The following is a 72089-nucleotide window of genomic DNA, read 5'->3' as shown; positions in this document are numbered from 1 at the left end:
CCCCCGTAAGGAACATCTTCGCCGATTAGAAACATTTAGGCTAGCCTGCCTACGAACCATCCTGCATCAGCCAGTCATCTTAGTCAGTCGACCCGTGGCACCTGGGTCTGCCCCATGACCTCCTGTCAGCGGGCGTTCGACACTTCACGTGGCCTCAAGGTGCACATGGCCTGGCACAAGCATCGCGGTGACGTCACCGCCACTTAGTGGCGAATGGCGGTTGTTGGTGTGTTGTTGATCTTCTTGCATTAAGCAGACGCCGAGGTTGGGCAATCCCTTGTATCAAAAATGTGTTTGTTCCCTGCGGAGCGGTGAGGGTGTGAGGGTGGGCGTGCCTTACAAACGGCTTCGTTGCTTTTTCTTGCTCGGAGCGTCGGCTTAGCTGCCCGTCCGCTGGCAGATACAGGCTCTTTCTACTGCTGGAGGAGCTGCGTCGGCACGTTGCTTGTCCTTGAAGATGCTCGATCACGCTCGCTGCTGGTCCGCTGGCAGCAGCAGGCTCCTTCCACTGCTGGAGGAGCTGCGCCGCACGCGCCCTCTCCTGCCCCGTGCTCTTTGTCGATGCCCAATTGCGCGTACAGTTCGTTCGCTGGTGGCAGACACCCTTGCTCGGTGGAGCTGGTTCTCTGTGATGCTGGCTTGGTCGATGCTTGGGCTTTCCACCCTTTCTCCCGGATGCTTGCTCGTTGTTGCTCGTTATTCTATCGCTCGGCTGTTGCTGCTGGTGGGAGCTGGCACTCAGGATAGAATGATGCTCCTCCTGTCAGCTCTAAACTCGTGTTCGGTGACACATCGCTACTCGGCAAGTCTCCCCATCCCTGGTTGACTGCATAGTCTCACCTGGAGCTTGCCGCTCGCCGCCCTCTTCTGTCGCTCGCCGAGCTGTCCCTTGCCGAGCTGTCCCTTGTCGAGCTGAACTGTGTGTGTCGTGTTGCTGTTTATATCTGACATTTCTCCCCTCTGCGCGTCTCTTGCGAGAGAAAAAAAAACAGCTGCTTACTCCGTCATGCTCTCGCCCCGCGGCCACGCCTGATTTCCCCCACCCCCCTCTTCCCTTGGTGACACCGGACGGGCTGTTTTCCGTCAAGTTTATGCTTTGCATTCCCAACCCATCTCTTCGTGGTGTCTGCTAAAAGGGAGGGGACGCACCTTTCATATGTATTTATGGCTACCATGTGTTTGTGTCAAATTGTTGGAAGACAATGGCGGCCGGGGAGGCTCTGATTTCATCGAATACATATTATCTGGTCTTGTGTGTTGGACCTATTTTCTTGTATCTCTTTTGAGTTACCCTACGTCTAATCTCTTGTGATTATTATTTGGTTTATGTTTAACCAAGATTTGTAATGTCATTAGATGTTACCTCCGGTATTTCAAGGGTTTTATTACTTTTTGCTCCCTGTCTGCATCCAGGGATCCGTGCTTTTTTTATTCTCGAGGTCAGAGATATCGCTTAGTTTGGACTTAAGTTTTCGTGATTGCAGGAACTCATGTACTTTGGTTCTCTTGGCAAAGTCACGTAGATAGAAAGATACAATAAGAAATAAAATAAGGAATACTGCAGTCTATAATGTCGACTTATTCTTATAGCCAAGCTTCAAACTTTTCCCGTATATTAAAAACAAATATATCAGTTATAATGTCCATTTGCCCTGTGCCAGTGATTCTGGATATTTGTTTGCGAACTTTCCAAAGCGCCAAGCAGGTCATGGCATGCGGTCCTTTGGCAATGTGGAGATTTGCAGATCGTCGTTAACCTCCCTTTGCACCGGAGTTTATTATTTAATGGACTTTTACGACCTCCAGATGCTAGGTGCGTGTGGGAGGTAGCGGGTTTGAGGGTGTTTTATTTATTTATTTTATCGATTATTATTATTCTTATTAAACAAATGGCAGAATTATTCTTAATATTATTTGGGGGGAAAAGGCCTATATATACAACAGGTTGAACAGGGGGCCCCATAGTTTTGATGGAATCCTCGTGCCAACAATATCTGGTAAACCAGCAGCATTGTCTATAAGCAAGCCGGACAGCTGATGAGCACTCAGAAGGTTGAAACCGGTCGAAATATCACTTGCCACTGACGTTAGTCCGGCGGCGTTAGCTGCTGGGTAAACCTCTGTTTCATATTTGTTTAGAGATATATATAATGTAGATAATTCTAACAGTGTAGATTTACGTCCCTTCAATAAAATGCTATTGGCCTGTGTGCCGATGATGGTGCAAGTCATTTCCACCGCTGTACTATTAGGAGAGTTGATTGCCAGCAGTCCAGACTGATTATGAATTGGCAGCCGAAGGTCCGCTGTTGACAAATGAATTCGGTTTGTTGGTAATTTCCAATGTTGTACCGTTAAGTAATGGTGATGATGATGGAGGCAACTGTTGGTAATGATTAGAGGCAATGAGTTTGATGCTGTGATACGATTATTGATGATAAATGCAATGACGATGGCATAACTTGACAGCAATGCAAATGATAATGTGTGACGGCTGTCATGAAGGCAATGGTGATAGTAATGATGCAACTGTTGATACAATTAATGTTGACGGATAATGATGTGTTGTAGTTGTACAAGCGATGCTGCTGATGATAATGGTGACAATGATTCGATGATAATGCACAAACGATGATAATAGAACAAGTCAAGGTGATGTCCTGCACAAAATAAGCACTGAAGGCACTCAGTGCTCATCGCCCGTGCACAGCCCTGAGCCAGCAGTCGGAAACTCCACGTCCCTATGCCAGGGATACGAATATCAAAAAGACAAAACCACCTTTGATTTCTCCACAACTTGGTACATATTTTAACGACCCCTGATATATGATGGGCCGAGTGAACCCCTCCTCCTCAACCAGGATTTGAGCGCGCAACTGTTGAAGCCACCTGGCCGGATATACAATCGCAGCATGGCAATGATGCTGATGACACTGATGATTACGAAGTGAGTTGATGAGACTAAGGTGAGGATAATGATGATGATGACGTAAAACGAAGCTCATAAATCTTGGCACTTCACGTTTTTGTTTGACGTTGACACTCACCAACAGCTGATCAGAAAGCTCGGTCGAGTGTAACGATGACGCCGATGGCTGTGAAGAAATGTTGCACTGTGTTTTTCGTCATGAATCTCGCTTCGTGAAATCGATCCGGTGCCACTAATTCGCACTGCTGACAAGCGCGGCGGGTGGCGATGAATTTCCTAGAATTTTGTAGAAAATAAAACAGGGGCGGCATCCGCCTCTCCTTCCACCATCACCATCACGACCACCACCACCACCAATAACAACTCCACATTTCACAAACAACCACCAAAGTCACAGACAAATATCTTTCGTATAGCCTCAACAGACTGTTGGGACAAGTGCTGTTAGCGAGCACCTACGAAGGCCAGCACGGTACACGAGGGGGTGGGTGGCTATTACCCCGCCCCGACCGCCTTTGTCTCCCTAGTGGCGATGTTCTTTACACACCGCACCAGGTACTTGTTTCGAACTGAGTCGACCTAGGGGAGGCCCAGCACCAGTTCAGACACTCGTCACCGGTGTTGACCATGAGCAAGAATCGAACCCGGGTAGCCAGGTTCGTAGCGCAGCACGCTAACTGCTACACTACCACCGCCACCCACCCCTCCACAAACTACAAGCCACCACCTGACTTCCACTACCACCACTATCAGGACTACCAACCCACAAGCCATGTCCACAACCACCCACTGCACATGCAATACATTACAAAGACAAAGATCCCCCGTATAGCCTTAACAGATTGTAGGGGCAAGTGCTGTTAGCGAGCACCTATGAAGGCCGCCACGGCACACGAGGGGATGGGTGGCCAATACCACGCCCGGCCGCATTTGTCTCCCCAGTGGCGATGTTTACACACTGCACCAGGTACTCATTTGAGGCTGAGTCGACCTAGAGGAGGCCCAGGACCGGTTCAGATAATCGTCACTGGTGTTGGCCGTGAGCGGGAATCGAACCCGGGTAGCCAGGTTTGTAGCGCAGCGCGCTAACCGCTACACCACCGCTCACTCTCATCCAATTCGCAGTCGCAGTTCCGGAGGGGGGCAGGGGGAGGGGTGAGAAAGGCCTCGTAGCCTTGGATGTAATCATAGATTATCTGTGCCCACCATCACCATACATATCTGTCACTTGACATGAAAACACGTTTTATGCATTATACATAAGCCGCGCGGCCTTCTGGCACTCATATCTGTTCGGTTGTATCGTTTTCAAAGAAGCAAACTCTGGCACAGTTTCAGCATTCAGTGTCGAATCGGAAATAGTCAAGTTAACTTAATAAAAAAAACAATGGCTGATAGCACAAAACTAAGTGGACTGGGAATATGGGAAACAAACGAATTTCCTTGTTAACTCACGGACGTTCGCGACCGATGTAATGATTCACAATTGACTTTTATCGCTCGAGTAAAATGCGTGTCAGGCATTTGCCTGACGATGCTGCTTGTAACAACCAGCGTGCGTGGATTGGTCTCCAGCATCACCGGCGGTGACAGAACACCATCGCGCGCCTTTCACCGCAATGCCGATGTACGTTCAGCACGTCAACAAACTGGCGAAGCCCCAACGGCCGAGACATCATATCCCCTGAACCACAGAAGCACCTTGGATCCCACGCACAGGGACGGCGAGCAAGTTTCTTCACCCGAATTGCGTCAGAACGCCAGCTGCCCAAACACTTGGAGGAGGGGCAAAGTCACCGCACTGCCAAAGACAGTGAAGGACCTCAATGTGCCAACAAGTTACCGGCCCATCTCCCTTCTGAGTGTTGTGTCGAAAACTGTTGGAGCGATCGGTGCTCGGACGCATCTCACACCGACTCTCAACATCGTGAGCGTCGAAACAGGCTGGTTTCCGCCACGGCCCGAAGCGCTTGTTGACCAGGCCCTGCCCCCAGCATTGCCAACGTTTGCTGATGAGTGGTGTCCAGCGAGGTCTCAAAACAGGTGCACAGTGTTGCCGGACCTCACAGCAGCGTTACGATACCGTCTGGCACACTGCACATCAGCTTAAAGCTGTCACGGATCCTGCCGCGCTCAGAACTCGAAATCATCGAGCTTCTCAAAAATAGCTGCTTCCAGGTGAACACGAACAATAAGGTCTGCTCCCTTGCAGGTGGAAAAAAAAAAGAATTCCGTTCTTGCCCCCAACACTCTTCAACGTTGACATCAACGACCGCCTCCTACAGAGTCACGACGATTTGTCCATCTGCATCGCCACCCAAGCCTGTGACTTTGGCAGCCCGGAAAATGATCTGAACGGTGGCGTGGCCATGGTAGCCGACTACTGCTGCACTGGACGGCGACTCCAGCCGAGTACAAGACCCGTTTGCAGTGCGTTTCACCTGCGCAACGCCAGAGCCACCCACGAGCTCAGAGTGCCGGCATTTCTTCGTCGCGATGTTGGACAGGAGTCTGACACCGGCAAGTTGCTGCTCGCGGAACTGTCTGCTGGCCCGGCTGGCTGGCTCAACGTGGGGCACTGGTGCCCGGCCGGCGCCTCTCCCTGTTCTGCTTCCCTGTGGCCCTGTAGCAGAACAGGGATGAGACGCCCGCCGTACGCTGCGCGACCCGTATGGACTCAATCAGTTCACACCAAATTGGTGAACACTCAGCTGAATGTCACCATGAGAACCATCTCCGGTACGATCAGGGCAAACGCACGATCGTGGCCGCCAGTACTCTGCATTACCCCCTCCCCCTCTCCACCGCCACCAAAATTCGCCTGCCAAGCTGCCGTGGCCAATATGCTGGACGCGATAGATGTGGCATCAGCGGATTTGCTCATTCACTTCCATATCTCCAAGCATCCACCCCCGCGTGTGTCTGAAGTTCCGACACACCTGGGTCGGCATGACCGCAGCCCGAAGACTCGAGAATGCGGGATACCCGCACTGCCTGGGGGCAAGGAATTGAGACGCGTGGATGTACCCAACAAGATCCTCATCAGTAATCCGTCTGTCCAGATGGCCGGCTTCGACCCCCCCCCCACCAAATGTGCCAGTAGGGTTCAGTTGATCCGCTTCCGGTGCGACCAGGGCAGGTTGTGTGCCACTTACGAACATCGATGGGGCATCAACGTACGACTGCGTGACAGCCCCGCTGTGTAAATACGTGTAACGGGAGACCGTGGCGCTGTGAAACAATAAAAGCTGACCAAAATAAAAGCTGACACTATCCGATCAAAGAAAGTGAAAACAAGGGGGTGAGCCACTTGACCATGACGTGACCATCTCGATCCACGAATTAATCGTTGCCACTGATGACATGTTCGTGAATCTGCTCAATTATTTCACCCGCGAAATTAAATTGAAGACTCTTGAATCCAATCGCGGAATTTTTACCGAAGATTATTAATTACAGTCGCGGAATTTAACTGAATATTCATTAAAATATCTTGCCGCCTCACGCTGCTCCCAGCTGTTGCTCTTAAGCAATTAATTGATATTCTTAGCTCTTTCGGTAAAGTCACATTGAAGGGAAACAATAAAATATATATATAAAACAATAAAAATTCTCACGACGTTTCGACCATAACACAAACGGTCACCATCAACTTTTATCGTATTAACACCACAGGTGGGCAGAGACACCCTCACTTCCAAGTGTCTCCCTTGTATTTCCCGTCACAATTTTAATCGTATCACAGCGTCGCCATCGTCTACGGCTGTGAATTCCGTCAGGGCGTGCCGGGGCGGACTGCGAGTTGCTCACGTGAAAACTGTGTTTCTTTGTAACGATAGGATTTTACCCGTTCTGGCAATAAAACAGTTGTGTCAAGATGTTAAAACACCAAACAGAATCCATATTCAAGGAATCCTGTCTGCAGTAACCACACGTACTTGTGGTGAACATGTAAACAAAAAACATCCTCTGATATTACATGCCTTGTCTTTGAAACTGATTGGTCCACACCAGAGACAGCTTTCTTTTGAGCCTCGTCTCACCACGAGTATGTGTGGTCATTGCAGACAGGATTCATTGAATAAGGATTCTGTTTGGTGTTTTAACATCTTGACACAACTCTTTTATTTCCAGAAAGGGTAAAACCTATTGTTATATTTTAATACTGGCAAGAAAGGTCCCGTGTTGTATTTCTTTGGTTGTGTCGGGTGGAGGATGGGGTGCACGACACACGCACGCTCACGCGATCTCATCACAAAACGTACACTTGAGATTAGGACACGCATTGTCCATAATACAGGTTTGTTTGGGTTAGATCGCGTAAATATATGAAAGTGTCGTAAAAATCCGCCACCACCCGATACAGCCAACTAGTAAGGTTTGTCACGGAAACAGAACGTAGCCAATTCGTTACTTGTTTAGTGGGTTCGAATTTAGGCGCACACACCTTCTTTGGAGGCAACACTTATTTATTAATGAACACAACAGTTAACTCTTACATTACGCATAGGGTGGTGACCACCGACTTACTCGAGCTAACACACACTTCTCTAACTCCCAGACACTCTAGCGCAGTGGTTCTTAACCTGGGTTCGATCGAACCCCAGGGGTTCGGTGAGTCGATCTCAGGGGTTCGGCAGAGCCCCCGCCACGGAGGTCCGGACACACTTGAATTATTGTGTAAATTTGTGATGACACACACGGCCCGCTTGGCCATCACTGGCTGCAGATGATAATGCTACACTGCTTGGCCAATCAGCGCTGCGGGGAATTCAGTGCGTATTCAGTAGTCAACGTGTGACTGTTGTTGTCGTACGTCGTGTGATTTCTTTAATATTTTATCCATACTAACTATGTCGGGCAAAAGAAGAAAGTGGTCGGACGAATATGTACAACATGGATTCTCATGTATCACGGAATGTGATGGGAGTGAGCGTCCTATCTACATGATTTGCAACGCCAAGTTGAGCAACTCTAGTCTTGCACCGGCAAAACTAAAGGAACACTTCTTGAAGCTGCATGGAGACGGGGAATACAAGAACACAACACTTGCTGAATTCAGGGTGAAGAGAGCCAGATTCGATGAAAGGGCCACTCTGCCTGCTCTTGGATTTGTACCTGTTAACAAACCGATCCTGACAGCATCGTACGAAGTTGCTTACCTGATCGCAAAGCAGGGCAAGCCACACACCATTGGTGAAACACTTGTGAAACCAGCTGCATTAAAGATGGCGAATCTGATACTCGGAACAGCGGCCGAAGGTAAATTATCCCAAATTCCCCTTTCAAATGACACCGTCAGTGACAGAATAGAAGACATGAGTAAAGACATCTTGGCTCAAGTAGTCGCGGATCTGATTTCAAGCCCGGCAAAATTCAGCCTTCAACTCGACGAAACCACAGACGTTTCTGATCTAAGCCAGCTTGCTGTTTTTGTACGCTATGTGAAAGACGACATGATAAAAGAAGAGTTTTTATTTTGTAAGCCTCTTACAACAACGAAGGCAGCCGATGTGAAGAAGCTTGTGGATGACTTCTTCAGAGACAACAATCTTTCATGGGATATGGTTTCTGCAGTTTGTACGGACGGAGCTCCAGTCATGCTGGGAAGAAAGTCTGGTTTTTGTGCGCTAGTAAAGGCCGATGCACCACACATCATTGTGACGCATTGTATTCTGCACAGGCATGCGTTGGCAACAAAAACCTTACCTCCAAAAATGGCAGAAGTATTAAAAACTGTGGTGGAATGTGTGAACTATGTGCGAAAAAGTGCTCTGAGGCACCGCATCTTCAGTGAGCTGTGTAAAGAAATGGGCTCTGAATTTGAGGTACTTCTGCTCCATTCTAATATTCGGCGGTTATCCCGGGGACAGGTGCTGAATCGTGTTTTTGCCATGCGTGTGGAATTAGCCCTGTTTTTGCAAGAGCACCAACACTGCCATGCAGATTGCTTCAAAAATCCTGAGTTCATTCTCATTTTAGCGTACATGGCTGATATATTCGCAGCTCTCAATCATCTCAATCAGCAGATGCAGGGTGGTGGAGTCAATATCATGGAAGCGGAAGAACACCTGAAGGCTTTTCAAAAAAAGCTACCGTTATGGAAACGACGAACACAGAACAATAACTTCGCAAACTTCCCGCTTCTGGACGACTGTGCAAGTAAGATCGAAGATGTGTCTGGAATCGGAGATATTTCTGTATCCACGCAACTGAAGCAAACAATTGCCACGCACTTAGATGAGCTTGCAAAGTCTCTCGACGGATATTTCCCTACAAGAGAGTCATATCCAGCATGGGTGAGACAGCCGTTCACGTTTGCTGTTGAAACAGCAGATGTCAATGATGAATTCCTCGACGAAATCATTGAAATTCAGCAGAGCCAGGTTCAACAGCAACTCTTCAGAACAACAACGCTCTCAACGTTTTGGTGTCGACAAATGAACAAGTATCCAGTTATTGCTAAGAAAGCCCTGGATTTTTTATACCATTTGTTACAACATATCTTTGTGAGCAATCCTTTTCGAGGATGCTGGACATAAAAACGAAGAAAAGGAACAGACTTTGCTGTGAAAATGACATGAGAGTGGCACTTGCCAAGGTGAAGCCACGCATATCTGAACTGATCTCTCAAAGGCAACAGCAGAAGTCACATTGATTTCCAGGTATGTAATTTGTTGTGAGTTTATGCATTGTGTTGGTTTTATTCTTTGAACAAGGTAATGTTCATGCACGGCTCATTTTGTGTACCAGTAAAAAACATATCTATGTCTTGAATTTGAAAAAAATCACATTTTATTTTTCACTAAAGAGGGGTTCGGTGAATGCGCATATGAAACTGGTGGGGTTCGGTACCTCCAACAAGGTTAAGAACCACTGCTCTAGCGTGACCCAGCCAGGTGGGCTACTGGCAGGTCCGTAGGGTGGTGACCACCGACTTACTCTAGCTAACACACACTTCTCAGATACTCTAGCGTGACCCAGCCAGGTGGGCTACTGGCAGGTCCGTTGACTGGAGGCTTGACTCTTCTTGGCGTCTTCACGATGCATCTTCGTTCTTGATACGGGCAGCCTCGAACCTCGTGAGGAGGCTTCTTATATGGGCCTCGGCGTGCCCGGGCCCCGCCCCGGCCACGCCTCCCTTCGAGAACCCTCTCGAAGCCCCCCTGCTGTCCACGTGCTCCCCGAGGTGCCCCCTAGGCCCCCGGCTCCCCACTGGGGTCCAGTCACGTGTCCAGCCGGGTCACAGAGAGTGCCACGACCTCACACCACCCTCGTGGCCTCCCGAATCCAGATCCGGCCCTGACGTCATTCCCGCCTCCAGCCGGGATGACGTCATGTGTGTGTGTGTAGATCCGCGTGGTCGTGACGCTCCCCCGCATAGTGACGTCACACGTGTGCGTGTGTACACAGTAGTGATGCTACAATCACTACACTTGTACAGCACACCGGTGCGTTGGAGAGCAAAACCACAACATATACAATCTGAGTACGACGCTTCCCCAGTAATTACAACTAGCTTCATCAGGCGACGCATTGTTCGGTTACTGCATTCGTTGCCACCAGACATGGGTTCAGTTAGGCCACGTGAAGACACTGCAATTCAGACACTCGACTTGAAACTCAAAACATCAAAATGATCCCCATAACCCCCCAAAAATATATTATTTGGGTCTTTCGGTAAAGTCACGTAGATGTTTTAAAGAAAATAACAAAAAACTATGACACGAGCGATCCTCATCAGGAGGGTCATAAATGAAGTGGGCGGGGCTAGTGATGTTAACGTGAGAAATTAGCATGTTAATGTAAGGTCACAGAGGTCGGCGTCCGTAGGTGGCCACGTTGACGCGAAAAATTCAACCTGTTAATGTGAAATCGGAGAGCTGAAGCCACGGGGAAGGGAAAACAAAATTAACATCGGAAGGTGGCAGGAAGGGAACATCACAGTTAGTTATGACTTAAACTGGTTGATAACGTCCTTCCAAGGATTGCTCAGTCTGTACCCATCTTCTCGGATGAAATTGTGTCTGTGTCTGTATATATGGATGGCTTCATGAACGAATCTTTGTTGATAGCCAGTGAGTTTGCAGAGTACCTTCGTCTTAGAGAAATCAATTTCGTGTGAGCCCACCGCATTAAAACAATGATCAGCCACGACCGAGGTATTGGGCCTACCGTGTTTCAGATCTGCCTTGTGTTCACGAACACGGTCCGAGACATGTCGCTTAGTTTCCCAAATGTAACTCCTGCCGCAGACACAGCTTAGTTTGTAGACGCCGGGGTGTTGCATGTCAGGGACCACATCCTTCACAGATGGCATCATATCACGAATTCTATGTACTGTGTTAAATCGAACCTGGATCTTGTGTTTGTTCATGATTTTGGAAATATTTTGGTGATCCCTGCTTTGTATGGCAAGGTGATGGTTTTGATTGGGTCTTCAGATGGTTCTTTCCCAACAGTTGGGGTGATAGCTTTACAGATTGTGTAGTCTGAGTATCCATTCATCTTGGGAGCTTGGTGTACGTGTTACAGTTCACTGGCTAGGTGATGATGGTCGGAAATGCATCGAGCTCTATGGTGTAGAGTTTTGATGAGGGAATTATTCTTTGATGGATGGTGAGAGTCAGGTTTTAGGTAGGCATCCGTATGGGTGGCTTTCCTGTAGACAGTGTCCCATTGAGCCATCTGGTCTCTTTTCGATTAAAACATCCAAGAATGGTAGCTTGCCATCCTTTTCCACTTCCATGGTAAATTTGAAGGCTGGGTGTATGGAATTTTATGTGTTTGAGGAATTGGTTCAAAGCTGGTCGTCCATGTGGTCAGATGACGAACGTGTCATCTACGTACCTCTTCCACAAGGACGGACGTAGAGTGGGATGCCTGGATGGCATCTGTCTTATATTTTTCCATGAAAACATCGGCTACAACTGGAGATGAGGGAGAACCCATTGGGGCATCTTCTATTTGTTTGTAGAATGTTCCATTCCAGGTGCAGTAATATTAACATAAAGCCACGGCGTGCAAACACAACACTATTTGCTGCAAACAGCAAAAACCTTACTTGGCCAATAGCATATAAGAGGCATGAGCATAATCGTTAAATATTAACATGTTTGGTTAGGGGCGGGGTGGTCACAAAAGCAAGAACCACTGATCATGCTGTTATGACAGTCGCATATACACACGCTGTACACATAGATGTACACGAATATATTTACACACAGACACAATTATACAAGGCAACACGTAGACGCACATTCTTCTAGATTTGAAGCGTTCGTGACTGCAATGATTCATACTCTTTGGTTCTATTCGGTAAAGTCACGTAGGTAAAACAAATTAAAATAAATTGAAATAAAATGAAAGAAACAATTTAACCACGACGTTTCGGAGGCAAAGCAATTTATTTTAATTTGTTTTACCTACGTGACTTCAACGAATAGAACCAGAGAGTACGTAGACGCACAGCCACATGTACAGACATAGATGCACAGACACATTTATACAGACACACATGCACGTGATTACATATCCGCAGACACTTATATAAGAGACACATGGGTTGGCACAATGCCCATACCCCACAATGATGGTGATATCACCACGATACCTGTGCCAGATTCACCACCTGTGCTCCCCAATGCGCCAACTCGCTGTATTTTATCCGCACGGCACAATGCTCATTGTTCTGAGCGTTGCTCATATGCCCTGCGTTGTTGCTGGAGGACGACTGCCTCCAACTCCTCAGCAGCGCCCTTCACGAGCCTCTTCCACAGAGGTCGATCTTGACACCGCTGGTACCGGTCTTCGGCAAGTCCAATCAGCTCCACATTTTCTGTACCGCATCAGTCCATGTCTTCTCTAGCCTGTACCGCGCCAGTTTACCCATCTGTATGCAGCCAAACAAAATCTGATTGGGCACTCGGTCGCTAGCATGTGGTTACGTGACCCAGCCAAGGCAGCCTCGGCTGCCAGAGCTCACTGATCGTTAAGTGTGTAAGTTGGGTGTTCGCAAGTGCAGGTGTTCGTAAGTCGAGTGTTCGTAAGTTGGGTGTTCGCAAGTACGGGTTTTCGTAAGTCCGGTGTTTGAAAGTGGAGTGTTTGTGAGTACCGATGTTTGTAAGTTTGGTGTTCGTAAGTCGGGTGTTCGTAAGTCCAGTGTTAGTAAGTTGGGTGTTCACAAGTAAGTGTGTTCGTAAGTCGAGTGTTATTTAGTCGAGTGTTCGTAAGTTGGGTGTTCGCAAGTACGGGTGTTCGTAAGTCGGGTGTTTGTAAGTTGAGGACTGTCTGGAATGCACTTTGAGGCTACAAGAAGTGTCGAAGGGTCGCTGACCTGACAGTTCACGGAATAGACCCAGTTGCCACGGGTTAACTGAGATGACTGGCAGATGTACCACCTACACACGACGTAACGCCACACATGACGATATTTACCACACATTACACAACACTATACACAGCACTGTAAGCCACACTACACTGTCCACATTACATATGAAAATAAAGATCCCCCGTGTAGCCGTAAGCGTCTTTAGGTGCAAGTGCTGCGAGTGAGCATCTTTGAAGGCCGCCACGGCACAAGGTCGCCAGCACCACGCCCGGCCGCCTTTGTCTCCCTAGTGGCGATGCTTGCACACCGCATCAGGAACTCATTTGAGGCTGAGTAGACCGAGGGGAGGCCCCGGACCAGCTCAGATAATTCGCCACTGGTGTTGGCCCGTGTGCTGTTAGCCAGTAGCACCTACGATGGCCGGTGGGGTGACCAGTACCACACCCGGCCGCCTTTGTCTCCCCAGTGTGGCGATGTTTGCACGCCTCACCGGGTACACATTTGAGACTGAGTCGACCTACAAACATTGCGTGTATTAGCTAACAAGCGCCCAAGCCAAAGTAATCTTAACTATTCGCCACCCGCCCACATTCATCTCCCCCCGTCTCTCTCCCTCTCGCTGTGACAGCTCATCATTCGCGTGGCTCCCGCATCCCAGGCATTCATTCACCTTGCGGGCACCACTCACACACAGAGACAATACTTAGACACACACACAGACGTATACACAGACAACAGACACACACACAGACGTATACACAGACAACAGACACAATAACCAACTCTTCACAGGCTGGTCGGAGCAATGTGTTGCTGTTAGCGAGCTCCTATTAAGACCGGGACGCAGCCACACAAAGACAAAGGTCCCCCGCGTAGCCCTTTAACAGACCGCTTTGGGACAAGTGCTTGTCAGCGATTTGCTTTGAAGACCGGCACACAGAGTCGGACACACACAGACGAAACAGACGAGTCGAGAGAGGCACGTGCTGATAGTAGCAGCAGTAGCTGCTGCTGCTACTGTTGATAGCGAGCAGCCAAGTAGGGCAGCAGCAGCAGGGGGAGGAGGAGGCGGCACGTGCTGATAGCAGCAGCAGCTGCTACTGCTGCTGTTGATAGCGAGCAGCCAAGCAGGGCAGCAGCAGCAGCAGGAGGCAAGTGCTGATAGCAGCAGCAGTAGCTGCTGCTGTTGATAGCGAGCAGCCAAGCAGGGCAGCAGCAGCAGGGGGAGGAGGAGGCGGCACGTGCTGATAGCAGCAGCTGCTACTGCTGCTGTTGTTGTTGTTGATAGCGAGCAGCCAAGCAGGGCAGCAGCAGGAGGAGGAGGCACGTGCTGATAGCAACAGCAGTAGCTGCTGCTGCTGTTGATAGCGAACAGGGCAGCAGCAGCAGGAGGCAAGTGCTGATGATGCTACTCAGGCGGCAGGACGAGGAGGAGTGCACGGAGCCCGTCAAGCTGATGATCTCGGGTACAGTAAAGGAGGAAGTCTCTCTCTTTGTGCGTGTAGTGTGTGTGATGTGTAGTGTGTGTGATGTGTGGTGTGTGTACGTGCCGTGTGGGTGATGTGTGTGTGTGATTCCTGTCGTGTGCGTGGTGTGTGTGTGCGTGTCGTGTGTGTGAGTGTCGTGTGTGTGATGTGTGTGTGTGAAATGTGTGTGTGTGATGTGGTTGCGTGCTGGTTGTGTGCGTGTCGTGTGTGTGATGTGTGAGTGTACGTGTCGTGTGTGTGTGTGAGATGTGTGTGTGTACGTGCCGTGTGTGTGATGTGTGTGTGAGTGTACGTGTCGTGTGTGTGTACGTGTTGTGTGTGTGAGATGTGTCTGTGTGTACGTGTCGTGTGTGTGTACGTGTCGTGTGTGTGAGATGTATGTGTACGTGCCGTGTGTGTGATGTGGTTGCGTGCTGGTTGTGTGCGTGTCGTGTGCGTGATGTGTGTGTGTACGTGTCGTGTGTGTGATGTGTGTGTGTGTACGTGTCGTGTGTGATGTGTGTGTACGTGTCGTGTGCGTGATGTGTGTGTACGTGTCGTGTGTGTGATGTGTGTGTACGTGTCGTGTGTGATGTGTGTGTGTACGTGTCGTGTGCGTGATGTGTGTGTGTACGTGTCGTGTGCGATGTGTGTGTGTACTCACCACTGTGATCTCTACGTTGGGTAAAACTTAACATCTCTTAATGTTCGACGGCTTGTGCACCAGATCTTATTTATTCACGATGTACTTACAAAAAAATCCGCAGACAACCTGCTGGATCTCCTCTCTGTTTCAAAGAACAAATTTGACCTCAGGTCTTCGCTCATTTACCAGCTTCACATTCCTTGTTGCCGTACAAAAACTGGAGGAAGGGCCTTTGCTATTGATGCCCCCAGGGTCTCGAATGCTATTTCTAATTAACTGCAACTTGAATCACTACTTATGAGATCTTCTCTCAAAACTGCTCTAGAGGAGTTGTACAACCCTAGCTGCCACTGCTATTCAGTGGCCTAAAATAAAATAAAATGTTTCGCTCCGGATGACCGCTGCAAAGTATTATCTGTATTTTGATTTAGCGTGTGAATCTTAAAGGTGCATTGAAAAATTTGATACTCCGACTGATGCTCCTGTTGTTGTGGAGTGACTCATGCAGCCAGCTATGGCTCTAGGGTTTGGTGTTACATGTTATTTATGTAGTTTATTGTTAAAAATTCGGTCACAGTCCCTATGATCACTGTTACATTGCTTTTATGGCTTTATTTTGGTGATGTCGAAAATGTTTATTGGTTTGGCCATGTTTGTTGTAGTACACAATTAGACTGATGGCCTTAATCTAAGTTGTCTTGTGGTTGTTGTTGTTTGACTTGCATCCCACTGGGATTTTTGCACACAGCGTTGGGGTACTAAACTAAATAACGTGTCGTGTGATGTGTGCGTGTATTTCCTTGTCGCAACTCGACACGCGAAGTGCCCCAGTATACAGTACAGAGTTTTAAAGACAGATTCTTGCTGTCGCGGCACATAACAACAGCAACATAATAATAATGATGAAAGAACACAAATACCCCCCACGCGTCGTGTAGCCTTAACAGGCTGTAGGGGGAAGGGCTGTTAGCGAGCAGCACCTACAAAGGCTGGCACGGCACACGAGGGGGTGGGGGTAGCCATCACCACGCTCGGCCGCCTTTGTCTCCCCAGTGGCGATGTTTACACACCGCACTGGGTGCTCATTTGAGGCCGAGTCGACCTAGGGGAGGGCCAGGACCGGTTCAGATAATCGTCGCGACTCTACCGCCTCCCAATACGATCTACACACAGACTACACACTACACACAGACTCCACACACACACTACACACACCACACACACTACACACACACTACACACACTCTACACATACACTACACACACCGCACTACAAACACTACACACACTATACACACTACATACAACAACAACAACCGCCATTCGCCACTAAGTGGCGGTGACGTCACCACGACGCTTGTGCCAGGCCATGTGCACCTTGAGGCCACGTGAAGTGTCGAACGCCCGCTGGCAGGAGGTCACGGGGCAGACCCAGGTGCCACGGGTCGACTGACTGAGATGACTGGCTGATGCACCACCTGTGCCCCCTACTGTGCCAACCTGCTGTGCTTTAGCCACCCGGCGCTCCGCTCGTTGTTGTGAGCGTCGCTCCTCCGCCCTCCGTTGTTGTTGGAGGGCGACTACCTCCAACTGCCCAGTAGCATCCTTCACGAGCCTCCTCCACAGAGGTGTCAACGTGCCACTTTTTTGCTGATTGGCCGTGTCGGGTGGTGGAGGGTTACGACACATTTATAAATAAACGCGATCTAACCCAAAAACCTTTATTATGAATAATATTGGTCGCGAAAGCCTACGTGTTAAACCGTCGATCTTGACACCGCTGGTACCAGTCATCGGCAAGTCCATTCAGCTCCACGTCCTCCTGTACCACATCACTCCATCTCTTCTCTAGCCCGTGCCGCGCCCGCTTTGCCCCCTCAATCCGGCCGAACAAAAGCTGTTTCGGCATGCGGTGGCTGGGCATGCGGGCTACATGACCCAGCCATCGCAGCCTTGCCTGCCGGAGGAGCTCACCGATGGGACCTTGCATAGATCTTTCAAGGATTTGTGAGCTCCTCACACAATCCAGTCTGGTTAAACCCAGGATGGATTGTAGGCAGGCCAGCCTAAATGTTTCTAACCGGCGAAGATGTTCCATTAGGGGGGTCCACGTTTCGCAAGCGTAGAGAAGGGAGGGAATGACCGTGGCCGAGAAGACCTGAAGCTTAGTGCGGAGCGACAGACCAGGTAGCTTCCACACAGCGTTACGCAACCGATGAAAAGATATTGCCGCTCGACTGATTCGGAGTGAGACCTCTGCTGTTAAACTGGAGCCAGTCATAAGCACACTACCTAGGTATGGGAAACTCTCCACTCTCTCCACAACTGCCCCATCACCGATTGGGAGTTGTGGGGATGGAGTGTCCGATGGTACAAAATACCCAGGCAGGTGCTTAGTTTTGGTGGGGCTGATGGTAAGGCCCCACCTCTTAGTGGCACGCTCCAGTCTCAGCAGCAGCGTCTCCAACTCCTCCTCTGACTGAGCAGCTATTACCAAATCATCAGCATACATAACGTGGTTGACCAATAGGGAGCCATCCCTTGACCGCACCCGGGCATCGATCAGCCTCCCATTATATCTGTACCATATGGAGATTCCCCCGGTACAGCTATTGAAGGCTTCACGAACTACGTGGTCAAAATAGATGTTAAATAATGTGGGAGCCAGAGGACATCCCTGTCGCACCCCAAGGTGTACAGGGAATATCTCTGACTCCCGGCCACGTAGTTTTACCCGGGCCCGCTCACCATCATGAAGGTCCTTAATGATCGTGAGCAGAGGGTCAGGTACTCCAAAAGCACGAAGAACGACCCAGAGCCCAGGCCTACTGATGGTATCATAGGCCTTGACCAGGTCAATAAAGCAGAGATGTAGGTCTTGTGGGAATTCCCTACACCTCTGCTGTAGCAGACGGACAGAAAATATGGCATCTGTGCAGGACCGCCCTTTCCTGAAACCGAATTGGGGCTCCGCATGCCTCTCCTCAGCGTGCCTGGCAAGGCGATGCTGAATAATCCTTGCCAGGACCTTTCCCGGCACACTGAGGAGTGATATGCCCCTTTAGTTGTTACAGTCTGTGCGGTCCCCCTTCTTAAAGAGGGGGACCACCAGGGCATCCTTCCAATCCTGCGGAACCCGTCCAGCGGCCCAGACCGTGGTTATGATGTCATATAGGGCAGTCTGTGCACAAACGCCACCCTCCCTCAGCATTTCGCTTGGGAGATCATCTCTGCCCGCTGCCTTTCCTGGTCTCAGACTCCGGATCGCCTTCAGTACTTCCTCAACAGATGGCACCTCAGCCAGCCATTCACAGGGGGTGACTTCTTCCGATATTTGAGGCACCGCAGCCTCAGCAGGGTCATCCTCACTTTGTGCCATGATGTTTTCCTGGCTGAGGGATTTTCCCTCCCCCATGACCTCACAGAAATGCTCAGCAAATCTGCAAACCTGTTCCTGGGGGTCGGAGATTGGATCACCGTTTTTTCCCCTAATGATGGTAATAGGTGTGGCGCTGCAGGTTACTTTTTTGATGGAGTTAAATAGAGATTTGTGATCATGGGCCACTGAGGCAGACTCCATCTCCTCAGCAACCCGCGACCACCACCCATCCTTGCAGCGCCTCATGGCTCTCCGAACCTCCGAGCGAAGGCTGCGGTAAGCCTCCTCATTCTCTGACGTGGGATTCTGTAGCCGATGACAGTGGGCCTGTCGCTTTTTCTCAAACATCCTAAACACCTCCTCTGTCAGCCAGGGTCTCTGGGGAGGTCTGGACCGCGTACCCAAAGCAGCCATTGCAGCTGCATGAGTCACAGTCCTAAACCTCGCCCATTTACCCTCGACATCAGGAGGAGTCGGGGACGATGCCAATCCCAGCCGCAAGCGATGATGAAATTCTCGCTTGCAACTTTCATCAGATAACTGAGACCAGGCCACTTTATGTTGGAATGGGGTCCTGGGTGTACACCCACCACCGGAGTGGAAGAATGGCAGGCGCATCTTACAGATGACTAGTCGATGGTCAGTGGGCAGATCAGCTCCACGGTAGGTCCTGGTGTCAAGAACATGGGCTCGCATCCGCTGGTCCGTCACTATGTAGTCCAGCAGATGTTCTTGCTTGGACCCGGCATGCATCCATGATGTTGTGTGGATGCGCCGATGCCGGAACAGCGTGTTGGTAATTACAAGCCCATGGGCTGCACAAAAATCTAGCAGCCTCCTACCGTTGTTATTGAGCTGATCTGGCCCATGCCCTCCAATCACTCCAGACCAGGTGCCAGTACCATGACCAACTCGTGCATTAAAGTCACCCAACATGATGACTCTATCCTGAGGGGCCACTTTAGCCAGCACCTGTGACAGGAGGTCAGAGAAGGCATCTGACTCATCGGCTTTGCCTGCATCCCTCCACGGATGTTCATCTTCGGTGGGGGCATAAGTAACCACGACCACCATTCCTCGCCTCCGGTTGATGGGAAGGCGAGCCCAAAGTAGCCTGGGGCTAACAGCTTCCCACACCTCACCGCCACGCTCCCACGCCCCCTTCATTCTTTTGTTCAAAAGAAGAGCCACACCCTGTTGTTTGGCAGTCTGCTGCCCCGAGTAGAGGACTGTCCACCCCTCATGGTGGCAGGAGCCAGAGCCGGTCCACCGGACCTCCTGAATGCCGCATAGATCCAGGCGGTACCAGTCCAGCTCCCGACAGAGGAGTGGCAGCCTCTCCTCCACACCACACACACACTACACGCACTACACACACACACTACACACATACTACACACACACACTACACACACTACACACACACTACACACACACACTATACACAGACTACACACATACACTACACACATACAATACACACACACTACACGCACTACACACACACACTACACACACACACACTACACACACACTACACACACACACACACACTACACACACACTACACACACACACTACACACACTACACACACACTACACACACTACACATACACCACACACACACTACACACACACACACTACACACACTACACACACCACACACACACTACACACACACTACACACACTACACATACACCACACACACACTACACACTACACACACTACACACACACACCACACACACACTACACACACTACACACACACCACACCACACAGTACACACACACTACACACACTACACACACACACCACAGTAGACACACACTACACACAGACTACACACACACACTACACACATACAATACACACACACACACACTACACGCACTACACACACACACTACACACACACTACACACACACACTACACACACTACACACACTACACACACACACAACACACACACACCACACACACATCACACACACATCACACACACTACACACACTACACACACACTACACACACTACACACACACCACACCACACAGTACACACACACTACACACACACCACACAGTACACACACACTACACATAGACTACACACACACTACACACACACTACACACACTACACACAGACACACACTACACACACACTACACACACACACTACACACACCACACACTACACACAGACTACACACACACTACACACACACTACACAGTAGACACACACTACACACAGACTACACACACACACTACACACATACAATACACACACACACACACACTACACGCACTACACACACACACTACACACACACTACACACACACACCACACACACATCACACACACATCACACACACTACACACACTACACACACACTACACACACTACACACACACCACACCACACAGTACACACACACTACACACACACCACACAGTACACACACACTACACATAGACTACACACACACTACACACACACTACACACACTACACACAGACACACACTACACACACACTACACACACACACTACACACACCACACACTACACACAGACTACACACACACTACACACACACTACACACACTACACACAGACACACACTACACACACTACACACACCCTACACACACACACTACACACACTACACACACCACACTACACACTACACACACTACACACACTACACACACACACTACACACACTACACACACATCACACACACTACACACACTACACACACACTACACACACTACACACACACCACACCACACAGTACACACACACTACACACACACCACACAGTACACACACACTACACATAGACTACACACACACTACACACACACTACACACACTACACACAGACACACACTACACACACACTACACACACACACTACACACACCACACACTACACACAGACTACACACACACTACACACACACTACACACACTACACACAGACACACACTACACACACTACACACACCCTACACACACACACTACACACACTACACACACCACACTACACACTACACACACTACACACACTACACACACACACTACACACACTACACACACACTACACACACTACACACACACACCACACACACTACACACACACTACACACACACCACACACACCACACACACTACACACACACACTACACACACACTACACACACCACACACACTACACACACACCACACACACAACACACACCACACACACTACACACACACTACACACACACACTACACACACACACTACACATACTACACACACCCTACACACACACACCACACACTACACACACCACACCACACACCACACTACACACACACACTACACACACTACACACACTACACACACACACTACACACACTACACACACCACACACACTACACACACACTACACACACACTACACACACACACCACACACAATACACACACACTACACACACACCACACACACCACACACACCACACACACTACACACACCACACACACTACACACACACTACACACACACACTACACACACACACCACACACACTACACACACACTACACACACACTACACACACACACCACACACACTACACACACACTACACACACCACACTACACACACACCACACACTACACACACACTACACACACACTACACACACACACCACACACACTACACACACACCACACACACACCACACACACTACACACACACTACACACACACTACACACGCACTACACACACACTACACACACACACTACACACACACACCACACACACTACACACACCATACACACACCACACACGCACTACACACACACTACACACACTGAACACACCACACACACTACACACACACACCACACACACTACACACACACTACACACACACTACACACGCACTACACACACACTACACACGCACACCACACACTACACACACACCACATACGCACTACACACACACCACACACACACTACACACACTACACACCGACACGCACTACACACACACTACACACACACACACAACACACACTACACACACCACACACGCACCACACACACACTACACACACACCACACACGCACTACACACACACTACACACACGCACCACACACATATTACACTCACACACACCACACACACCCTACACACACACACCACACACACTACACACACACACCACACACGCACTACACACACACACCACACACGCACTACACACACACTACACACACACACATTACACACGCACTACACCCACACTACACACACACACTACACACACACACTACACACACACCACACACACACTACACACACCACACACACTACACACACACACACTACACACACACACCACACACACTACACACACACACCACACACTACACACACACCACACACACTACACACACACTACACACACACACACCACACTACACACACCACACACACTACACACACACTATACACACACTACATACACTACACACACACTACACACACACACCACACACTACACACACACTACACACACACTACACACGCACTACACACACACTACACACACCACACACACACTACACACACACACACCACGCACTACACACACACACCACACACACTACACACACGCACTACACACACACACCACACACACCACACACGCACTACACACACTACACACCACACATACACTACACACACACCACACACACACCACACACACACTACACACACACCACACACTACAAACACACACACTACACACACACCACACACACACCACACACACACCACACACGCACTACACAAACACACTACACACACTACACACACCACACACACTACACACACACTACACACACCACACACTACAAACACACTACACACACACAACACACACAGCACACACCACACTACACACACGCACTACACACACACCACACACACACTACACACACACCACACACACACTACACACACACACCACACATACACGACACACACTACACACACACTACACACACACACCACACACACTACACACACACCACACACACACACCACACACTACACACACACATACTACACACACACTACACACACACACTACACACACTACACACACACTACACACACTACACATACACCACACACGCACTACACACACACACCACACACACTACACACACACACACCACACCACACACACACCACACACACCGCACACACACCACACACACTACACACACTACACACCACACACACCACACACGCACTACACACACACCACACACACTACACACCACACATACCACACACACACTACACACACACTACACATACACCACACACACACTACACACATACACCACACACACACACCACACACACTACACACACACCACACACACACACTACACACACACACTACACACACCACACACACCACACGCACACCACACACACCACACACACACTACACACACACCACACACACTACACACGCACACACACATACTACACACACACTACACACACACTACACACACCACACACACCACACACACACTACACACACACCACACACACACATACTACACACACACTACACACACACTACACACACCACACACACACTACACACACACTACACACACCACACACACGACACGCACACCACACACACCACACACACTACACACACACCACACACACTACACACACACACACACCACACACACTACACACACATACTACACACACACTACACACACCACACACACCACACACCACACACACCACACACACTACACACCACACACACCACACACACACTACACACACACTACACATACACCACACACACACTACACACATACACCACACACACACACCACACACACTACACACACACATACTACACACACCACACACTACACACACACACACACTACACACACATACTACACACACACTACACACACACTACACACACCACACACACCACACACACACTACGCACACACCACACACGCACTACACACACACCACACACACTACACACACACACACCACACACACCACACACGCACTACACACACACCACACACACTACACACCACACACACCACACACACACTACACACACACTACACATACACCACACACACACTACACACATACACCACACACACACACCACACACACTACACACACACATACTACACACACCACACACTACACACACACACTACATACACACACACACATACTACACACATACTACACACACACCACACACACCACACGCACACCACACATACTACACACACTACACACACACACACTACACACACACACATACTACACACACTACACACACGACACGCACACCACACACACTACACACACTACACACACACCACACACACCACACATACACATACTACACACACTACACACACCACATGCACACCACACACACACCACACACACTACACACACCACACACACCACACATACACCACACACACACTACACACACACATACTACACACACACTACACACACCACACACACCACACACACCACACGCACACCACACACTACACACACACACTACACACGCACTACACACACACACTACACACGCACTACACACACACACCACACACACTACACACATACACCACACACACACACCACACACACTACACACACACATACTACACACACACTACACACACACATACTACACACACACCACACACACCACACGCACACCACACACACACCACACACACTACACACGCACGATGATGCCAACCCCAGCTGCAAGCGATGATTAAATTCTCGCTTTCAACTTTCATCAGCTAGCTGAGACCAGGCCACCTTGGGTTTGAATGGGGTCCTGGGTGTGTTGTATATGCCGGGTCTTGAAAATTTAATAAAAATAATACAATTTAAATGATTTTTTTTAAATACGTAATTATCCGAAATTATGTTAATTGCTGTAATTATGCGCATAAAGTATGCTAATTAGGGAGGTGTCATCGTGTTAAGTTATGCAATTGCATGCGATTATGCTAATGTACACGTTATAATAATTAAGCCCTGCCTCGTTGTCGAGGGTAGTATTATCAATCGGGATCATACAATTACTTGTATGAAGTTATGCAGGTGTGCTGTAAGTGTGCTGTAGATTAAGCTCGGCTTCGTTGTCTAGGTTCGTATTATCAATCGGTATAATACAATTATTCTCGCTTCAACATTTCCTGATTATGTCTTAGTGTTTTTATATCAGGTCTCCAAATTCAAATCTCACCGCAGGATACAGTTCTTATAATTAAGATTATTATGCATGGACTTACGAAGGCACCACTCAGACACTTCTGTGTTAAGCAATTTTAATTTCTAAACAAAACCTTAACACTCTAATATTCGAACTATTATGCTTGGAATTGTCAACAGAGTACTCCTGGAGATGTTCTCCTCATGGATCCATACATTTAACCCTCAATGATCACGTTTGTTAACTGGGTAACAGAACAATTAATTAACTCCTCAGAGTAACGCGAGCATATACGGCGATAGGGCCAAAAAGTCCTTAAAAATTAATGCAATGATATTCATACGAAGGCAATAAAGAAACATGTCCCGAAGGCAAAAGTATATGGCAATTAATTCATGGGCAAGATTACGTAATTAACGAGATGTTGGAACAGTGGGGTGCGGCAGTATGCCTGCTTCAGCAAATACTCATCAATTGGCTAAGGCTTCAATAAATTTGCGGGCAGATTCTGTGATCAAAAGAAAGATTTCAACACAATATTCTCCCGGTGAGTGTGTAGATTCGTAACTTAGGTTTCTAAACGTTTAGTTTTCATCGATGAATTCATTGACAATATTTATGCAAATCAAAAGAAACATAACTACTAAAATACTTCTAAACGACCGTTTCCCCGTAACCCAATGGCAGCCGTGTTCTTCGTTATCAGTTGATGCTTGACGCACTTATCACGAGTCTTCTTATTGTTAGTTCGTGTATGTGCTGAGTGTGGATGTGTCTTTGTTCAATGATTTGCGTCAAGCAGACGCCAGGTGATGCGTTGCAATGTGTGGAAGTGTGCGTATCATACGGACAGCTTGGTTCTCCTTTCTCACGGGCGGCCGGAGTTCTGTCCGCAGCCGGTTGGAAGAGTTAGCACGACGCTCGCCGTCGGTGCGCGATGATCCCGTCGTCAGGTAGCAGCTCGTCCGCTGGCAGCTGACACCCTAGCTTGGTGACGCTGGCGACGCTGCGGCGTCCTCTCTCCTGCTCCGTCCCTCTGGCGCTGTCGCTTGCGCGTGCGGCTGGTTCTCCGCGATGCTGGCTTGGTCGATGCTCGGCGCTTTCCGCCCGTTCTCGAGGTTGATTGCTTGGTGCTGCTCGCCAGTTCAACTCGAGCCCTTCGGTGACCGATCGCCCTCGGTGGCTGGCCGTTATCTTCGGTGGTTGGCCATCTTCCGTAGTCGATCGCCGTCTTCTGCCGCCGGTAGCTGTGATGGCTTGCAGAGCCGATGGTAGCAGTTGGTCGTCGATGGTCGTAGTTGCTGGTGGGAGCTGGCACTCGATGTCGAATAAACTTTTTGAACTCACACTTGATGACACATCGCCACTCGGCAAGCCTCGCCATCCTTGGTCAATCGCAGGGCCCACCCCGGAGCTTGCCGCTCGCCGCCCTCTTCTGTCGCTCGCAGAACTGTCCCTTGCAGAGCTGATCTGTGTGTCGTGTCGCTGGTTATATGTGGAATTTCACCCACCTCGACTCGCCTTCTCACAAAGGACCAGAACTTCCTTTGATTTCGCTCTGTGTTGTGGGGGGGGGGGGAGTTGTACGTGTGTCCGTGTGTGTTTGTGTTCTGATTTATTAAGCCATCTGTTAAGTCTCACCCTGGCTTGATTCCTGTCCCACTCCTCAAGCCATCTTTTCATCCGTGGAACCATCAGGTGCCCCAAATTGTTACAGCCCGGTTGATTATGGTCACAAGAATTCTCTGGCGGGGTTTTTTTTCTTTCCCTCTTCCCTCTTGGTGTGACATTCTTTTGCCTCTCACAAAGGGGTGTGTTGAGGCTTTTGAAGTTAAACATTTTATTTTACCTCTTATAGCTTGATACCGTACCACTTTGTAGTTATGATTCTGTACGTGACTCAAGGTATGTTTGTAGCAGTGTTTACAGTGCTTCCATCGTGGTGTTTGATTTTGATTTTTAAGAGGAGATGCCCTCTGCCTGCGTATTCAAATTCTATCACGTGCTGCTGGAAGACAAAGGCGGTTGGGAGACTCTCTTTCTCTCTGGGATTCATTTTATCTTGGTTATGTAAGTTTGACCTTTTTCGCCTCATCTCTTCTGGAGAACCCTCGGTTTAATACTTCATAATTATTATTTGGTTTATGTTTCCCAAGATTCGTGATTTAACATTATCATCACCACGTATTTCCTAGGGTTTTATTAACTTTCATCTCCCCCGTCTGTATCCGGGGATCCATGCTTAACCGAAACTAAGTTTCGAAACTAAGTTTCGGTTAAGCTTCTTGACTGCTGGAATTCATATTCCTTGGTTTTTGTAAAGTCACGTAGACGGCAAGATGTAATAGAATTTAAGGTGAATAACGTTAGTATTAATAATATGTATGAGAAGTGATAACCCACTATGAGTGTGTTGACAGTCTATGATGTCGACTCATTTTGTCGCTAAGTTCTGAACTTTAACCGTTGTATTAAGAGAAACGAAAGGGAAAATTATTGTAGAATTCGCCTGTTCCTTCTTGGCACCTGGTTGGCTGTGCTCTTAAAACGGGGGCCTTTGAGGCTACGTAGATTTCCCCCCTTCTCTTTTGTTTTGGGTTTATTATCTTTTATGGATTTTCTCCACCTCCTGGTTGTGAGTAAGGACAGCTGCTGTGAGGGGAGGGGGTTCATCTCACCCCCTTTTGCCCCTACGCGACACCACGATTGATAAAAAAAATTGGCAGAATTATTATTAACATCAATTTTGGAAAAAGGCCTATATATACAACAGGTGTACACCCACCACCAGAGTGGAAGAATGGCAGGCGCATTTTACAGATGACAAGTCGATGGTCAGTGGGCAGATCAGCTCCACGGTTGGTCCTGGTGTCAAGGACATGGGCTCGCATCCACTGTTCCGTCACTACGTAGTCCAGCAGATGTTCTTGCTTGGACCCGGCATGCATCCATGATGTTGTGTGGATGTGCCGATGCCGGAACAGCGTGTTGGTAATTACAAGCCCATGGGCCGCACAAAAATCTAGCAGCCTCCTACCGTTGTTATTGAGCTGATCTGGCCCATGCCTTCCAATCACTCCAAACAAGGTGCCAGCATCATGACCAACTCGGGCATTGAAGTCGCCCAATAGGATGACTCTATCCCGAGGGGCCACTTTAGCTAGCACCTGTGACAGGAGGTCATAGAAGCCATCTGACTCATCGGCCTTGCTTGCATCCCTCCATGGATGTTCGTCTTCGGTGGGGGCATAAGTAACCACGACCACCACTCACTCCTCGCCTCCGGTTGATGGGAAGGCGAGCCCAAAGTAGTCTGGGGCTTACCGCTTCCCACACCTCACCGCCACGCTCCCACGCCCCCTTCATTCTTTTAATCAGAAGAAGAGCCACTCCCTGTTGTTTAGTGGTCTCCTACCCCGAGTAGAGGACTGTCCACCCCTCATGGTGGCAGGAGCCAGAGCCGTTCCACCTGACCTCCTGAATACCACAGAGATCCAGGCGGTACCGGTCCAGCTCCCGACAGAGGAGTGGCAGCCTCTTCTCCGCAGTGAGCATTCGAACATTCCACGTGTCCACCCTCAGTGTTTTTTTGTTGTTTTTGGAGGAGCCCCGAGGGTAAAGATTCAAACTCCTGGCTCCGCCAAATGGGGTTTGGCCAGGAGACTTCATATACGCCTGTCCCCCCGTGGTTCTGTGGTAATTAAATGAAGGTGGAGGGGTTAACAGCCCCTCGCACCCATCCAGAGCCCCCATTTGGCAGCTGTGGTGGTTACAAACGCCATGAGGGGAAAGGCCAATCTAAATTGGCCCTCCCCCCACGGCACTGCCCACCACAGCGTTGCCGTCTGGCACCACGAGGAGGTCGGGGGTTGTTTTTGCCAGACACACGCACTACACACACACGCACTACACACACTCGAACTACATACTCACTACACACACGCACTACACACACACGAACTACACACGCACTACACACACGCACTACACACACACACGAACTGTACACACGCAATACACACACGCACAACACACAGACGCGCGCACGCTTTGAACAATGAGCTTCCTGCCGTGCGTGATTCACTCACGTGGCGGTGAGCCTACCAGTGTCTCGCAGCAATGCCAGGCCAGGCCCCGGGGGGTTCGATTCGATCTCCCGCTGCGGCAGGTTTAAACGGGCGGGAGCGGGGTAAGATTGTAAGAGCAGATATTGTACACGCCAGTACCACGCATTGTGGCGTATCTTCTTCGGTGATTGCAATTTATTTAAGTGGCCGATGACGGTGAATCATAAGATAGATGCCCGCTCCAATTGTTCAAAAAAAGTCGCTCTTCTTTTTTAATCAACCGAATAAAGTTGTTGCTATCTTGAGCGGAACCGATGTCAGCTCTGACCCGTGGGCTATTTACATCGCTTTAGCTGGCAACGGTGATTTGGCGACGCTACAGAGAGACTGCGGGATCTCCTCCAGGACGCTTGCGAGAGTTGAGGGACTGTTAACATGTTTCAATGCATAAATAAAACAAATTGCTGATTTCTATTGGATTGTAAACGTGCATGCAGACTGCTCGCTGTAGCCTTGGCTTCCGTTACAGCGGTGGGGGTGCACTTTCGCCGATAAGACATCCTAGCAGCCTCTGTATTTGCTTGCACTCATAATACAGAAGCTCCTTTCATGAACGAAATAATAAAAAATGAAGCCATTGATATATCCCGACATTTTTTTTTCCAAGTCTCATGACAATTTCGGTGCTTTGAGCTGCCTGAAGGTCAAGTGTAAAAGCATTCGCTGAATACACAGGAGGGTCTTGCCCCTTTTTGGTCGTGGGTAATTGTGCTTGCGTAACGCTGCTATAACACGGCAGCAGCAGCAGCATCACCAGGATTGTTCAGTTCCCGCAACAAGTTGGCACGGCGCGTTCGACTTGCTTGTGTTCGCTAATCTGCGCTTTCCTCTCTCGGGCCACTCGCTGTAACTCTACGCAGGCGTGTGTGCGCCTGCTCTTCACAGCCGGCGTTATTCATGACAACAACAACAATAATGACGACGCAATTCGATGGGCGCGCGACGCCCTCCTCGTCGTGGCACGTGGCGCTCGCACGACGCATCGATACGGATTTTGGTGTTGTCACTGTGCCTCTTTGTGTCTCCACCACCCCTCGTCTCTCTTACACCCCCCGCCCGACCCGCCACCCCCCCGACCCCCGCTGTGGTTAAACCCAGGAGGCCTGCCGGAGTGGCTGCGCGGCTGTCTGATACGCAACGGGCCAGGCAAGCACAGTGTCGGGGACACGCACTACTGCCACTGGTTTGACGGCCTGGCGTTGTTGCGCAAGTTCGACTTCAGAGATGGTGAGCACAGCTGGTTGGGAGCCATCGGAGCATCAGGGGGATAGATAAACGAAACTATTTTTTTTATTTTACAAGGTAGGGCCCTAGGGCCCACTGGTAGGGCATAGATTTTTTTTTTTAAAGCGACCTGGCCACATGATAGCTCAACGGAGTGGCTCATCATCATCATCACCACGTGGAAATGTACCGCAGTCAAATATTCTAAACGCACACGATTTTGATTTTAAATGCAAACAGGAGGACCCTTAGAAAATGGCCACGCGACCACGAGGAGCGAGATAGAGAAAGATATGCAAACTCCAATATGCAGGTGTCAGGGTCGGGATATAACCCATGACCACCTGTACACCAGGCGATGTAGTTAACATTTCTCCACCGTGGCGCCCACAATCATTTCCATCACATGATTAATTAATCGGTATGGCCATCATGCAGTGCATCAATCAGTAAATTGATCGGAATTATCCAACCACCACTGTCAGTAAATAATGATCATGGCATTCTCATCATAATCATGATTTCATCAAAAATAGCAAAACACGATTCGTCTCGGCTCGTCACGTACACACCTGTCTGTGCTGCTATAGACCGCCTAGTGGGAAGGATGTTGAAGCTGCATCTGCACTGAGAGAGCTTTTTCAGGGCCTCCCAAAAGGTGAAATAGTTTTAGTGGGTGATCTAAATTGGAATTGGCTAAACCCGCCGGCCGTGGCCACAAATTTTACAGATTAATTTAACCTGTTTCAATTAATAAATGTCCCCACAAGACCCAACCTAAAAACTCCGCGACAATCAACTCTGCTTGACGTCCTATTGACAAATGCCCCTCACAATTTCGCACTGACTGGTGTTCTGGGAAATAACCTTAGTGATCACTCCTTCATTTTTGGGGTGAGATCATCAGCCAGACCCAAAGCCCCCCCTAAAATTGTTGAGAAGCACTCTTTGAGGCACTTCAGCACTCAGGCATTTACTAATGATGTGCTTCACTCGGATATTGACAAGGTCTGTGATATCCCCAACCTGACTACGGCTTGGGAGACCTTCAGGTACATGTTTCTCCAAATTCTTAACAAACATGCTCCTTTGGTTAGATTTAAAACTAAAGGCAACCGCCCACCATGGTATGATCCTTTGATTACAAAGCTCATGAAAACTAGGGACAAGGATTGGGCATGTGCTCAGAAAAGTAACTTGGTAAATGACTGGCTAGAATACAGGATTTTAAGGAATAGATGCGTAAAAAAATACGGCATGCAAAAAATGCCTACTTTTCCTCCACTCTCCTGGAATCACATGGAAATGCCAGGATTTTTTGGAAAACAATCAAATGTATCGAAAAGGCATCCAAAACAGACAACCTGCCCGTTGAGCTAAACCGAAATGGGGAATATTCTTCAGATCCCAACAAAATAGTTGACAATTTTAACCTTAATTTTTCTGAAACTGGTAATCTTTTTGATAATATATTGGGAGTCACCCCTGCTCATGCAAATTCCTACACCCCTGTCCAAACATTAAACGAATTTAGTTTCCAGCCAATCCACGAAAGTAATGTTCTGAAACAGCTGTCCTACCTCAAAGGGTCCTCCTCTACCGGAGCAGATAGTTTTCCCGTCTTTGCTCTACTAACTGTTGGTCACCTAATATACAAATCTATAGCCCATATTTTCAACCTGTCCATCAAAGAAGCATCAGTTCCACTAGAATGGAAACATTCCTATGTCCATCCACTTCACAAAGGGGGCCCTAAAGATGATCCCAATAACTACCGACCTATCTCAATTTTATCCCCATTGATGAAAATTTTTTAAAAATTATTGAACTACCAAATTAGCAGTTTCCTGTCCACCAACAATCTACTACATCTAAAACAATCTGGGTTCCGAAAAAATACAGCACCACATCTGCTGCATTAGACTCTCTGAATCAAATTTACAGTAGCCTTGATAATAAGCAGTACTGTGCCTGTCTTTTTCTTGACCTGTCCAAAGCTTTTGATACAGTAGACCACAACACCCTGTTTGGTAAAATAAGTTGCCTCGGTTTTTCCAAAAACACAGGAAAATGGTTAAAAAATTACCTCTTTTCTCACACCCAAACTGTATTCACAGATGGTTGGAGGTCAAATAGTGTTAAGATAACAAAAGGGGTTCCACAGGGTTCCATCCTCGGCCCCCTCTTGTTCTCTCTTTATGTCAATGACTTGGGCACTGACCTGGATCATTCCAGGTTAAATCTATTTGCAGATGACACGATACTGATTACTGCTGGCCGCTCTCCGGATGACGTGATTACTAAGCTCCAGGGTGATTTCAACAAACTACAACATCAGCTAGTTGCTCTTAAACTAGTCCTAAATACCTCCACAACCAAGGTGCTATGCTTCTCACCGGGACTAAAGCAGGAAGTTATTTTTCCCAAATTACATTCCTTAAATAATGATCAAATAGAGCAAGTCAAGTTTTATAAGTATCTTGGGGTCATCCTGGATTCAAAACTGAATTTTGAAGATCACATTGATTATATTGGTAAAAAGACAAAAATAAAAATTGGTTTTCTGTATCGACACAAGCACTGCTTCCCCCCTATGTTCCGTTTGGAATTGATAAAAGCTACCATACTGCCTCTACTTGATTACTGTGATATCGTGTATAAATCAGCCCCAAGTACTGTACTGAAGAAGCTTGATTCCATCTATCACTCAGCCTTAAGATTTGCATTGAACTGCCCATATAGAACTCACCACTGTGATCTCTACATTGGGTCAAACTTAACATCTCTTAATGTTCGACGGCTTGTACACCAGATCTTATTTATTCACGATGTACTTACAAAAAAAATCCGCAGACTACCTGCTGGATCTCCTCTCTGTTTCAAAGAACAAATTTGACCTCAGGTCTTCGCTCATCTACCAGCTTCACATTCCCTATTGCCGTACAAAAACCAGAGGAAGGGCCTTTGCTATTGATGCCCCCAGGGTCTGGAATGCTATTTCCAATAAACTGCAACTTGAATCACTACCTATGAGATCTTCACTCAAAACTGCTCTAGAGGAGTTGTACACCCCTAGCTGCCACTGCTATTCAGTGGCCTAAAATAAAATGTTTTGCTCCGGATGACCGCTTCAAAGTATTATCTGTATTTTGATTTAGTGTGCTGATCTTAAAGGTGCATTGAAAAATGTGATACTCCGACTGATGCTCCTGTTGTTTGTGGAGTGACTCATGCAGCCAGCTGTGGCTCTAGGGTTTGGTGTTACATGTTATTTATGTAGTTTATTGTTAAAAATTCGGTCACAGTTCCTATGATCAATGTTACATTGCATTTATGGCTTTATTTTGGTGATTTCTAAAAGTTTTTTGGTTTGGCCATGTTTTTGTTTATTGTAGTACGGAGTTAGACTGATGGCCTTAATCTAAGTTTTCTTGTTGTTGTTGTTTGACTTGCATCCCACTGGGATTTTTGCCACACAGGAATATTTTGATGTTTTTTCCTGGATTTTCTGTTTGCACATGCACAAAGCCACTTTAAGATGTTTTCTTGTTCGTGTTTTTGTTTTTTTGTTTGTTGCGGTTGCACCCGATTCAAGAGCCGAATGGCTCACAGGGCTATACCAAAATAATTGGAACTTTGAAACTGTCTGTGCTGTCTCTCTCTACTCCCTCACCCCCTCACCCAACCCCCACCCCCCCCCCCCCAGGTGAGGTGTGGTTCAGCAGTCGCTACCTGCGCAGCGACACGTACACGAAGAACGTGGAGGCCAACCGCATTTTGGTGCCAGAATTTGGCACGAGGGTCCCGCTCGCGGAGGGCGCGGGTCTCTTCCAGAGGTGCCGTTGGGCATCCGCCAACGCCTTCGCAGTCCCACGTCATCACGCGGTCCCCTCGCTTTCCGCGAGGGATTACCCTCTGGAGACGCTCGCGAATGAGCACATTTCGTAGAATAACGATATTGGCATTGCAATAAGTAAATATGTAAATAATATATTAAACGTGTTTGATAAGATATTAAACGCGGGCGAAAAATGTGCACCGCTACACTGCCACCCACCCCTCCACAAACTACAAGCCACCACCTGACTTCCACTACCACCACCATCAGGACTACCAACCCACAAGCCATGTCCACAACCACCCACTGCACATGCAATACATTACAAAGACAAAGATCCCCCGTATAGCCTTTACAGACTGTTGGGGCAAGTCCTGTTGGCGAGCACAAATGAAGGCCGGAATGGCACACGAAGGGGTGGCTGGCCAGCATTACGCCCGGCCGCCTTTGTCTCCCCAGCTGTGATCTTTACACACCGCTAGCAGGTACTCATTCGAGGTTGAGCCGACCTAGGGGAGGCCCAGAACCGGTTAAGATAATCGTCCCTGGCTGTTGGTAGCCGTGAGCGGGAATCGAACCCGGGTCGCCGGGTTTGTAGCGCGAGAAAGCTCATCGACGTGAATCCTGTGCCGCTCCGGCACGGCTGCCACTCACTGGGGGGGGTGGGGACGTGAGCTCGGGGTGAACGTCTGTCCTGAGAGGGGTTTTTGTTTGTCCCGCTGCGACGTCGCAGGTCCCTGGCACTTCTGCGGAGCGCATTGCCCGAGGTGACGGACAACTGCTCGGTGAACATGATGCGCTGCGGCACCGACGTGTACGCTCAGAGCCAGACGCCGCTGCTGCGTCGCATCGAGCCCACATCACTCCTCACGTCGGACAAGGTGCCACCGCCACCGACACCGCCGCCATCACGACAACGACCACCACTCCCACCGCCATCACGACCATGACCACCGCTGCCACAACCGCCACCACCGCTACCACCATCTCGACCATGACCACCGCCACCGCCGCTACCGCCATCACGACCATGACCACCGCCACCGCCGCTACCGCCATCACGACCACCACCGCTGCTACCGCCACCACGACCACCATAACTTACACCACCACGACCACCGCCCAGGGCCGCTTCAAAGATTCGCCACTGTTATTGGCCGCGAGCAGGAATCGAATCCGGGTTTCGTAGCACAAGCATGCTAACTTGCTACACTGCCGCCCTCCCCACACGCGCACACGTACACACGTACACACGCACACACGTACACACGTACACACGCACGCGCACACACGTACACACGTACACATGCACGCGTACACACGTACACACGCACACACGTACACACGCACACACGTACACACGCACACACGTACACACGTACACGCGTACACACACAGGTGAACTTGGCCGAGAAGGTGGGGATGAACATGCTGACGGCTCACCCGCTGTACGAGCCGGACGGCACGGCCTACAACGTGGCCACGGTGATCGGCGAGAGGGGCCGCACTAAGTACAACCTTCTGCAGATCCCGCCCACCGCCGCAGGTACTCGGGCAAAAAGAAGGCAAAGCCCTCCGCCGGGAGGCTCCTGACAGCCCGCCGAGCCAAGTGCCGCTGTTAGCCGCGCACCTCGGAATTGGAATCGGAATCTTGATTTTTCTCGCTGGAGGAAATCCGACGAGCCGCGAAGCTCTTTTACGAAGGGGCGCACGGCTCGCGCGTGCTAAGGGTGCGTGTCCGGCACGTCGCCCAACCGCCTTTGTCTCTCTCCCCACGGTCGCCCACCTAGACGAGTATTCGGCTGCTGTAAATGTCCGCGAGGCGACGATGAGTCACTTCGCTGAGCTGTGATTTGCGACAGCCACGTCGCTTCTGCAAAAAAAAGCTGGGCAGCTCAGTGGCGCCTTACCTGGTGAAATCAAACGAGAGTAGTTTTAGTTTAGTGTGGTCATTTAAGACGTGTTGCTCGTAATCACACCCCCGATTAGCACGGTTGGCTGCCTACGGTGCAAAATAAGTTGAAGTTCTACACCTACCCCCCACCCCCACCACTTCACCCCCGCTTCGTGGTGCTTCAAGCAAACAAAATAATGGGCAACTTTGTGAAATTCCGACGATAATCTCAGTAATTAGGGGGCGCGTATAAGTTTTCCTCTTAACAACAAGCTGTGTGATTACCATGCCCCGACTTCACCCCCTCTTCCGTCCTCTCCTGGCCTCTTGCCTCTCTGTTATCACCCCCCCTCTTTCCTCTTTCCTCTTCCCACCTCATCCCTCCATTTCTATCCCCTCTCATTTCCTCCCCTCCCCTCCTCTCTCCTCCCTTCCTCTCCTACTCTCTGTTCCCCTCAAATCTCCCTCCCCTCCTCAGCGTCCCCACATTTACCTTCCTTCACCCTCCTTCACCCTCCCTCCTCTCCTCCCCTCGTCCCCCCCTCTCCTCTCCCACCCCCTCTCATCTCGTACCCCCCTCTCCTCTCCCGTGACATCCTCCGTTCCCCTCTCTCGCGCTTCTCCCCCCTACACGCGTACGTACGTGCGTAGCTGAGCAAGTGCTAACCGGAGTCGCGCTCCTCCTCCATTCCGGGCAGGCGAGGAGCGCAACTCGGGAGTGGGGAGGGCGCGAGTCTTGTGCAGCGTGCCCTGCTCCCGCATGATCAGCCCCAGCTACCTGCACAGCTTCGGGCTGTGCCACTCCCACGCGCTGCTCCTGGAGTCTCCGCACGTGCTGCACGTGCTGCGCATGCTCACCTCCTCGCTCCGCGGAGAAAACATGGCCAGCTGCCTCTCCTACGACCCCGAGCAGAAGGTGCGGCGGCGCGGTTGCGCGCAACTCCGGCGCGGTTGCGCGGAACTCCTGTCTGGTTGCGCGCAACTCTGGCGCGGTTGCGCGCAGCTCCGGCCTGGTTGCGCGCAACTCTGGCGTGGTTGCGTGCAACTTCGGTCTGGTTGCGCGCAACTCCGGCGCGGTTGCGCGCAACTCCGGCGTGGTTGCGTGCAACTCCGGCCTGGTTGCGTGCAACTCTGGCGTGGTTGCGTGCAACTCCGGCCTGGTTGCGTGCAACTCCGGCGTGGTTGCGTGCAACTCCGGCCTGGTTACGCGCAACTCCGGCGTGGTTGCGCGCAACTCCGGCGTGGTTGCGCGCAACTCCGGCGTGGTTGCGCGCAACTCCGGTTTGGTTTACGCGCGACTCCGATTTTAGTTGCGTGCAACCGATTTTTCTCTCAGTCAGGGTCGACCACACCCTCGAGCGACTGGTCGCGCGCAAACATCCGACCGGCTCGTTGAGGAGCAACGCGTTGCTCGTAGCAGACGGCCTCCACTGGAGTTGTGACGACGTCGTTAAAGACACGGCAACAGACAAAGCTCACTCACCCCCCACCCCCCCCCGTGCGCCGCCAGACTCACATCCACGTCCTGGCGAGGAAGAGAGAGGACGCGGCACCTTCCTCCACCCCTTCCTCCACCCCTTCCTCCTCCTCCTCCTCCTCGTCCTCGTCGTCGCCTCCAGACGTCATCACGTGCTACACGGACGCGGGCGTCTTCATCCACCACGCCAACACGTACAATGAGGAGGGCCACCTCGTCGCGGACGTCACGTCGCACGATGGAGACGGAGTCTACTCGGTGTTCTACTTCGGCAAAGGCGAGGAGGAGGAGGAGGGTCGTGACAACGATGACGACAAAGAAAAGAAGGGAGTCAAGTCCACAAGCGATGAGGGCGGCAGCGGAGGAGGAGGAGGAGGAGGAAGGGGACGAGAGGGAGGAGGGGACGACGATGTGAAGGAGGGGAGAGCGCCCGTGAAGAGCCGCCTGCTGCGCTTCGTTATTCCGTTGGATGCCAACGAGAAGGTGCACGCGTGTGTACGTGTGTGTGTACGTGTGTGTGTACGTGTGTGTGTGTGTGTATGTGTGTGTGTACGTGTGTACGTGTGTGTGTGTATGTGTGTATGTACGCGTGTGTGTGTGTACGTGTGTGTGTGTACGTGTGTGTGTGTACGTGTGTGTGTACGTGTGTACGTGTGTACGTGTGTGTGTGTATGTGTGTATGTACGCGTGTGTACGTGTGTGTGTGTACGTGTGTACGTATGTATGTGTGTACGTGTGTGTGTGTACGTGTGTGTGTGTACGTGTGTGTGTACGTGTGTGTGTACGTGTGTATGTGTGTACGTGTGTGTGTGTACGTGTGTGTGTGTGTACGTGTGTGTACGTGTGTGTGTGTGTGTACGTGTGTGTGTGTACGTGTGTGTGTACGTGTGTACGTGTATGTGTGTGTGTGTGTACGTGTGTGTGTGTGTGTGTACGTGTGTGTGTACGTGTGTACGTATGTGTGTGTACATATGTGTGTGTACGTGTGTGTGTGTACGTGTGTGTGTACGTGTGTACGTGTGTGTGTGTACGTGTGTGTACGTGTGTGTGTGTACGTGTGTGTGTGTACGTGTGTGTGTACGTGTGTGTGTGTACGTGTGTGTGTGTACGTGTGTGTGTGTACGTGTGTGTGTACGTGTGTGTATACGTGTGTGGGTGTGTACGCGTGTGTACGTGTGTGTGTACGGGTGTTTGTGTGTGTGTACGCGTGTGTGTTTGTGGACGCGTGTGTACGTGTGTGTGTACGTGTGTGTGTACGCGTGTGTGTGTACGCGTGTGTGTGTACGCGTGTGTGTGTGTACGCGTGTGTATGTGTGCACGCATGTGTGTGTACGTGTGTACGTGTGTGTGTACGTGTGTACGTGTGTGTGTACGTGTGTACGCGTGTGTGTGTACGCGTGTGTGTGTACGTGTGTGTGTGTGTACGCGTGTGTGTACGCGTGTACCTGTGTGTATGCGTGTTTGTGTGTGTGTACGCGTGTGTGTGTGGACGCGTGTGTACGTGTGTGTGTACGTGTGTGTGTGTGTACGCATGTGTGTGTACTTGTGTGTGTGTGTACGTGTGTGTGTGTGTGTAAGCGTGCGTCGACTCGGCCTCAAATGAGTACCTGGTGCGGTGTGTAAACATCGCCACTGGGGAGACAAAGGCGGCCGGGCGTGGTGCTGGCCACTCACCCCCTCGTGTGCCGTTCCTGCCCTACATAGCTGTTCGCTAACAGCACTTGCCCCAACAGTCGATTAAGGCTATACGGGGGATCTGTATTATGTACATAGGTGAGTGGGTTCATGGTCAGGTGAGAGAGTGAATCAGCGCGTTGATGAGTGGGTTAGTATTCGTGCCCAGTAGGTGAATGAGTAGGTGGGTGAGCGAGTGGATGAGTATGTTTGTGGGTGAGTAGGTGAGTGAGTTTGTGAGCGAATAGGTTGGTGAGTGAGTGAGTATTGGGTGAGTGAGTAGGTGGGTAAGTGAGTAGGTGGGTGAGTGAGTACGTGGGTGAGTGAGGAGGTGGGTGAGTGACTCAGTAGGTCGGTATGTAGGTGGGTGAGTTAGCGATTAGGTGGGTGAGTGAGTGAGTGGGTGGGTGAGTGAGTAGGTGGGTGAGTGAGTGAGTGGGTGGGTGGGTGAGTGACTGGGTGGGTGGGTGAGTGGGTGGGTGAGTGAGTGCGTGGGTGAGTGAGTGAGTGACTGAGTGGGTGGGTGAGTGAGTAGGTGGGTGAGTGAGTGAGTGGGTGGGTGAGTGAGTGGGTGGGTGGGTGAGTGGGTGGGTGAGTGAGTAGGTGGGTGAGTGAGTGGGTGGGTGGGTGAGTGAGTGGGTGAGTGGGTGGGTGAGTGGGTGGGTGAGTGCGTGGGTGAGTGAGTGAGTGGGTGAGTGAGTGCGTGGGTGAGTGAGTGAGTGGGTGAGTGGGTGGGTGAGTGGGTGGGTGAGTGAGTGCGTGGGTGAGTGAGTGAGTGGGTGAGTGAGTGAGTGGGTGGGTGAGTGGGTGGGTGAGTGAGTGGGTGAGTGAGTGAGTGAGTGGATGAGTGAGTGCGTGGGTGAGTAAGTGGGTGAGTGAGTGGGTGAGTGAGTGCGTGGGTGGGTGAGTGAGTGAGTGTGTGAGTGAGTGAGTGGGTGAGTGAGTGTGTGAGTGAGTGGGTGAGTGAATAAGCGTGGGAGCGAGTGATTCTGTCCACGGCCGCCGCAGGGTGTGGAGATCGGCACGAACCTCGTGACGCTGCCAGCCAGCGAGGCCTGTGCCATCCGCGACAAGGACGGACACCTTTACTGCATTCCCGAGGAGATCGCACAAAGTACGCCTCCCCCCCACCCCCGCTCCGCTTCGATCATGACCCTGACCCCCTGTTGTATATTTGGAGTGTGCGTGTCTCGCTTTCTCCCTCTCTCTCCGTGGTCGCGTGGATTTGTCTCCGGGTCCTCCGGTTTTTCCCTCCACATTTAGAATCAACGTGGAACGGTTGCAGTATACTTCCACGTGATGATGATACGCCGCTTCGTTGAGGTATCGTTTGTGGCCAGGTCGCTTCTGAAAAAGGACGACTCGCTCACTTGGCATCAGCTAGTAAAATAGAAAATAAACTAAACTAAAATCTAAACTATATTCTTGGTTCTTTCGGTAAAGTCACGTTGAAGGGAAACAACGTGACTTTACCGAAAGAACCAAGAATATGAATCACTGCAGTCACGAAAGCTTTAAATCAAAATTTAAAATCTAAACTATTATTATTTTACCAGGTAAGGCCCACTGAGCTATGTAGCTAGTTTTTAGAAGCGACGTGGCCACAAATGATACCTCAACGAAGTGGCTTATAATGTGGAAATTTATAGCAGCCAAATACTCTAAATGCACGTCGATTATAAATGTGGAGGGAAAACCAGAGGACCCGGAGAATAATCCACTCGACCGCGGGAAAAACACGCAAACATCAAATCTACAGCAGCAGGCATCAGGGTCGGGAACAAACCCACAACCTCCTGTATACCAGGCGAGGGAGTTAACATCTCCTAGCCACCGTGGCGCCATAGATGGGGAGCGGTGGAGGCGACGAGGGAATGTGGAGGGAGAGATGTCGGGGAGATGGAGGAGATGGATGGAGGGATGGTAGGTGGGGGAGGGTGGCGTGTGTGTGTGGGGAACGGTGGTGTAGCGGTTAGCCCGCTGCGGTGTGTGAACATCGCCACTGGGGAGACAAATGTGGTCAGGCATCTTGCCCAAATAGAGCCGAACTCTGCTCACGTCTCGTGCCACCGCTGTGTCCCCCCAGGCGTGGACCTGCCCTGCATCAACCCGGCTTTCTCCGGGGTCAAGAACAGATTCGTGTACGTGGTGGAGACGCAGGCGGGCATGGTGGCAACCAAGGTGGGAATGGCCGCGTGCCAGCGGCTAAAGCTCGGCGAGGTGGCACATCAGCGGGAGCAGAGCTGGTGCACCTGCCGGTCGTCTCAGTCCGTTGACCCACGTTCACCTGCGTTTGTCCCCTCACCTCGTGCCAGCGGCGAGCCTTCGACGATTCACGCGGCTTCGGAAGAGCACCTAGCCTGGCACAAGCGACGCGGCGACATCACCGCCATTAGTGGTGAACGGCGGTTGTTGTTGTTGTTGTGTTGGTGTGTGAGCGTCCCTGTGTGTGTGAGTGTGCGTGAGAGTGTGTTGAGTGTTTGTGGGAGGTGGTGGCTCAGTGGTTAGGGTGCTGTGCTACGAACCCAGTGACATGAGTTCGATTCTCGCTCATTACCAACATTGGTGATGAGACATCTGAACCCCTCCTGGGCCTCCCCTAGGTTTACTCAGCCTTGGATGAATACCTGGTGATATGGGTCTCTCTGTAAGTCTAAGTCTGTGGGTTTCTATATGAGTCTGTGCATCTCTGTAAGTCCTTGGGTCTAGATGTAAGTTCATGGATCTTAATGTAAATGTATTTATCCCAGCAAGTCTCAGTCTATGGATGTCATGGTAAGCCTATTGGTCTCTATACGTCTATTGATCTGTGTAAGTCCAAGCCACTATGGGTATCTGTGTACGTCTATGGGTCTCTATTGAGATATCAGCTTCATCCGCTTGATGCGGAGTTTCTCCCAATTTTCTTGTTTGAAGAAAAGTATCCTCGCCTTCAAGGTTAGCCAGTTTAACGTCGAGGCTTTCGCGACCAATATATATTACCCGTGAACAAAACTTTTTTGTTCAGGTTAGATCACGTTTTTGGGTTAGATAATACGGTGTACCCGTATTCTTGTACAAGGAAAATGAGTTTTCAGGCCCATACGGCCTACAGCCGTTTCATTACGGGCAAAAACATTGTTTTGTCTATCTATATGTGTATCTCCCTTGTGATGGGACTTTGTAGGATGGACGTTGAGATTTGTAAGGGCACGGGGGTGACCAATAAAGTCTGAACTGGTCTGTAATAAGGTAGGCGCACTGATAAGGAGTTGACAGCTATGATTATATGGATCATATTGGCCGCGAAAGCCTACGCGTTAAACGCTCGTGGCAGACTGTACATTGCATCGTCTCATTCGTCTCTCCGCTTCCAACTTGCCAACGCGTGGCAATGTTGGCGTGTGGGATCATGCTGCCACCTGGTGGCTAAGCAATGAACTTCGTGACATCGAAAGTCTCCCGCGCGTACTCACCTCCCCCGTGTCTTTCTAAACTAAAAAACATTTTTTTTACTTTACCAGGTAAGGCCCCATTGAGTTATGTAGCTCACTGGCTATCACAAGGGATTGCTCAACGAAGTGGGTTATTGCCATGTGGCAATTTATGGCAGCCAGATATTTTTAAACGGAGAAAAATCCACGCGACCACGGGCAGAGAGACACAAACTCCAATTTTCAACTGACGTCAGGGTCGGGATCGAACCCACGACCTCCTGCATACCAGGAGAGGTAGTTAACATCTCGCCACCGTGCCCTCCCCCCCTACCCCCTTCCAACGGGTAGATTTTGAAGCTGGATCTGGTGGAGAAGAGTCGGAAACAGTGGCGAGAGCCACGTGGCTGGGTGGGGGAGCCCGTCTTCATCGCCAGACCCGGGGCAACGGACGAGGATGATGGTGAGAAACACAAAGATCCTTGATGATGATGCTGCTGCTGCTGATGCTGCTCCTGCTGATGCTGCTCCTGTTGATGCTGCTATTGATGCTTCTGCTCCTGCTGATGCTGCTCCTGTTGATGCTGCTGATGTTGCTCCTGCTGATGCTGCTGTTGATGCTGATGCTGCTGCTGATGCTGCTCCTGTTGATGCTGCTATTGATGCTGCTGCTCCTGCTGATGCTGCTATTGATGCTGCTGCTCCTGTTGATGCTGCTGATGTTGCTCATGCTGATGCTACTCCTGCTGCTGCTGATACTGTTGATGCTGCTGCTGCTCCTGCGGATGCTGCTGCTGCTCCTGATGATGTTGCTCCTGCTGATGCTACTCCTGAGCTGCTGCTCCTCCTGATGCTGCTGCTGCTCCTGCTGATGTTGCTGTTCCTCCTGCTGATGTTGCTGTTCCTCCTGCTGACGATGTCGCTGCTGCTGTGTGTCGACGCAGGGCTGCTGCTGGTGGTGGTGGGTCCCCTGCGCCGCGTCGAGCAGGCCCTGCTGGTAGTACTGGGCGCTCGTGACCTGGAGGAGCTCGCCCGGGCCCCCTTCCCCTCCGCCCTGCCCCTCGACATGCACGGCATCTTCCTGCCAGCGTGAGGGGCACTTCCCTCCCGCTGGACCATACCGCTCGCTCGCTCGCTCGTTCGCCCGTTTGGTCGGTCGTTCGTTCGTGCGTGCGTTTGCTCGCTGACTCGTTCATCCATTCGTGAGCTCGCTCGGCCAAACGCACGCTCGCCCACTCGTTCATTCACCTCCTCGCTTAGTCAACCACTCGCTCAGTCAACCACTCGCTCGCCCACTGGTTCATTCACCTACTCGCTCAGTCAACCACTCGCTCGCCCACTGATTAATTCACCTACTCGCTCAGTCAACCGCTCGCTCGTCCACTGGTTCATTCACCTACTCGCTCAGTCAACCACTCTCTCACCCACTGATTAATTCACCTACTCGCTCAGTCAACCACTCGCTCGCCCACTGGTTCATTCACCTCCTCGCTCAGTCAACCACTCGCTCAGTCAACCACTCGCTCGCCCACTGGTTCATTCACCTACTCGCTCAGTCAACCGCTCGCTCGTCCACTGGTTCCTTCACCTACTCGCTCAGTCAACCACTCGCTCACCCACTGATTAATTCACCTACTCGCTCAGTCAACCACTCGCTCGCCCACTGCTTCATTCACCTCCTCGCTCAGTCAACCACTCGCTCAGTCAACCACTCGCTCGCCCACTGGTTCATTCACCTACTCGCTCAGTCAACCGCTCGCTCGTCCACTGGTTCCTTCACCTACTCGCTCAGTCAACCACTCGCTCACCCACTGATTAATTCACCTACTCGCTCAGTCAACCACTCGCTCGCCCACTGGTTCATTCACCTCCTCGCTCAGTCAACCACTCGCTCAGTCAACCACTCGCTCGCCCACTGGTTCATTCACCTACTCGCTCAGTCAACCGCTCGCTCGTCCACTGGTTCCTTCACCTACTCGCTCAGTCAACCACTCGCTCACCCACTGATTAATTCACCTACTCGCTCAGTCAACCACTCGCTCACCCACTGGTTCATTCACCTACTCGCTCAGTCAGCCAATTGCTCGCCTACTCATTCACTCACCGACTCATTTGTTCATCCATTCAATCACAAGCCCGTTTCAGCTGGCCTGCGGTCCCTTCAGCGACTGCTGGCGACGCAGTTTGCACGAACGAAACTCTTACTCGCGACATATGTGTATAAAATAAACGTAACGCTTATTATTCTTTTCAACCAATCACAATAGATGATTCGAGGTCGTAACGTGCTTAAGGAAACGGAATCTCACAAACGTAAAATCATAAACTAGCTCACAGTCTCAACTCGCAGAGGAGCGGAAAAGAACCAGAGGCCGAATGAAGGAACGAATGAAGGAACGAAGCAATTAATGAAGGAATTAAATAAGGAAGGAGCTACACGTGAGGGGGGGGGGCAGTTGACGCGAATCCAGGAGGGGTTTAAATTACACCACCACCACCCCTCCACTCGTTGGTAATCCACTCTAATGTCCTAATGAATCCGCCTGCTCAGGCATTTAAGTGGTCACCCCCCCCCCCGCCTGTCCCCACCCCCCTCTCGTTTCGTCCCGCACAGAGCCAAACTAGCTGTCGTTAACGGGTTAGGCCAGACGTTACCGATTAATTATCACTGTGAAGCGTAACAAGCACGGTGGTCGAGGTCTTTTTCGGCCAATCAGCGACGAGCGGATGGAGTTTCCCCCCCCTCCCCCCCCCCGCCGCGCGCGCAGATGTAACAGATGGAGTTTCACTCACGCTCGCTGAGCGCTGTCGCCTCGTGGCCAGCCCGGGGTACGGCATCTCTTCGTTGCCAGCGGGGGAGGGCGCGGAGTTTGAGTTTCCCAACATCTGCGCGTGTGATCCACCAACCCCTCGCTACCTGCACGGTGCCGGGTTACAGGCGGCCACGTGCTGCGTAGCCACCACCACCGCCGCCGCCGCCGCCCGGCTGGTAGCACCCAAGTGTATCGCAAGACGCCCCTAAAGATTAGCCTCGAGACTCGGTGAGACTCGACTGGGAGAATGCCATGGTGATTGGCCGTGTCGGCGCGTGGGATGTGTGAGTGTTGGGGTTGTGTTTGAGTGGGCCCGTTGGCGCGTGCGTCTATTGCCTGCGTGCAGGCTGTATCGTGTGTGAGGAGCGGTGGCGTAGTGGTTAGCGCACTGGAGTATGGATGTGGCAAGTTCACTTTTGCTGCTCATCAATGTGTGTGTGTGTGTTCATGTGTTCGTGCCGGAGAGCAGTTAGCTCGCTGCACTACACACCGGGCAAACCGAGTTCGATTCCCACTCACGGCCAACACCACTGACGATTGTCTCAACCCCTGCTGCATCTCCCCATAGGTCGACTCGGCCTCCAATGAGTACCTTGTGTGGTAATGTGTAGACATCGCCACTCGGGAGACAAAGGTGGCCGGGCGTGGTGCTGTCCACCCACCCCCTCGTGTGCCGTGCCGACCTTCATAGGTGCTACTCGCTAACAGCACTTTCCCCAACAGTCTGTGAAGGCTAAGGGGGAGGGGGGTCTATGTCTTTGTGTTGTCGTGTGACCAGCCGTCATGACTCTCCTGAAAAACAAACGCCTTGAGACGAGTCATGGGTAAGTCAATAAAGGCTGTCATTAGGATTATTACGGAGTGGAACTCAGTGATCTGTTTGGGCTTTGACGTTCGCATGCGAAGCTGTACTCCATTGGTGTCCCTCGCCAGTACACGCACTACGTTACATCCCAAGTACACGCACTACGTTACATCCCAAGTACACGCACTACATTACATCCCAAGTACACGCACTAAGTGACATCCCAAGTACACGCACTAAGTTACATCCCAAGTGCACGCACTACGTTACATCCCAAGTACACGCTCTACATCCCAAGTGCACGCACTACGTTACATCCCAAGTACACGCACTAAGTTACATCCCAAGTGCACGCACTACGTTACATCCCAAGTACACGCTCTACATCCCAAGTGCACGCACTACGTTACATCCCAAGTACACGCACTAAGTTACATCCCAAGTGCACGCACTACATTACATCCCAAGTGCACGCACTACGTTACATCCCAAGTACACGCACTAAGTTACATCCCAAGTACACGCACTAAGTTACATCCCAAGTACACGCACTAAGTTACATCCCAAGTACACGCTCTACATCCCAAGTACACGCACTAAGTTACATCCCAAGTGCACGCACTACATCACATCCCAAGTACACGCACTAAGTTACATCCCAAGTGCACGCACTAAGTTACATCCCAAGTACACGCACTAAGTTACATCCCAAGTACACGCACTACATTACATCCCAAGTGCACGCACTACATTACATCCCAAGTACACGCACTAAGTTACATCCCAAGTACACGCACTAAGTTACATCCCAAGTGCACGCACTACGTTACATCCCAAGTGCACGCACTACGTTACATCCCAAGTACACGCACTAAGTTACATCCCAAGTACACGCACTAAGTTACATCCCAAGTACACGCACTAAGTTACATCCCAAGCAGGCCTATAAAGGAGGGATTCGGTGACATTAAGGTTCTGGCTGGCTCTGAATGAAAGCACACACAACACACACCAACAACAGCCGCCATTCACCACTTAGTGGCGGCGGCGGCACCACGATGCTTGTGCCAGGCTATGTGCACTTTGAAGCCACGTGAAGTGTGAAAAGCTCGCTGCTGGCAGGAGGTCACAGGCCAGGCGCATGGGTTCGACTGACTGAGATGACTGGCCGATGCCCCGCCTGTACTCCCCTCTATGCCAACTTGCTTCGTTTTAGCCGCGCGGTGCTCCGCTCGTTGTTGTGAGTATCCCTCATCTGCCCTCCGTTGTTGTCGGTGGGTGACTGCCTCCAACTGTCCAGTAGCGTCCTTCACGAGCCTCCTCCTGCACAGAAACCGATCTTGACACCGCTGGTACCAGTCATTGGCAAATCCAATCAGCTCCAAATCCTCCCCTACCTTAGCCCATCTCATCTGTAGCCTGTGCCAATGCCCGTTTAGCCGCCTCTGTCCGACCAACACACACACAGACGCAATTAAATATCTATTAGACAAAGTGATACGGACACGTTCATACACACAGCCATTGATGCACACCGACAGAGATAGAGCCACACACACAGTATGTGTGTATGTGTGTGGCAGATTGACAAACCCAGACACACACAAAGACAGGGCCACACACAGAGCCACCCAGCCAGACACAGACACAGCCAGACACAACCACACAGAGCCACCCAGCCAGACACAGACACAGCCAGACACAACCACACAGAGCCACCCAGCCAGACACAGACACAGCCAGACACAACCACACAGAGCCACCCGCTCACACACAGAGCCACCCAACCAGACACAGACACAGCCTGACACAACCACACAGAGCCACCCGCTCACACACAGAGCCAGACACAGCCAGACAGGGCCAGACACAACAAACGAAAATCCCCAGTACAGCCTTTTAGCAGACTGTTGGGGCAAGCGATGTTAGCGAGCACCGTATGAAGAGCGGCAAAGCACGGGAGGGCCAGACGTAACTTCACAGCCACCAGACGCAGCTAAAACGACACAGACACAGACGACACCGATCAGCCACACACACACAGGGCCACACACAGGGCCAGACGAATGGCCGCTGCCACCGGGCCGTGTTTAAGTGGTCGGGGGGCAACGGAAGCACAAAGGAGGCGCCGTTTTGAGACGCAAGGAGGTGGAAACCCAAAATGTCACATTCGTAGAAAGGCCTCCAGCTCAGCCGGCCACCCCCCCACCTCAACGGGAGGGGGTGGGGAGGTGGGGGGTGCCTCTCCCTCCACGCTCTTCCAGCCACCCACCCTCCACCCCCTCGACACAGAGATCCTCGCGCACGTCCCGAAAGGCGATTGCAAAGACTTTAGAGGGGGGGGGGGGGGGGGGGGGGGCTCGTGCCGTTCACGTGTAGCAGCAACCGACGAAGGCCGAAACGGCACCATGCGATGCGGGTGGTGGTGGCAACATCACGCCCGGCCGCCTTTGTCTCCCCAGTGGTGGTGTTTACGTAAAGTGCGTGTGTTCAACTTATTTCGCACCGTACGCAGCCGACCGCGCTAATGGGACGTTTGCAGACCGCATCAGGTACTCGTTTGAAGGTGACTCGACCCTAGAGTATGCGTTCTTCTGTATGCGTGTGGGGTAGTCTGAGTGTACGCGTGTGTCGATCTGTGTAGGGGAGCGGTAGTGCAGCGGTCAGCGTGCTGTGCTACAAACCCGACGACCCCAGTTCGATTTCCGCTCACGGCCAGCACCAGTGACTATTATCTGAATCGGTACTGAGCCTCCACTCGGGTCGACTCGCCAATTAACTGCAACTTGAATCACTGCCTTTGAGATCTTCACTCAAAACTGCTCTTGAAGAGTTGTACACACCTAGCTGCCACTGCTATTCAGAGTGGCCTGAAATCAAATGTATCATTCCGGATGACCGCTGAAAAGTATGATATTGAGTTTTGATTGTGGTGTGCTGATCTTTAAAGGTGTATTGAGAATTTTAGATTCTGCTACTGATGCTCCTGCTGTTATAGAGTGACTCATGCAGCCAGCTATGGTGGCAAAGTTTGGTCGTGCATGTTATGTATATCGTTTGTTGTTGGATTTGAATCACAGTTCCTGTGATCACTGTTACATTGTTTTTGTGACTTTATTTTGGTGATTTTTAGGACGGTTTGGTCTGGCCACGTTTGTTTGTTGTCGTACAGAGTTGGCCTGATAACTTTAATCTACATTGTCTTATGGTTGTTGTTGTTGTTTGACTTGCATCCCACTGGGATTTTTGCACACGGCGTTGAAATGCGGTGGGTTTTTTTTCTGGAAGGCTTTGCTGTTTTTTTCCCAGGATTTTTCTGTTGCGTGTAGTCACATTAAGATGTTTCTAACCCTGTGAGCCACACGGCTCACAGGGTTATACCTAATAAATAAAACTGAAAATTGAAACTGAAACTGACTTAGCCTCAATGAGTACTTGGTGCGGTGTGTAAACATCGCCCCTGGGGAGACAAAGGCGGTCGGACGTGGTGTTGGTACACGATGGGTACCGTGTGGGCCTTCATAGTGCTCGCTAACAGCACTTACCCAAAATGTCTGTTGAGGATATACGGGGAATCTTTGTCTTTGTTGATCTGTGTGTGGGGTGGGGTTGGGGGGAGCGGTGGCGCAGTGGTTGACGCACTGCGCCACGAATCCGGCCACGGGGGTTCTATCTCCGCTCACGGCCACCGCCAGTGACGATTATCTGAAACCGGTACTGGGCCTCCCTTCAGTTCAGTTCATGTATTAGGTATAGCCCTGTGAGCCATTCGATTCTTGATTCGGGTGCAATCGCAACAATCAAAAACACGAACAAGAAACATCTTAAAGTGACTACGCGCAACAGAAAAAAATCCAGGAAAAAACAGCAAAGTCTTCCAGAAAAAGCACCGTATATCAATGCTGTGTGCAAAAAATGCCAGTGGGATGCAAGTCAAACAATAACAACCATAAAACAATTTAGATTAAAGTTATCAGTCTAACTCTGTACTACAATAAACAAATATAACTAAACCAAAACGTTTTCGAAATCACCAAAATACAGCTATAAAAACAATGTAAAAGTGATCATAGGAACTATGATTCAAATTTAACAATAAACGATATACATAACATGCACGACCAAACTTTGCAGCCATAGCTGGCAAGCATGAGTCACTCCATAACAGCAGGAGGACCAGTAGCAGTATCAAACATTTTCAATGCACCTTTAAAGATCAGCACACCACAATAAAAACTCAAGATCATACTTTGCAGTGGTAATCCGGTATGATACAGTTGATTTCAGGCCACTGAATAGCAGTGGCTGCTAGGGGTGTACAACTTGTCTAGAGCAGTTTTGAGTGAAGATCTCACAGGTAGTGATCCAAGTTGCAGTTTATTGGCGATAGCATTCCAGACCCTGGGGGCATTAATAGCAAAGGCCCTTCCTCCAGTATTTGTACAGCAATAAGGAATGTGAAGCTGGTAAATGAGCGAAGACCTTAGGTCACATTTGATCTTCGAAACAGTGAGGAGATCCAGCAGGTAGTCTACGGATTTTTTTGTAAGTACATCGTGAATAAATTAGATCTGATGCACAAGCCGTCGATCATTAAGAAATGTTAAGTTTGACCCAATGTAGAGATCGCAGTGGTGGGTCCTATATGAGCAGTTCAATGCAAATCTTAAGGCCGAGTGATAAATTGAGTGAAGCTTTTCGATTTAAAGCTTTCGTGACTGCAAGGATTCATCCTCTTTGGTTCTTTCGGTAAAGTCACGTAGAATGAGAATAAAATAATACAATAAAACGTCGTGAGAATTTTATTTTTTATTTTATTATTTTATTCTCATTCTACGTGACTTTACCGAAAGAACCAAAGAAGATGAGTGAAGCTTCTTCAGTACAGTACTGGGGGCTGATTTATTTATATACGATGTTACAGTAATCAAGTAGAGGCAGTATGGTAGTTTTTATCAATTCCAAACGGAACATAGGAGGGAAGCAGTGCTTGTGTCGATACAGAAAAGCAATTTTTATTTTTGCCTTTTTACCAATATAATCAATGTGATTTTGAAAATTCAGTTTTGAGGCCGATTCGACCTCAAATGAGTGACCCCGATCAGATGTGCAGAAGCATCGCCACTGAGGGTGGGGGGGGGTGAGACAAAGGCGTCCGGGCGTGGTGTCTCTGGCCACATTACCCCTCGCATAGTGCCGTGTCGGCCCTTCACGAGGCACTCCGCTCACGGCACCCCGTTAGTTCCACGTGCTGCTACGCGGAGGATCTTTGTGTCGCTTTAATTCCCCCCCCAAATGCTCAACAGCCCACTGACGACCGTGGATTGGGCCCATCTCGTACAGACCCTCCCTTTTGTTCCACACTATTCGTAATTTCAGCAGTTTTTGTTTTATTTCAGACGCAATAAATCTCTGCAAGAATGCAACCTTAAGCATATATACTACAAAAGAAAATATACAATCTTTGTCAAGACATTGACAATGGAATTCCAACCAAGATCCTTTATTAGGCTGCCAGCATGTAGCTGTAATTGCATCTTACATTGGGATGTTTTAATTTGTTGAATTTGTATTTAAGAAAGTTTTATTACGATTTTTCCCCGGGCTGTTTGACGATGTTTTACGCACGTCCGCATTGTATGCACACACACACACACAACAAGACAAAGATCACCCGTGTAGCCTTAGCTTCACGGCACACGAGGGGTAGATCGGTCACCAGCACCAAGCCCGGCCGCCTTTGTCCAATCGTGGCGATGTTTACACACCGCACCAGGTACTCATTTGAGTCTGAATCGACCTAGGAGATCGTCACTAGTATTGGTGGCCATGAGCGGGAATCGAACTCGGGTCGCCGGGTTCGTAGCGCAGCGCCCTAGCCGCTTCAATACCGCTCACCGCATAGACACGAAGACAAAGATCCCCCGTATAGCCATCACATACATTTGGGGCAAGTGATGTTAGCGAGCACATATGAAGACCGGAACGGTACAGGAGGGGGTGGGTGGCCAGCTCCACAGCCGGACACACACAGAGAGACACAACAACAACCGCCATTCACCACTAAGTGGCAGTGACGTCACCTCGACGCTTGTGCCAGGCCATGTGCACCTTGAGGCCAAGTGAAGTGTCGAACGCCCGCGGGCAGGAGGTCACGGGGCAGATCCAGGTGCCACGGGTCAACTGACTGAGATGACTGGCTGGTGCACCACCTGTGCCCCCTACTGTGCCAACCTGCTGTGCTTTAGCCACCCGGCGCTCCGCTCATTGTTGTGAGCGTCGCTCCTCCGCCCTCCGTTGTTGTTGTAGGGCGACTGCCTCCAACTGCCCAATAGCGTCCTTCACGAGCCTCCTCCACAGAGGTCGATCTTGACACCGCTGATACCAGTCATCGGCAAGTCCACTCAGCTCCACGTCCTCCTGTACCAAATCACTCCATCTCTTCTCTAGCCCGTGCCGCGCCCGTTTAGCCCCTCGATCCGGCCGAACAAAAGCTGTTTCGGCATGCGATGGCTGGGCATGCGGGCTACATGACCCAGCCAACGCAGCCTTGCCTGCCGGAGGAGCTCACCGATGGGACCTTGCCCAGATCTTTCAAGGATTTGTTAGCTCCTCACACAATCAAGCCTGGTTAAACCCAGGATGGATCGTAGGCAGGCCAACCTAAATGTTTTCCAACCTGCGAAGATTCTCCATTAAGGGGGTCCACGTTTCGCAAGCGTAGAGAAGGGAGGGAATAACCGTGGCCGAGAAGACCTGAAGCTTAGTGCGGAGCGACAGACCAGGTAGCTTCCACACAGCGTTACGCAACCAATGAAAAGATTTTGCTGCTTGACTGATTCGAAGTGAGACCTCTGCTGTTAAACTGGAGCCGGTCATAAGCACACTGCCCAGGTATGGGAAACTCTCCACTCACTCCACAACTGCCCCATCACCGATTGGGAGTTGTGGGGGTGGAGTGTCCGATGATACAAAATACCCAGGCAGGTGCTTAGTTTTGGTGGGGCTGATGGTAAGGCCCCATCTCTTAGTGGAACGCTCCAGTCTCAGCAGCAGCGTCTCTAACTCCTCCTCTGAATGAGCAGCTATTACCAAATCATCAGCATACAGAACGTGGTTGAGCAATAGGGAGCCATCCCTTGACCACACCCGGGCATCGATCAGCCTCCCATTATATCTGTACCAAATTGAGATTCCCCCGGTACAGCTATTGAAGGCTTCACGAACTACGTGGTCAAAATAGATGTTAATAATGTGGGAGCCAGAGGACATCCCTGTCGCACCCCAAGGTGTACAGGGAATGGATCTGACTCCCAGCTACGTAGTTTTATCCGGGCCCGCTCACCATCATGAAGGTCCTTAATGATCGTGAGCAGAGGGTCAGGGACTCCAAAAGCACGAAGAACAACCCAGAGCCCAGGCCTACTGATGGTATCATAGTCCTTGACCAGGTCAATAAAGCAGAGATGTAGGTCTTGTTGGAATTCCCTACACCTCTGCTTTAGCAGACGGACAGAAAATATGGCATCCGTGCAGGACCGCCCTTTCCTGAAACCGCATTGGGGCTCCGCAAGCCTCTCTTCAGCGTGCCTGGCAAGGCGATGTTGAATAATCCTTGCCAGGACCTTTCCCGGCACACTGAGGAGTGAGATGCCCCTGTAGTTGTTACAGACACAGAGAGACACACACAGACACACACACATATCTGGCAGAAGCCAGATATGATTAAGTATGTTTGTTCGGATTTGGCGTGTTAGCGATGTGGCGGCACCGATTGTTTAAACAAGCAACATTCTGATGCGGTTTCGACGTTCAGTGACTCCTCAAGTGGCAGCTCACCAACAGCGGGTCGAGCAATCCCGACTCTGCTTATGAGACAATTAATGTTGAATCCGGTCCAGGGTTTTTTTTGTGTTTTTGCGTGTGTGGTGAACCCGTAGTCCTGCTGAAATGATGCACTCGTGCAAGGAACGGGATGTGTAAAGAAAAAAATACTGTTCGTTTGTAAGCGGACGGACGGGCAGATGTGAAGGAGGCGAACTCTCCGCTTATCTCTGTCATGATATATATTTACCACGACGACCCTAATTGCGAGCCATTTAATCTCATGCATTGTATATTGTATGGTGGTCCGACTCTAACCCCTGCCTAGCAGAGGACGGGACTCTGTTCTGTAAACAACCAGCAAGTTGATCGGCATTGCTTCAAGCCTGTCGACGAGACGCTGAACCTCGAAACGGGTGCAGTTTCCTTAGCATGGCAACAAATGTTTGATGACATAACTCACTTCCAAAAACTGCCGTGGTGCTGATAAGGTATGCGTTGAAACAATAGCCCTACCGTTTCAATAGCTACTCGCCAGGGGCACTTGCCCCGGTAGCCTGGGAGAGGCGATGCACGGGGATCCTTGTGTTTGTTTATGTGCATGTTTGTTTACGTAAAATCCACTACATATAGTAGTCAGTCTGTATGTGTGTGTGTGTACTCTGGGTGTGTATACATAGGGTGTGTGTCTATATATCCCAGCATGTGTGTATGTACTCTGGGTGTATACATAGGGTGTGTGTCTATGTATGGCAGCATGTGTGCATGTACTCTGGGTGTGTACACATAGGGTGTGTGTCTATGTATGGCAGCATGTGTGTATGTATTCTGGGTGTGTACACGTAGGGTGTGTGTCTATATATGGCAGCATGTGTGTATGTACTCTGGGTGTGTACACATAGGGTGTGTGTCTATGTATGGCAGCATGTGTGTATGTACTCTGGGTGTGTACACATAGGGTGTGTGTCTAAATATGGCAGCATGTGTGTATGTTTCAGTGTATTTGGGTGGGGAGAAGTGGTGCAATGGTTGTCGCACTACGCGATGAACCCAGCGACCTGAGTTCGATTCCCGCTCACGACCAATAACAGGTGAATATTTAAACCGGTCCCAGGCCTCCTCTAGGTCGACCCAGTACCTCGTGTGGTGTGGAAGCATCATAATTTGGGAGAGACAAAGGCGGCCGGGCGTGGTGTTAGTCGCCCACTCCCTCGTGTGCCGCTCCGGCCTTCATAGTTGCTCGCTTACAACACTTGCCCCAATCGACTGTGTAGGCTATACAGGGGACCTTTATCTATGTGCGTGTATTTGTCCATGTGTGTGTATAGATATAAGCGGTGGCGCGGTGCTACGCTACGAACCCAGTGACCTGCTTTCATTTCGCAGTCACGGCGAACATCAACAACACGTGGCACGTGAACCTATCATGGACCTCCTCTTGGTCGACTCAGACCTAATTTATAGCTTGGGTTCAGTTTGCGTGTTGGCGCACGCGTGTCTGAACATCAACAACCGCCGCTCGCCACTAAGTGGCGGTGACGTCACCACGACGCTTGTGCCAGGCTAGGTGCAGGTTGAGGCCACGTGAAGTGTCGAACGCCCGCTGGCAGGAGGTCACGGGACAGATCCAGGTGCCATGGGTCGATTGACTGAAATGAATGTGCCCCCTACTGTGCCAATTTGCTGTGTTTTAGCCACCCGACGCTCCGCTCGTTGTTGTGAGCGTCGCTCCTCTGCCCTCCGTTGTTGCTGGAGGGCGACTGCCTCCAACTGCCAAGTAGCAGCGTCCTTCACAAGCCTCCTCCACAGAGGCCGATCTTGACACCGCTGGAACCGGCCATCGACAAGTCCACTCAGCGCCACTGCAGAGACAAACGCGGCGGAGTTTTGGTGACTGTGCAACGCTTGCGATCCGGCGCTTTGGTGGGTTGGCGTATCACGCGGGGATGGCGTATCACGTTGCGGACGTCGTTGGCGGGGGATTACGATCGCGGTGGCCCCCTTCCCCCTCCTGTCTCCAGCCCCTCGCCCGACCCCCTTTGTCTTCCCAATGCAATGGATGAATTCCTCTTTTTCACTGCCATCAAACCAACACCACCACTCACAAGAACCCCAATTCTTCATTTCAAATTATTATCATGCGATGTGCAATTATATAATGCCTGTAAAGCGCCTTGGCAAATACGCTCTCTCAATCTCACTAAGAAGCTAAGACGGGGATGAAACACTCCCTGGGCGGAGTTCAGGTATCACTCGCCGTCGCTGATGATGATGATGGGGAATCGAACTGGGGTCGCCACGGGTTCGTAGCGCAGTGCGCCAATTGTCCTCGACGTAATTGCACGCCCGCCCCGCCACGTCTGCGGAGGGGTCGTGAGTGTCAGTCTGGGTGTACACAATAGGAATGCATTTCCCTCCTACGCCGATCGGTCTCAATGAATCAACTGTCTGGATTCAACCCCGCGGATAGCACCGCCCATCGAGATGGCTGTGGTCAGCAGTTATGTAAAATTCGAGACGGGGCAGACCCCCAACACAAAATATGGAATAGGAAAAAATTATGATGATGATGATGCTTGTCCGCCTGAAAGGCCACGAGTCAATTACGCGTGCATTGCGCATTTGTCATACGTAAGATACGATCTGGAGAATCAGCTGTTTGTTAGCTGGGGGGAGGGGGCGGCGTGGTGGTGTAATTGAGAGATGTGTTGTCGATTGCGCAGATGAAGACGAAGACAGATGGTGTTGGTGGTAATTATGGTCAAGGTGATGACGATGATGATGATGATGTTAATGTGATCATTGTGGCCATCGTTATGTCGAGGAGGATGATGTATATGATGATGATGATTTCGGTGGTGGTTGTTATTACTATTGTGATCGTCATGATGATGATTATAATTGTGGTGGTCACGATGATGATGATGATGAGACAATCATGATTACAATGGACAACCATCATGATGATGTCGGTGATGGTAACAGCAAAGCTAATGATGATGATCCTTGATCGTGATGATTGTGGTGATGTCGAGGATGATGACAAGCCGACGACGACGAACGTTATTATTTTAATTATTGTTCAGCTGGTTTTGTATTCACCCTGACACAAGACAGAGATTCCCCGTATAGCCTTAACAGACTATCGGGGCGAGTGCTGTTAGTGAGTAGCACCTATGATGGCCTGCACGGAACACAAGCTGGTGGGTGGCCAGCACCACGCCCGGCCGCCTTTGTCTCCCTAGTGGCGATGTTTACACACTACACAAAGTAATACTTTGAGGCTTAATCGACCTAGGTGATGCCCAGGACCGGTTCAGATATTCGTCACGAGTGTTGGTGGCCGTGTACGGGAATCAAACCCGGGTCGCCGGGTTCGTAGCACAGCGCGCTAACCGCTACACTACTCCTCTCCACTACGAGCGTGACACACACAAGGACAAAGATGCCCCTTATAGCGTTCACAGACTTCTGGGAAAACACACACACACACACTCATGCACACACACGCGCACTCTTATACTAATCCTCTACAGTGATCACCATTCTCCCCGACTCTCCGACACCGCCTCCATCTCCTCTCTGTCAAAAAACTGGACACACGTGGATAAAGAGCTTCATACCTCATCGGATTCCTCCAGTATAAATGCATCAAATTTCGATTTAAAGCTTTCGTGACTGCAAGGATTCATCTTCTTTGGTTCTTTCGGTAAAGTCACGTAGAATGAGAATAAAATAATAAATTGAAACGTCGTGAGAATTTTATTGCGTTATTTTATTTGATCAATTTATTATTTTATTCTCATTCTACGTGACTTTACCGAAAGAACCAAAGAATATAAATGCATCCTTCTAATTCCCCCCCCCCCTCCCCACCCCTCCTCACTCTCTCCACTCACACTCACACACGGCACGGCGTGTCCACTCCTCTCTCTCTCTCCTCTCCAGCCCTCGCTCCTTATTCTCACGCCGCTGGTTCAGCGGAAGGAATCCCACGACCACTGACCACGAGTCCGGGTCACCGCGTCCCGGTGTTCCGAGCTCCCTCGCCGACGGCGCGTGCATGCTCGCGCGCGCATTTGGCTCTCGCACTTACACGCTTCCTGTTGCGATCCTCGAGTGTCCGCTGTTGAATTTTTTGCAAGTAAGATAAAACATTTTTAGTGCAGCACGATTACGGGGTTGGAGTTGTTTTTTTTTAGTGCCCGGTTTTGAAATGTATCGGCACCGGGGCTAACAATGGTATCGTTAGCGTGGTGAGCCATTCCCCGGTATCATCCCGATGGTAGCTGAGTGGAGTAGTCCGCTCGTTCCACAAGAGTACGCGTAGTTGGATTTGGGTAGCTGAGTGTATTGGGGTAGCTGGGTGGTGCTGTCCGCTCGCTCCACCAGAGCACGCGTGGTTGTATTGGAGTAGCTGAGTGGACTAGTCCGCTCGCTGCACCAGAGTACGCGTGCTTGGATTGGGCAGTCATCAATGATGCCCGCATGATGGTTCACACCTCAGCAGATCTGCAGTTCCGTGGAGTCCCCGATGGTTCCACTTATGCAGGAAACATCCACCACACGATCTGTCCACTCTATTCTCTTCATGCACACGTTGACGGCAGCGTTGTTCAGCTGCTCGATGCCAATGTCGAGCTCTGCTGCTGCTGCTGCGGCTCACCACTACGAAAGGGGCTTCATCAGAGAAAGAGAGAGAGAGAGTTTGTGTCGTGTCACTATTCCCCCTCCTCCGTTGAAGGAGCGCAGACCGCAGTGGGTTTGTTACACGATCCAGGATTTGGATCGCATGACCACAGTCGCACTACTGTGGTTTGTCTTTAATATATATGTATGAGTCTCTATGGGTCTCTACGTATCTCTATGGGTCTATATGTATCTCTTTGTGTCTCTGTGGGTTACGCTATGGCCACAATCGCACCGCTGTGCGTGGGGACTTTCCGTTTACATGTCAGATTCAGATCTGGTCGCTGTGTTGCCCTCTTCTTGATGTTTCTGATGCGGTTGATGGCTCCACCTGTGACTTCGATTCCTGCCCCACGTGATGTTGATGTCCATGTTGTTGTTGTTTATTTGTTGTTGTCATTTGTTGTGGTTGTTGATGTTGGGACGCGGGCGAGTGCGGTGCCCTTGTCGTTGGAGATACCACGACTCTTCCAGAGTCGGGTCTTCAAGAGAACGTCTGTTGAGAGAAATGCGGCTCATCAACAGCTTGGCCACACTTTGCTCACTGCATCGATAGCGACTCAAGAAAGAAAGCAACAACATGACCACGATGCAGTTCTTCAGGAACTGGCGGTTTTGCATAATTCATATTTATTCATTCATGGCTGAGATATGTGTGCACGCACAGTTCACGTTTTCGGTTGCTGCTGCTACTGTTTGTTGTTGTTGTTGTTAAAACCTCTGTTGATCTGTGCAAGGCCCGGAGCTCTTTGGGGCTGAACTCCGGAAAACAAAACCCCTTCCACTCACTTCTTCCCCTGCCCCGCCCCTCGCCCCCTCGCTGTTGGCCCGATCCGGGAGAATGGGGGGAGGGGGGTCGCGAGAGAAAGAGAGAGAGACGGAGAACGTGGGTGCAAGGGGGAGTAGTTGCTGCGGTTACAATTCAACAGGACAGAGAGACAAAGCCACCTCTGTTCGAGCCGCGGGGGTCTCAGTTTTGACATCAAGGCCACGGTGGAAAGGTCAACATTCCCTCCCCCGTGGCTGACTGTCAAAAGCCAGCAGGGGAGAAAAGGTTCCCTCCACACGGGGGCCTTTGTCGAGGTCACTCGAATAACATCCGTGCGGATTTTAGGTGCCAAGCCTCTAAGGTCACCAAAGTTCGCGTGAACGCGAGCCGCTGTCGCGGCACTCCGCGTACGAATGTGATGCACGTCGAACTTCTGTCGCACCGCGCGTAGCCAACCTGCCGATCGGAGGTGCGCACACCATCCCGCCAACCCCGCACGTTGTGGGGATTCAAACTAAAATAATTATTATTACACAGCAATACCCCGGGTGACGTCGAGGATGCGTTCCTGAAAGTTGCGAAGACGAACGTCGAAACGACGTCAATCAAATGACTTGTCTTAGTCTCTAAAATCATGAAACATACCTACGTCAACAACAACAATAATAATAATATACTCTCTACAGAACGTTACACTCGTTGAATTGGTTCCAACGTTGCATTCGTTTAATGCGCTACGCAAAGCGGTTCGTGTGAAGGGTAAGTGGAGGCGAAGGCTGAGAGGCGATGGATGAGCATGGTTGGTTACGTGCGATGCGAAAGAAGTTCAAAATACAACAACAGTGGCCATTCACCACTAAGTGTCGGTGACGTCACGGCGGCGCTTGTGTCAGGCTAGATGCACTTTATGGGACCGTGAAGTGTCGAACGCCTGCTGGCAGGAGGTCACGGGACAGACCCAGGTGCCATGCGTCGACTGACTGAGTTGACTGACCGAAGCACCACCTGTGCCCCCTACTGTGCCAAGTCGTTGTGTTTAAGCCACCAGGCGCTCCGCTCGTTGCTGGAGGGCGACTGCCTCCAACTGCCCAGTAGCGTCCTTCACGAGCCTCCTCCACAGAGGCCGATATTGACACCGCTGGTACCAGTCATTGGCAAGTCCATTGCTGCCACTGCTATTCAGTGGCCTGAAATAAAATGTATCGTTCCGGATGACCACTGCAAAGTATGATCTTGAGTTTTGATTGTGGTGTGCTGATCTTTAAAGGTGCATTGAAAATATTTGATACTGCTACTGGTCCTCCTGCTGTTATGGAGTGACTCATGCTGCCAGCTATGGCTGCAAAGTTTGGTAGTACATGTTATGTACATATATCATTTATTGTTAAATTTGAATCACAGTTCCTATGATCACTGTTTCGTTGTTTTTATAGCTTTATTTTGGTGATTTCGAAAACGTTTTGGTTTATCCATATTTGTTTGTTTTTGTACAGAGTTAGACTGATAGCCTTAATCTAAATTGTTTTATGGTTGTTATTGTTTGACTTGCATCCCACTGGGATTTTTGCACACAGCATTGATATACGGTGCTTTTTCTGGAAGACTTTGCTGTTTTTTCCTGGATTTTTCTGTTGCGCGTAGTCACTTTAAGATGTTTCTTGTTCATGTTTTTGTTTTCTGCAGTTGCACCCGATTCAAGAGCCGAATGGCTCACAGGGCTATACCTAATAAATGAACTGAACCTCCACGTCCTCAGGTACCACATCACTCCATCTCTCTATCTAGCCCGTTCCGCGCCCCGTTTAGCCCCCTCTATCCAGGCGAACTGACGCTGTTTAGGGAAAATACATACGCATTCTCACACATCATTGCCAAGGTGTGGCCAATGCCATGCATTCACGAGACTCAGCTGGATTCACTGTAGTAAGAACAGCGGAGAAAACTCACAAGTGTACAGAGGGAAGAACATCATGCACTTAAAGGTGCTTCGCGATAGAGATGTGTGTGACGAACCAAATACTTGCTGTGCTGCCACATCTCCTGCCATACAACTTAGCCAGGGGTTTGGGAGTTCCCCCAAATCTCTACGTGATCCGCCGACCCTTTACTCTATCCGCACGTGGCAGATAAACCCCACCAGGCACACAGAGGAATGCAAAACAATCAATGCTCCGTCGTATATATATATACACAGTTACCCACTTGCTGTACTGCTACAACTCATGCAACCCAGAGTGGGGTTTGGGAGTTCCACAAATCTGCTCGGGACCCACCGACCCTCGCCCCCATTTCGACAGCTCAATGACGCGCACCACGGCGCACGCTTACATAATAACGGGCGCATCCCCAACATCGCTCTCGCTTATAAACACGTGCACGTGCCTTGGCCAGAGCCGTCCCGAGCGTACGGAGAGACGCGCAAACTCCAAATATACAGCAGGCTTCACGGTCGGAATCGAATCCACGACCTCCTGTATACCTGGCGAGGTAGTTAACATCTCGCCACCGGGATGTTAACAACGACGCCCTCAATCTAAACCAGAATATTACGTACGTATGTTTAATAAATTGTGACGTCGAAGCCCCCCCCCCCAACTACAAAGCGTGGGGCCGGGGCAGTCGTCCCGTTTCTCCCCCCCGTGGTCGTGTGGATTTCTCTCCGGCGTCCTCCGGTTCACCCCCCCCCCCCTCCGCATTTTGAATCAACATCAACGCGTTTAGAGTATTTGTCTGCTGTAAATTTCCACGCGATAAGCCCCTCCGTCGAGCTGTCAATTGTGGTAGCCTGGTCGCTTCTGAAAAAGAGCCGCATAGCTCAGTGGGCCTGTGGACGGGCCTGGTCTCCGTGCACGACGTGATACACGGTGTGCTATCGACGCCACGTGCGTAATTCCAGGCGCAAATTGGCTCGTCAGACAATGCGACAGACTTCTTTGTTGTTGTTATTGAGGAAAATTACTGAAAGTCTGAGTCGACCTAGGGGAGACTCCTACCACCGGTTCGGATAATCTCCGTCGATGTTTGCCGCGGTCGAGAATCGAACTCAGGTTACCGGCGTCGAGAGGTAGTGCATTAGCCAGTGCACTTTAGCTCCCCATCACCAAAGACAAAGATCTCCCGTGTAGCCTTAACAGACTGTTGGTGCAAGTGCTGTTAGCGAGCACCTATGAAGGCTGGCATTGCACACGAGGGGGAGGATCGCCAGCACCAGGCCCGACCGCCTTTGTCTTTCTGGTGGCGATGTTTACACAACGCAACAGGTGCTCATTTGAGTCTGAGTCGACCTTGGGGAGGCCCAGCACGGAGTCAGATAATCGTCACTGGTGTTGGAGGCCGTGAGCGGGAATCCAACCCGGGTGGTCGGGTTCGTAGCGCAGCGCGCTAACCGCTACAAAGACAAAGATCCCCCGCATAGCCTTAACAGACTGTGGGAGTAAGTGCTGTTAGCGAGCACTTGCTCCTACAGTCTACTACACACACAAGCACCCACACACACACCACTACCACTGCAGGCAGCAGCAGCAGCGGGTACAACCACCAGCCCAGAGACATGCCTGACTCGTCGCGTTGGCCATTATAAACCGGGCCAGTAATAACCGTGCAGGGAGATCAATGAATGGGCCCTTTGTGGGGCGCCGTGCGCGATGTCTATCGCGCACGGGGCCTTTGTCCCACTGCCCCGCATGAGAAGGGAGACATTCCTCGGGTCCGCGAGGGTTGAAGACGCGAACTTCTCTGCACGCGCGGCCAGGAACGGTCAGCGTGGAAAGTGCCACGCGTGCGGAAGGAGAAATCCGCGGAAGCTCCCACGAGCGAAACTTGTGAAGGGGGGTTGGGGGTGGGAAGGGCCAGGGTCGGGCGGACACGTTCATCACGATTCGTATATTTTTTGTTAGTTTTACAGTCGAATTTAAAAGTCGAATAAGGTAAACAAAGGCGCAGCACTGCAATGTCCTCACTCATGACCACACGCCGTGTTTTGGCAGTGGTGCAGACGCGCCCGTGCGGCGAGCACGGTTGGCTATGTGCGGTGCGAAAGAAGTTCGGCATACGCACGGTGCAAACATTTGGCCGACTGTTTTTACGCCGGTCAGTCGACTTGAAAGAGGCGACAGGCACCCACATGTTGCCCCCACCGCGCGCGAACCGCCGGTCGATGTTTGACCGACGGCGTCAATGAGCGCGTTGCTTCGCGCGGGATGACACCGTAGTGCCACGTTGTGTACGGAAGCTCCGCACGGATGCATTCGATAATCCGTCGCTGTCTTGCCCGATCCGTTGCCACCCTCGCATTGGCGACCTGCGGCGTCCCCATCCTGGGAGTAATCAATGTAGGCTCTGCTTCGCCTCTGAGAACGGACGAGATTTGTGTGTGTGTGTGTGTGTGCGATGAATCGTTTGAAACGAAGTGCTAGGGGGCGATGAGTCGACGGTGCTGCCTTGTTCACTGTTCGAAGACCCCCCCCCCACTACCGGGATGATACAAAGGCGGCCGGGCGTGCGACTCGCATCATCCAAGTACTTCACCCGGCTCAAACCTATACTGAACTTCCGAGGCAATGGCGAGATCGGGGGCGCGTTCTGGGATACATTCGGTGACGGGCAGTAATAACATTTGGGTCACAATCACACCAGTAAAGAGGTTGCAACGTTAGAACTTCCACGGATGTCTGTTCGCTGTGCCTATTGCTTTTTTTCCTCGCTCTCCCTCTCATTTCCCCATCCAATACGGATTCTGTGTCAGGAACTGGGGCCAAACTCACTGTAATTTATCCCCAAAGGGCACCGGGCACGTTCATGCCGACTCCGTGGACGTGCAAATGTGGGTCACGCATTCTACGCTGCCTCTGTCTGTCTGTGTGCGTGCACGTGTGTGGAGTGGGGGAGGGGTAGCGTAGTTGTTAGCGAACCTGGTAACCCGAGTTCCAATCCCTTCATTGCTCACGGCTAACATCAGCGGTAAACATTTAAATCGGTCCGTCCTGGAACGGCTTCCCCCCGAAATGAGCACCTCGTTGGTGTGGTGTGCGAAACATCAGCACTGGGGAGACAAAGACGGCCGGGCGTGGAACTGGCCTCACCGCTCCCGTGGTGTGTCGTCTCTCGCCTGCATGAGATGCTCGCTAACGGGACTTGCCCCAGGGTACCTTAATCTTCGTCAGTGCACGTGCTAAAAACATTTGTGGTGCAATAGTTAGATTATTGGCTGCAGGCTAACGTCAGTGGGCATAAAAGAGGGGGGGGTGTGGGGGGGTTGCGGGCGGGTGAGGGGGAGACGGAGAGGTGGGGGGGGAGGGGTGGGAAGAAGAGGGGGGGTTGGAAGGTCACGCCCTCGCCAATTATTAAGAAAATCAATTATTTCTGGGATAATTATTAGCTGACCGACCTCTGAACTCCACTGTCAAAAAACATTTACTTTTTCTGAAGATGCAAGGACCAAACCTGACGCTGCCAAAAGGCGTCTACAGCACGACCGTGTGGGCGTTTGCACTACAAACGTGGTACAGAACTCACGTGGTTCAGAACGCACGTGGTACAGAACTCACGTGGTACAGAACGCACGTGGTACAGAACTCACGTGGTACAGGACGCACGTGGTTCAGAACGCACGTGGTACAGAACTCACGTGGTACAGAACTCACGTGGTTCAGAACGCACATGGTGCAGAACTCACGTGGTACAGAACGCACGTGGTACAGAACTCACGTGGTACAGAACTCACGTGGTACAGGACGCACGTGGTTCAGAACTCGCGTGGTTCAGAACTCACGTGGGCAGAACGCGCGTGGTTCGGAACGCGCGTGGTGCGGAACGCACATTGTCATGGGGAATGTTTCCTCTGAGCAACATGCAGTTGTTATGTCGTTTGCACCAATTATATCACGATTTTGCTATCGGCGTTCCGAGACGGAGAATGCCACCCGGATCCACTCGCGGATCGGTGTAACAAACCCATCGTGTTAGATAGGGAAAAGGCCCGCGGAAGTAAATATCACAGAGCTACCTTTACGGGATCCCTTCTTCCTCTTCAAGTGGCTTCTGGTCCACAAGGAGAGTCAGTGGGCATCACTTTTCCGCATGCCCTGCCACCGAGAGCAATGTTCGTCGCATGGCAGCGACACTGATGACATTAATTCCTCGAATGTGGAATTTAACCAAATTAATTGCAGATGCACATTTGACGTGATGGGGATATTTCTGAATGAATAAGAATAATGTCAACTTAGACGGGCGGTGGTGGCTATGCTGACCACCCGGCACCTCCGATAGGCACGGTTGGCTATGTGTGGTGCGAACGAATTTCAACACACACACGCTGCGTCACCGCTCCCCTTGTGTTAAGCCCCGCACACCCGATGACGGGCGCCAACACACAATAAATAGACAATGCGCCTCCTCACCACACGTGTCTCTCCACGTAATACAAAAACTAAATTTGAAGCAATTTTTTGTCCTTCTCAAAGTGCATCTCAGGGGCATTTGGTTAAAGTTCAACGCAAACTCTGGACTGCTTTGACGTTCAATGTCTCATCAGTAGAATCATGCTCGCTTGCAGCAATGCTGGTGAACAGCCATCTGTTTATAGGCAAGGTCCCTCTCTCTGTTTCCTGTGGGCCCTAGTTCGAGGCAAAACTCGACAGTACAATGCCCAAAACAAACCAATCGTTGGCGTCGGTGTAGAGAATGTTTATGTAATGAGATTGAAAATTCATTTCTTTAGAACTGCGTTTTGTGTTTTGTTTGTTGTCCTTGCCCCCTACCTCCGATTAGCACGGTTGGCTACGTACACTGCAAAAAAGTTCGACACTCATACATGGGTATATCTAAATCAGCCCAAGCCTCCCGTAAATCACGTGACGTCTGTGTGGTCACACCCACTCTGAATCTCCTCCCCTCTCCCAGCCCACTGTGAAAACAGACACCACTCCTCCTCCTCCTTGCACCAGCAGCAGCAGCAGCAGCTTGGAGGCCCTGACGCAGCCTCTCCCTCGTGCCTCTCCTCGTCTCCCCTGATCTCCCATGCTCATGTTTTTCCGCTCCTTCTCCATCCTTCACCTCTCATCTCCCATTCCCCCTCTTGCCTTCTCCTCTCTTCCATTTTTCGTTTCCCCCACGCATTACATCATTGCCGCGCCGCGTGCCGCGAGTCCAGAAATTGTGAGTATGCAAATGATGAAAACAATTGGGCTTCAACTAGTGCGCTTGTCGCACGGGCTAATGATGATGATGGTGATAGAACAGCCCACAGTATAGAAGCGCGCGCCGCTATAAACACCTCCATCATCATCATCATCAGCAGTGGTGGCAGCAGCATCATTATCATCAGCAGCAGCACCATCAGCAGCAGTGGAACCGCTTATAGCGTCGCGAGCCTTCCTCTTCACGTGACGAGCGTGGCACATTTGGCACAGATCATTTATAGCGAGAGGAAGAGGCTGGAGCAACTATGGACTGAGCTCATAGTGCTGACATATTTCACTGTGGTGGGTGGGTGGGAGGGATGGGGGGATTTTAGAAGTGGAGTGGGGGGGGTTAGGGTATATTGAGACACGGAGAGAAGTATGCATGTACGTACGTACGTGCAAAGACAAAGATCCCCCGTATAGCCTTAACATGCTGTTGGGGACGAGGAGAACTGATATAGACCGGTAACGGCACACGAGCGGGTGGGTGGCCAACACCACTCCCGGCAGCCTTTGTCTCCTCAGTGGCGGTGTTTACACACCGCACGAAGTACTCATTTGTGGCTGAGTCGAGCTAGGGGAGGCCCCGGTCCGGCTCAGATATTCGTCACTGCTGTTGGCCATGGGCGGAAATCGAACTCGTGTCGCCGGGTTCGTAGCCCCACTCGCGATGTAAATACACCCACGCACACACGTGTGTACATTTGTCCCCACATATAAATCAACATTCATATACACACGCGCACACATACGCGTGTAAACATTCCTACAGAGACACAAAGACAGAGATACCCCTGTCTCGACCGTTACCGACCACTGTTGTCAGCGAGCCCCTATTAAGAACTTTTAATGAGCACACTAACCCATATATGGGAACGCTTCCATGCTCTCCACAATGACCCCCACAGCTTACGGACAGGTGATGGGGCGGAGTGCTTGATGACATCTAGTCGAGCACTACCTATGGGAGGTGTTTTGTGTTGATGGGACTGATGGCGAGGCCCCGTCTCTTCGTGGCACGCTCCAGGTTTTAAATGCGAGGCTCCAGGTTCAGCAGCAGAGCCTCCAACCCCTTCTGGTCGGCCAGTAGGGAGGCATCCCTTGACAACACCCGGGCGCTCGATCAGCCGCCCATTATATTTGTACAAGATGGAAACTCCTCTGGAACACCCATGGGAAGCTTCTCGAACTGCGTGATCAAAGAAGATGTTTAATAGTGTAGGGGTCAAAGTACATTTCTGTCGCACCCCAAGGTAAACAGGGAATGGCTCTGACCCTATCATGAAGATCCTTGGTGATTGTGAGAAGAGGGTCAGGGACTCCGAACGCACGAAGAACAACCCAGAGCCCAGAACTGTTGATGCTGTCAGAGGCCTTGACCAGGGTTAATAAAGCAGAGCTGTAGGTCCTGCCCGAAATTCCCTACACCTCCGTTGCAACAACAGACGCACCCAAAGCGAGCACATCGCCAAACATCAACAACCGCCGCTCGCCACTAAGCGGCGGTGACGTCACCACGGCGCTTGTGCCAGGCTAGGTGCACGTTAAGGCCACGTGAAGGGTCGAAGGCCCGCTGGCGATAAGTCACGGAACAGACCTCGGTGCAATTGGTTGACTGACCGAGATGACTGGCAGATGCAACAACTGTGAGTCCCACTGTGCCAACTTGCTGCGTTTTATCCACCCGGCGCTCCGGTCGTTGTTGTGAGCGTCGCTCCTCTGCACTCCGTTGTTGCTGGAGAGCGACGGCCTCCAACTGCACAGTAGCAGCGTCCTTCGCGGGCCTCCTATTCCACCTACTCCACCGTTGAATATCAGATCACCTGATCAGCTGATCTCACATAGTGTGAAACTTGGTGACCTCATTTCTCCATCTCCACGAGGGGTCCGAGATGTTCTCTCCTTTGACTGTCATTCCACCACTACCCCCTCAAACACAACTTCGGACCTCCCCCCCTTCACCCGGTCTTGCTGACAGCTCTATGATTAGTACCGGCATATGTTTTACACCAAGGGGTGCTTTTTGTGTGTGCGTGTGTGTCTCTAGACACGGAATACTCACCCGTTAAGCGCGACACATGGTCGTGAAATAAATATATATTGGGGTGAAAATAATACATTTGAGGAGACGAGGAACAGCCCGGGAGAATGATACGGGCGTCAATAATCAATTCGCGCTAAGGTCGAATGTCAGACATATCTCCAAACCAGGAACCTCCCGAACGCAATCGTCCCGACACTCGGTAGGGAGCAAGCAATGGTGAATTTAATTACCCAGGAAAGCCACACTGAGTCGTATGACTTCTTTTCAGGAGGGTCCTGCCGCTGCTACATTGGGGTTTTAATTCCGAGATGTTTTCAGCCAACCAGTGTTGAGTTGTCTTGATTATTATTATTATTATTATTCATCACGTGGGGAGCACCGGCTAAGGGGCCTTGCGCGTACAGATGGAATAAACAGATGGGCGATTCGCCCACCGCGTTCTCCTGGCGTGCCGGCTACTTCCCGACGCCCACCCACGGGAACAAAGCCGGTCACTGGCACCGCACGCTTTCAGATGCGCTCCTGCGGACACGTATCGCAAGCCAAGCACTCGAAACGCACGTTGACTCTAAACGTCGAGGGAAACACCCGTGAGGACCCGGAGAAAAATCCACGCGACCACGAGAAGAACGCGCCAACTTCAAATATGCAGCAGGCGCCAGGATCGGAATCGAACACACGACCTCCTGCGTGCCAGGCGACGGAGTCAACATCGCGGCGCCCTCACTCAAGACTCGCAATGCAGACACGTGGTCGTCGGGTTTGATCCGACCTCCCGGTGCGGCAGTTGGAGCGGTGACGTCACAGTTCACCGAGGAGCGCGAGGGGTTCACTGGGACTCACCACTGCCCCCCCCCCACCACCACCACCAACCATGGCAGCAAACCCCGATGATCTCTGTAATAATGAAATAATTTGGCGAGTTGTAGACAAAATGATTCACACGGATGGCTGTAAGTGCTTCCGGAAATGTCGCTTGTGAAGCCGACGGGGTCCATGAATCAGCCGGGATCAGGAGAGACGACGTTGAGCGCCGTGTGCGATTTGGCCGAGAGAAACGGGGAGGGAGGGGGGGGGGAATACTGGCGCGAGTGTCCGAGGGGGGTGGAGGGGGATAGGGGGGGAGTTGGGGAGGGGGGTATGTGATCTACAGCTGTGTGTAATGTGTGTGTATGTAATGTGTGTAATGTGTGTGTGTAATGTGTGTGTGTGTAGTGTGTGTAATGTGTGTGTGTGTAGTGTGTGTAATGCTTGTGTTGTATGTGTGTGTAGCGGTAGTGTAGTGATTAGCGCAGGGGTCGGCAACCAACACGACAAGACGATGCCGCTATTGTTGGAATCCTGGAGGCCACTCAATGTTGCGGGAGCCGCAACGCAACGGGAAGGACGTCACGAACCAGTCCTTAAAGAGCCACCGCATTTTGCCGGCCCCGGGGGTTAGCGCAAATCGCAACGAACTCGAGGCGACGAGTTCGAGTCCCGCCCAGGGCTGACAACAGTGGCCCCCTCCTAGGTGGACTCGGACTCAAATTAGTACCTGGTGCGGTATGTAAACGACGCCACTGGGGAGACAAAGGCGGCCGGGCGTGGTGTTGGCCACGCACCCCCCCCCCCTCCGTGTGCCGTGCCGGCCTTCATAGGTGCTCGCTAACAACACTTGCCCCAACAGTATGTTAAGGCTATACGGGGGGTTTTTGTCTTTGTGGGAGGGGAGGGTGTTAAGGAACCTCGCGAAGGATGCTGCTACTGCGCAGCTGGAAGCAGCCGCTCTCCAACAACGAAGAGAGGGCAGAGGAGCGACACTCACAACAACGAGCGGAGCGCCGGGCGGATAAAACGCAACGAGCTGGCACTGTGTGGAGTACAGATGATGACACATCTGCCAGTCATCTCAGTCAGTCAACGTATGGCACCTGGGTCTGATCCGTGACCTCCTTGCCAGCGAGCCTCGTCAAATTCACGTGGCCTCAAAGTGCACCTAGCCTGGTGCAAGAGCCGTGGTGACGTCACCGTTACTGAGTGGCGGAGGGCGGCTGTTGTTTCTGGCATGGTGCCAGAAAGACACTTTAAAGTTATTTCTGACTTTCAAGTGTCAACTTTAACTTGTTTCTCATTCGCTAGGGAGTGCAGTATCCACTTCGGCAAATTAAGCTCGGACACGTGTCCAGTAGAACGGTCCAATTCATTGA

General features: G+C 50.8%; 1 protein-coding gene across 2 annotated transcripts; it reads left to right on the top strand.

The window, feature by feature from the left end:
* The first annotated feature begins 13752 nt into the window (after positions 1 to 13752).
* Positions 13753 to 47439, top strand: LOC116944239 (beta,beta-carotene 15,15'-dioxygenase-like). Of its 2 annotated transcripts, none has more exons than XM_076068239.1 (11): positions 13753 to 14728; positions 31354 to 31479; positions 35183 to 35312; positions 36048 to 36195; positions 36713 to 36860; positions 37907 to 38124; positions 38719 to 39168; positions 41368 to 41473; positions 42446 to 42540; positions 44124 to 44235; positions 44717 to 47439. In XM_076068239.1, the coding sequence occupies exons 1-11, from the start codon at positions 14665 to 14667 to the stop codon at positions 44863 to 44865; spliced, it is 1746 nt and encodes a 581-aa protein (XP_075924354.1). In that variant the 5' UTR covers positions 13753 to 14664; the 3' UTR covers positions 44866 to 47439. The 2 variants fall into 2 exon arrangements, with proteins under 2 accessions (XP_075924354.1, XP_032813644.2); XM_032957753.2 differs by having other exon boundaries at positions 31351 to 31479.
* The last annotated feature ends 24650 nt before the right edge of the window (positions 47440 to 72089 follow it).

This window comes from Petromyzon marinus, chromosome 20 (genome assembly GCF_048934315.1).
Source record: "Petromyzon marinus isolate PM22_M1 ecotype Great Lakes invasive population chromosome 20, UKy_Petmar_22M1.pri1.0, whole genome shotgun sequence".
In the NCBI taxonomy this organism is placed as follows: Eukaryota; Metazoa; Chordata; class Hyperoartia; order Petromyzontiformes; family Petromyzontidae; genus Petromyzon; species Petromyzon marinus.
Note: the sequence above shows the minus strand (reverse complement) of the source record. Positions and strands in the feature narration are given on the sequence as shown.

Coding starts and splice junctions, on each gene's coding strand:
- LOC116944239 (XM_032957753.2), top strand. CDS start 14,665: ATGATGCTACTCAGGCGGCAGGACGAGGAGGAGTGCACGGAGCCCGTC. Junction 36,196..36,712: donor CACTCCTCACGTCGGACAAG/GTGCCACCGCCA, acceptor GTACACACACAG/GTGAACTTGGCCGAGAAGGT. Junction 39,169..41,367: donor CGTTGGATGCCAACGAGAAG/GTGCACGCGTGT, acceptor CGGCCGCCGCAG/GGTGTGGAGATCGGCACGAA.